The following is a 72,089-nucleotide window of genomic DNA, read 5'->3' as shown; positions in this document are numbered from 1 at the left end:
TTTTCTGTATTGACAGGGGCTAATTCGAAAAGATGACTACTTGAAATATCCGAACCCTAACGCCAACTTCAATATGGATTACTTTTCAAACAAACAAAGAATATGAAGATTAGATTTTGTTGGAGAAACTAATTACCCAAAAATGGTATTCCTTATTTACAGATGACAAACAAATCATCCAAAGATGGTATTTTTTCCAGATTAATTATTCAATTTTCCGATAAATTCATAATCCGAGTATGGAACATAGCAAATTCCATCATAGTTGTTGCATAATTGAACGAAAATCAGGATGAATACCAATCTGAACAAACAACCATATGAAATCTAACCTGTTTACTCATCAAAATTGAATCAATTATGAAACCGACCACATACCTTGGGCCACTACTTGCTTTAACAATCACTGTGATAAAAGAAACATAAAACCTCAGAAAGTAACAGCATGATAGATGTAATTTAGCATAATACAAAAAGTTCAAACCTTGGATAATATAAACACACAAAAAATTCATTGGACCATAACATATTCTCAAAATTATGCTCAAAATATTAAATGTGAGTATGTGTGTGAGGTGCTATGTGCGACTGCTAACAATGTATCAGAATGGGATCGAGAATCAGAAAAGTAGGGGAAGGATATCACACTTAATAAATCAAACAAGAAGAATTAAAATAAGGGAGAAGGAACAAAGCATACCTGAGATGCTTAGAGAGTAGAAGTGAGGATCGTGGAATGAGGAGGAAATCGCCATTGAAACCTGCATAGTTTTTCAGTTGGGATTTTACACAGGAGAAGATGAGAAGATCCAAAATCGAAATCAAAGCTATGAATAGAGGAGAAATTAAAGATATAGAAGAATGAAAACATTAGGAAGAGAGAATAACCAAAGCATATCTTAGTTGGGCTAGGGTGTGGAAATTTGAGCAGTCTCCGACGAGGTCACATGAGCCCGAGGTCGCCGGAGGAAAATACCCCTAAGGTCGTTGGAGGAGAAGTGAGCAAAGATGTTGCCGATGAGATGAGGCGAGATCATCGATCGATTGTTGCGGAGGCCATAGAGCACCAAGTGTTTCCGTTCTTGAAAAAAAAAGCCCTAGTCCCTGCGATTTTGTGGAATTTAGTAGTACTATCCTTGCTTGTCTTCTTCTTTGCTTCTTAAATCGTAATAACAATCTCTATGAAATCGCAGGTTGGGTTTTAGGTTAGAGGCAGAGAGAGAGGAATACGAAGACCCTAGGCTTCTTTGTTGCTAATTGGAAGAGGAGTGGGTTCTAATTTTTCACATAGAATAGGCGGGGTTTTAATTTTTAGGGTTTTCATTTCCCCCTTTCAAGAATGCGCGTTTTAAGTAAAACATAAAGCGACATTCACAGAGGACGCACATTTTAGATAAAGTACACTCCGTGTTTTTATTTTTTTTACATGAGACACTAATCTAAGGGCACGCAATAATGTGTGACATAAATCCTTAATTTTTTTGAAGAGACGACACTTTTTTAATGTCACTCTCTTCTGCGTAACATAAATCAATGAGTGTCGTGGTTAGCGCGTCGTAAAAGGGTATTTTTCTTGTAGTGAACCTTTATTAATTGGTTAAAGGTATTAGGCTATGTGCAGTGACTACATAAGCTTTCCAGGATAGATTTCAGGTTTAGGCTGCAAAATATATTATGCCATATAAGCTACCAGATTAACTTTTCATATCTCATGACTTTTCACTAAGACTTGGGAAGCCACAAATATACTACAACATGTATTAGCTCAATTAAACATTTAAGCTCGCATTGGATCATCTCAGATAACACTAGTAACTTAAGTCTAAACAATTACTAGATTCAATTTTTTAGATTATTATTTCAAATCCATTTCTAAATTTTTCGAAAGTTTTAATTTTTTATAATTTTCTAGCAATTTACTTTCTCGACCCCCTACCCCACACTTATTACATACAATGACCTCATTGTATGCATAAAACAAATTGAAAGCAATAAAAGGGAGAAAAAGGAACAGACTCCCCTGGGTAGAAGTGACAAGATTGATTCTTCTTAGTGTGGAAACCTTGAACATCTTGAACTTGGACTTTCTTCAAATATGAACTTTGATCTTTAATAAGTGAAATATGTGAATGTGCCAGCAAAATATGAATCCGAGACTTTAATCTTCAACAAATGTAGTGTAGAAAATCTTCAAAGCATAATGAACCAATGTAGGAAAGCATATGCCACATCGGATGGTGTAGAGAAGAAGAAAATTGTAACTTCTGCATTCCACGTCATGGTGAAGAAATACACAACGTGGCTTTGATTAATGTTGTTTTCTGAATTCGTGAATTAAACTCAATCCACAACGTGTTTTTGGTGTCCACGTCGTGGAAAATAGGCATCACAGAAAGCACTTCTTCATTAAATAAGTGTAATGTGAACTTATGTCTTAATAGATTAAGACCCTTCTTAACTGTATATTTCGTGACTCTTCTCTAACTTGCTTCTTTCTCGATTAACCCGACACTTATCTAAGATTGTGGGTCTCGACTCATAACTCTAAATGACATGGCCTCTCTTGAAAACTTCTAACTCTTAACTTCTCGCTCACGAAAACTCACGAAATTTGAAACAAAACAAGTTATAGAGAAGAAAAGGGAATAATCATCCATCATCCAGTTACAAGTTCCAAACAAATAAAAGAATAAACAAACAAGTTCAAAAACCAAATGAAAACATAAAATAAAAACTAATAATCATCGTCATTGCCTTGAGTTCCACTAGTTCCTGCCCTGTCTCCTTGTCTTGTCCATAGCTCTTCCCATGTTGGAATATACGGGCAGTGAGGTGGTAACTTGGGAGGTTGCGCAATATTCAAATGTATAGATAAAGCATCGAGCATTTGGGTGTTATATTTAACACCTCCACGAAGATTGTACAAACATAAACCAACCCAGCTTTGAAACGGATCGGTCGATATACTTGATGGGTTATGAGCATTCTAACACTCCTAAGTGTACATGCAACCCTAGAAAACCTTGGATCTTTGTTTGTCTAAAATACATGCAAAATTTGATTTCCAAGGTTCATAATCCTATCTAGCATACATGGCGAACTTTTAACATAAAAGATGGCTATAATTACATACGTTGTAGTTGATTTGATTCCTTGAAACCCTTGAGAGCCTAGCACCCCAAGTGTGATGCCTTAAGTGTTTCACATAACAAAAAGGGCTTTGGAATGACATTGAGAGAATGGAGAACACTTGTAAAATTAGCCTAGGCCTCTTGTAACTTTTTTCTTTAGCCGACTTTTGTGGATGTCATGTTCTTTATATACTGTGTACACTTAGGGTTACACCATGTAAACCCTAATGTAACATGACTCTTCATTTCCATGACCCATGGGTTTAAACCTCCATGGAGTATCCTATGGGTCTTAGCCCATCTTGATAATCCATGAAGCCTTTAGCCCACTATACAAGTTACGGATGATTTACACAATCAACCCATATATTTAATTATTCATCTTTTGATCACTTAATTAATTCTAAATTAATTCTTGATCAATACTAATAAAATAATTCTATTTAATATATTAGAACTTATAATATATTAAAAAACCACAGGTGTTATTTCTCTCATTTAGTCTATCCAAATGCATTATGCGATGCAACCCAAATGGACCATGCTAAACCACGTCAAGTACATACCATAAATAGTTATCGACTTAGACACCTTATCCAACAGTCTCCCACTTGGATAAGTCTAATAATTATAACTGCAAGTATGACTTCAGGAACCGATAAGAAATCGTAGACCTTTCAAGGTCTCTTGGAACTGAGAAGATGATAATACGCCATTTAAGATAAGTGATCATATAATCCTCTGTTCTAGATATCATCCGGACAAATACATGGAACAATGTCTTACTTATTGTCTAGTAGTTTGTTTCTTGATTTCCGATTTGTTTGACAAAGAACTAAATTGAACACATCAACTTAGTTCTGACCGGGCCCAATACATAGGTCAAAACAAAATCATTGAGGGGCCCAGATATCGCTCCTAGTCCAAGAAGGAGCAGATAAACTTCGACTCATATGCTTGTTCTAATACTTGTTGAATCACACACAAAATCACGTTTTATAACATCGAGGTACCAATGCGTTTTCGTACAATCAATGCATAACCAACTCATAGGCAGTAAGTCATATCTCTAGGTTTGAAGATTTATAAGATATTATCATCTCACAATCACTCGAGATAAATTCCGTGAACTGATACCAGTGAGCATGGGTTGAATCCAGTACTCAAAATTTATGAAAACCCATGAGTGTTGTAGCCATGTCCAACAACTTAGACCTCTGCAACCAACTCATGACAGTCTTGATTCATACCTACTTCCAACATATGATCGCCTGTGGAGAATTCGAATACTATGATATACCAAACATAATTATTCTGGAAGTCAAAACATGCAAAAGAAATATAGTAAACGATTGAAAAAAGATAGCAACACGTTACTCATAAATAAACACAACTTTTATTCACCATCAAATGTCAATTACACTTTACAAATTTCAAATTGTCTAACTACTAAAACTAATATCATCCTTCAGCCCTATGCTCCGAGCATGTTGGAGATGCTTAACCCGACTCAGTCCCTTCGTGAGGGGATATGTTGGGTTCTCATCCGATGATACCCTCTTTTCCACGAGGAGTCCTTCTTCTATGCGATGTTTGATGAAATGATATTTTCTGTCGATGTGTCTGGATCTCCCATGATCCTTTGGTTCCTAGGCTAAGGTAACTGCACTTTCACTATCACAAAAAATTTCCATAGGCTCCTTTATAGTTGGTACTACTCCAAGGTCTCCATTGAAGTTCTTCAGCCATATCGCCTCCTTTGCTGCCTCACTTGCTGCTATATACTATGATTCGCAAGTTGAATCAGCCACGGTCTCCTGCTTGGAACTCTTCCAAGTAATTGATCCTCCATTTAAGCTAAATACCCAGCCTGATTGAGAGCCGAAATTATCCCTATCAGTCTGAAAGCTAGCATCACTATACCCTACAACTCTCAAATCATCACTCCCACCGAGGGTAAGGACCCAGTCCTTCGTCCTCCGTAGGTACTTGAGGATATTCTTTACCGCAGTCCAGTGAGCCTTGCCAGGGTTCCCCTGATATCTGCTAGCCATGCTTAAGGCAAAGGCTACATCATGATGAGTACAAGTCATAGCATTCATGATCGAGCCTACAACGGAAGCATAAGGTACTCGACTCATTTATGCTATGTCTGCCTCGGTACTCGGGCTCTGAGTCTTACTCAGTCTGGCATTATTCTAGATCGTTAACTCTCTTTTCTTGGAATCTTGAATGTTGAACCTATTCAATACCTTATCCAAGTAGGTACTCTGACTAAGTTCAATTAGTCTTTTACTCTAGTCTCTCAGAATCCTTATCCCTAGAATATAGGCATCTTCTCCTAGGTCTTCATAGAGAAACACATCCCAAGCCAGGGCTTCACTTCCTGCAAGGTTGGGATATCATTTCCTATGAGTAGCATGTCATCCACATACAGTACCGAAAAGCTAACTATACTCCCACTAGCCTTGACATATAGACAAGATTCATCTTCACTCCTCGAAAAGCCAAACTCTTTGACTTTCTCATTGAAACAAAGATTCCATCTGCGAGATGCTTGTTTCAATCCATAGATAGATTTCTCAAGCTTACACACTTTATTAGGGTATTCTGTACTGACAAAACCCTCTGGTTGACTCATGTAAACATCCTCAGCTAAACTTCCATTAAGGAAGGCGGTTTTGACATCCATTTGCCATATTTTATAATCATGAAATACAGCGATGGCTAACAGGATCCTAATGGATTTAATCTTTGCAACAGGTGAAAAGGTCTCATCATAATCAACTGCCGGAGTTTGAGAAAAGCTTGTTGCAACCAGTCGCGCCTTATAAGTGTGTACATTACCATCCATGTCGGTCTTCTTCTTGAAGATCCATTTGCACCCAACTGTCTTAAGACCTGGTACATTGTCAACCAAGTTCCAAACTTGATTGTCATACATGGACTATATCTTGCTATCCATTGCCTCTTTCCATTTAGTAGACTTGGGGCCTTCCATGGCTACCGCGTAGCTGTTAGGTTCATCCAGACTTACCAATGTCTCATCACTGATAAGTGTATCACCTTCCGCAGTAATATGGAAGCCATAATAATGCTCAGGTGGATTCCTAACTCTTGTGGAACGCCTCAGAGGTACAGATTCGGCAATTGGCTCAACATGAGTTTCCTCCTCAGGTTGAGTGCTAGGGTTTGAAGTTTCTTCACCACTTGACTCTTGAATTTCTTCAAGATCAATTTGCCTCCCACTGTTTCCTTGGCTTATGAACTCTCTCTCTCTCTCTCTCTCTCTCAAGACACCCATCCTTGCTACAAAGACCACATTCTCAATATGTTTGTAGAAGAGGTGACCAAAGGATTTATGTGGGTAGCCGATGAAAATACACCTCTCACTTCTAGATTCGAGCTTATCATGACTCTCGCGCCTCACGAAATCCTTGCAACCCCAAATATTGATGTGGCCTAGTTTGGGAACTTTACCAGCCCACATCTCATGACGAGTTTTGGCCACTTTCTTTGTAGGGACCAGATTAAGGATATGGGCGGCAGTCTCTAAGGCAAATCCCCAAAATAAGATTCGTAGCGAAGCTCGACTCATCATGGAACGAACCATATCCAACAAGTTTCTATTGCACCTCTTAGCCATACTATTAATCTGTGGTGTCGTGCAAGGTTTCAATTGTGAGATAATCCCACATTCCTTAAGATAGTCAAGAAACTCTGTACTAAGATACTCACCACCACAATCAGATCGAAGCATCTTAATGTTCCTACCCAATTGATTCCCCACTTCCTGTTTAAACTCTTTAAACCTTTCAAAAATCTCTGACTTATGCTTGATTAAATAGACATATCCATATCTACTATAATCATCAGTGAAAGTCAAATAACGATTACCATCCCTTGTGGCAGATTTGAAGGGTCCACACACATATGTGTGTACCAGATCCAACAAACCTTCATCCCTAACACAAGAACCAGTGAAGGGTGACTTTGTCATTTTTTCAAGTAAGCATGATTCACAACTATCATTTGACTTCAAGTCAAATGACTCCAAGACTCCATCCTTTTGGAGTTGGCCTATGCATTTCTTGCTCACATGTCCAAGATGACAATGCTATAATGATGCTTTATCCAAGTTATTATTATTAGAAGAATCAATACACAACACATTATTTCCTAGGTTATCTACAACATACACAGCTTCATACACACCATCACAAGGTAATTCTTTAAAATAAAGAACATTATTAAAGAAAGGATTTATTCCACCAATTTCATTATCAAAAGAAAATGTAAACCCTTGTTTGTACAAAGCATGAAAGGAAATAATATTTCTTTCCATTTCAGGCGAATAACGACATTTATTCAAATCTAATGTAAACCCACTACTTAGCAACAAAGAACAAACTCCAATCTTGGTGACAAGTGAAGCTTTTTTATTCCCCATGATCAAGTTTATCTTTCCCTGCTCCACATTCTCACTTCTTCTTAGTCCCTGCAAATCAGAACATATATGAATACCAGAACCGGTATCAAGGACCCAAGAGTTAGAATAGGGTGAGTTATTAGATAAGATAATGTAAATACCTGCATGGTTGGGTTTGACTTTCCCATCCTTCACATCTTGCTGGTACTTTGGGTAGTTCCGCTTCTAGTGCGACTTTTCATGGCAATAGAAGCATTCAGCCTCCTTTGGGTCAGAAGAAGGAGTAATGAAACCTTTCTTGGTTCCACTTGAAGAAGAGCATTCAAGGATCTTACCCTTGGTACCCTTTGAAGGGGTCTTCCTCTTCTTACCTTTCCCTTTCCCGATTGCAAAGACAGGGGCGGAGTTGGTAGTAGGAGCAGAAGTGGTAACAATCGACTTACCCTTAAGACCTGATTCTGTGGTCTTCAGGAGTCCTTGAAGTTTGTTGAGTGTAACTTCTTCCTTATTCATGTGGTATGTCATGTGGAATTGATCATAACACGAGGGTAAGGAGTGCAAAATGATATCTATTGCTAGCTCCTCGAGGAAGTTCACATTAAGCTTCAGCAAATGGTCTACATACCTTTGCATTTTCTACATGTGGCCCGTGATGGATTCTCCATCCTTCATCCTAGTTGTTATCATGGAGGATATTATTTCATACCGCACTTGATGAGCACTCTGATGGTATCTTTGCATCATATCTTGGTGCATGTCAAAAGGGTAGTAGTCCTCATAGGACTTCTGGAGTTCTGCAGTCATAGTCGCGAGCATGATGCAATGGACTTTCGTAGGATCTTGCTCGTGGGCCTCGGCAGTAGCAGTGTTGACATTCACCTCCTTTAGCTCCTTATCGAGGACATACTCCTTGTCCTCGTAGCGGGTAACCATTCGAATATTGCGAATCTAATCATTGAAATTGGTCCCATCAAAAATCACCCTCCCACACAAATTCACGAGTGAGAATGAGTCGGAAGAGGTTGAGCCTGAAGCGTTGTTGTTGTTCGAGTTAGACACCTGAAAAAGAAAAGAGACAAAGTTTGATTAGATAAGAATCCCCAATTAAACACCCAAATGAGAAATTATGGATAGGATCCAACAACATTATTTGTAATTTAGAAGAGGTATGTCGTAATCTAAACAACAAATAATCTGAAGGTAAGTGAATGATGATTCACTAATTTCCACCATGAAAAAAACAGAAAATCAAGTTTTAAATGTATTGAAAATTCCTAGATTTTTTGAGATTCATTGAACTTTTCAATGTCATGGTTAAATCTCGATATTCCCTTCAAGTTTGTGACTGGGATACCGAGGATCACAAACAATGTGTGAATAACCATGCAAATGTACATGGTGCTCCGAATGTTACAATCACCTAATCAATGTGCCGGTTAACCACACACGCTCCATTGATCTATGAAAAACATCAAGTCACCCTTTTTTGGTAATTATCCCAAGTCAAAATAAGCCGTGTAATTTCATTGAATATCATCAAATTCACATTTTTCCTAAAGTAACTAAGATTGGGAATTTAATAAAAAAACATTTAGTTGCTTTATTAATCATTATACTTTTAATGAGGAACTAGTGGCCCTATCTTACCCGTTCAGCTAACGACCCTCCACCAATCAAGGAAGCAGTAGGTGAGAGTGGACACCCATTAAACTGTCATTTTATAGATAGCAACCTTATACCCCCCCCCCCCTTATAGATCAGCTTCGTGAATGAGACCTACTAACGGTAAGACTAGAATTTATCTTATACATATATAATAATTACTCTTATAATATTATATTAGTATAAGCATTTAATTTTAAACTTGTAAAATTCTAGGGTTTGGAATTTAATTATTTCAAAATTAAACTTTTAATCAAAAATATAAATTCCAAAACTTGAGGGAAAGCTTTGAAACATTTCAAAACTATCTAGATCAAAATTCAAATAATATAATTAAACAATTAATTTGTGATTATCTAATTTTGACCTAATCCAATTTCATGCAAGATATATGATTAAATAATTCAAATAATTAGGGTTTATCAAATAAGGCAGTAATTATCTAATTAAATGATAAATATCTTTTATTTTGACTAAGATAATCACATGGAATCAATAAAAATCGAATTTTATTAATTAAAAACATTTTTGGTAATTATCCCAAGTCAAAATAAGCCAAAATCCCGAAAATCCATATGTCTGACAGCCCAACTCGCCGAGTCCTTTACAGAACTCGCCGAGTTCATCTGACTCATCGAGTTCCTCTTGGGACTCGACGGGTCTATTACACAGAAGGCATAAAAAACGATTTCAAGTAATGAATAAACACATAATGCATCAAATACAATAGAAACCAAGCAAGGCTCTGATACCCAGTAAGGGTATAGGAAGACCAGGAACTAATAATCCTATGTGGAAAGACTTTGTAAACAGGGCACACTCAAGGCATCTGGAACATACAAGATCCCAAGTGGATTCCACTCTCATCTCCATGCGGAATCGGGCCATTCAAAGCAACCTTCCATACGTTGTTCCTACAGATGAGCTTGCAGATGTAGAATTCACATTCGGAGAAACTCCAAAGTCTCCTCCTCATGCTTCAAATCCTTTAGGTTCGGATGATGAAATTTCAGAAGAAGTGATGCTTACAATAGATGATGCACACGTTGCTGATGCTAACGTGTTTTCCTCAGTTCAACTTCATCTCAAGCCATCTTCTTCCAAGCCTGCTTATGATTTTGATTCCTCATCCTCAACAAAGGATGCATCAGATTCAACCCAAAAGCTTCATGATGATGCCACCAACAAACCCGGTCCTTCTGTCACTCCACTCAATCTGGAATCTACGAAACCCAATCCTCAACCTTCAAGCTCGGACAACGGATCCTCAGCAGGAAACCATATAGATCCGTTTGCCCTTTTGGATATTCAATCCAACATCTCGGACACAATGAAGAAGGTTACCACTCTTGAGACCTCAGTGGCTGAGCTTAACACCAAGATTGATAAAAAGATCTCCGGACTGGACTCCAAGTTAGATGTAATTCTCCAGTCCTTATCTCATCAGTCCGGACCCTCCATGGCTGAAAGAGAAGCTTAATTAGATCAACTGATCTCCATCCGGCTCAAGCATTCCATTGAAGAAGTTGAAGCTAAGTATGATGCTTCAGTTGAGCATTATCTCGACACCATTACCACAATGCTCAAGGTCCATGATGATTTGGTAGCTGCTACCAACGACCTCATCAAGCAGACTCACTTTCGCCATGAAAAACAAATTCAGAGGCTGGAGAAGGAAATCCGGAAAAAAGATGAAATGAACCTGATCATCAAGTCCTCATCAAACTGCTCCGCTCCACTTGGAACATTATTGACATTCCGAATTGCAAGTTTGATGAGATGCTTGCTATCCTTGGACATCTGTTCGATCATCTCTCCCCCCAAGCGCCCACTTTCGAAGCTTATGATGTGCTTACTCGTCATCTTAACACCGGTCTTCAAAAGGTGTTTGACAAATTTGATGATCTGAACGACTCTTTGCCGCTTGTATCGGTTCCTAAGGTCATCGATGCAAGAGGGGGAGAAGGTCCAAGTCAACCGTGGAAACCTGCCTCAGTTTTTCAACTTCGCGATGAAGATCTCAATTTTGATGATGAAGTCTAAGTTCTTTCCGGAATACTAGGGAACTCTGATGATGATGATGAAGACAGTGATGAAGAATTTTATGTCACTAAGGGAGTACTTGCTATTGAAGCTCCACGGAGGCATTTTCCTAAGCAAATGACCTAGGAAGAGAAAAGAATTAGGTCAGCACTTTCGTGGCCATCTTCTTTGCCAGATGTTCTTCAAGGAGGAATCAAAATGGACAAGGCCAAATCCTTCCTCACCGCTCAAGCCATCCGGGCCACACCTTCCATGTTACCACCAATTCCTGACACAAAAATCACTCCAATTGATGAAGGTTCTCCTCTCCGGACCCCAGACGACATTCCAGAAGAACCTCTTCCATCCTCCCCTCCCAAGGTCACTGTGGATGAGAACATGTTGCATGTGATCTCAGTCCTTAACAAAATCAAAGACAAAGGAAAGAAGCCTATCACGGAATTCGGACCTCCACCAAAGCAAAAACTTGGATGGTCTCAGGAAGAAATAAATAAGGCTTTAGAGGACAACATTCAGATCCAAGCGCTCAAAGACAATCCTAATCTGATGCGTGGCATTTCTCTTCTCTTCCATGAAGGTATTCTTAAGGATGTCGATTTAGTACCATTTATGTACTATGACATTACTTCCGATGATTTTGAATAGCTTGATCTTCCTCTCTCTCCCTTCAGCAAATTTTACATCAAGTTTTTCCCCTCTCCATCCCAATGACAATCTGGAGTTCACCATCACGACAAAGCATGAAAGGTTAAAAACCTTCTATGCCAAGAATGCACTTCCCCTAAAGGAAGTATGGATGAGGAAGAAGATTACCAAGATTTATGGATACGGAAGAAAGGTCCTCACCAAGTTTGAACTTAACTGTTCACTCTTCCATTACCATGTTATCAGGAACAACCCATCTTATCAAACCATCACTGATGCTGACTTTCCGACGATGAATCCAAATGATATTCTCACTCTAGTTTCTCACCTTCGAGGACTTCAGAATGATGATATCAGCATGGGTGCGTACCATGCACCTCTGAGCTTCCTCAAAGACTATGTCGCAGAATTTAGTCGATGTGACTATGAGTTGGCCCATCTTTTTGGAACTGGAGACTTTGTTGCCAAGATAGAATACGTGCTTCCGGAAGCTAATCTTCTAGCTGAAGGCCCTATTGATGATCCGGTTCTAGGGTTTGTATACAAAACCAAGAAGACAAACAAGAAGGACTTTTTCCGAGTCCTTGACAAACACCTTGTTTCTACAAAAGCACTCAAATCATCAGTCGAACAACCAAATCTGAAGCTCCGGGAAAAGTCCAAGACGACAATGCCACAAGAATGATTTTTCCAAACTATTGGAAGAATCGATATGCAACACATCATTTGCTAAGTTGTCTACAACCATCACAGTTTCATATATTCCATTACAAGGCAATGCTTCAAAATAGAAAGAACCATTCAAGAAATCATTAATAGAACCCCTTTCATTATCAAACGAAAATCTAAAACCTTGTTTATACAAACCATGAAAAAAATAATGTTTCGTGTCATTTCTGACGAGTAACAGCAATTATTCAAAACTAAACCTAACCCACTACTAAGCACTAAAGACTAAACTCCAATCTTGGTGACATGCGACGCATTCCTATTCCCCATTATCATGTTTATCTTCCCATGCTCCACATCCCTACTTCTTCTTACGCCCTGCAAATTAGAACAAATGTGAAAACCACATCTTGTATCAAGGATCCAAGACATAGCATTTAATGAGTTGTTAGAATGAATATTATAAATACCTATGAAGGATGTCTTTATCTTCCCATCCTTGATATCTTGCAAGTACTTCATGTAGCTTTGTTTCTAATGCCCTTTCTCGTGGTAGTAGTAGCACTCTGCATCCTTTGGGTTGGAGGAGGGTGCAGTAGGACCAACCTTGGTTTCACTAGAAGAGATACCATAGTAGGACTTTCCCTTGTGGCTCTTAGAAGTAGCCTTCCTCTTCTTTCCCTTCCCTTGCTCCATTTCCAAGATTGGGGTGGTAGTAGGAATTGATGCAACAAATTTGTTTTTCAGACTACTCTCAGCAGTCCTTAGCAGGCCTTGAAGCTTGCTTAGAGTGACCTCTTCCTTGTTCATGTAGTAGGTCATGCGGAACTGGTTGTAACAAGGAGGTAAGGAGTGAAGAATGATATCTATGGCCAGCTCCTTATCGAAGTTAACATTTAACTTTAACAAGCAGCCCATGTATCTCTGCATTTTCTGCAGGTGGGACGTGACACACTCTCTGTCCTTCATTTTGGTAGTGATCATCGCAACGATGATCTCGTACCTTTCCTGCCTCGCGCTTTGATGGTACCTATCCATCAAATCTTGATGCATCTCATAAGGGTAGTAGTCCTCGTAGGACTTTCGTAGCATCTCATTCGTGAGCCTCGAAAGCAACGATTTCTTCAGGAGTAGCAGTGTTGGCATTTACCTCTTTCAGCTCCTTATCGAGAACATACTCCTTGTCCTCATAGCGGTTGACCATGCGAATGTTGCAGATCCAATCATTGAAATTGGTCCCATCAAAAATCACCCTCCCACACAAGTTCATGAGTGAAAATGAGCCGGAAGGGGTCGATCCTGAAGCGTTGTTGTTGTTTGAAGTAGACATCTGAAATAGAAAAGAGACAAAGTTTTATTAGATAAGAATCCCCAATTAAGCACCCAGAATGAGAGATTAGGGCTAGGATCCAACAACATTATTTACAATTTAGAAGAGGGATGTCATAATCCAAACTGCAAATAATTTGAAGGTAAGTGAATGACGATTCACTAATTTCCACCTTGAAAAACAAAAAAGAAATTAACTATTAAATGTATTGAAACTCCTAGATCTTTTGAGATTCATTGAACTTTTCAATGACATGTTTAAATCTCGATATGACCTTCAAGTTTTTGACTGGGATAACGAGGATCACAAACAAGGTGTGAACAACCATGCAAATATACTTTGTACCCTCGATATCATTTACAACCTAATTAATGTGCCAGTTAACCACACACATTCCATTGATCTATGATAAACATCGAGCTACCCTTTGCCATCATTGCTAGTCCATATTAGTGTGTCAGTTATCCACGCACGCTCCACTAACGACTTGGCAGGGTACAAAGTGTAATTTCATGGAATAGCATCATTTCACATTTTTCCTAAAGTAACTAAGATTGAGAATTTTATAAAAAAACATTGAGTTACTTTATTAATCATTGTACTTTTAATGAGGAATTAGATGTCATATCCTACCCGTTCGGCTAACGACCCTCCACCAATCAAGGAAGTGGTGGGTGAGAGTGGACCCCGATTAAACTGTCATTTTATAGGCAGCAACCTTATACCCCCCCCCCCCCCCTCTTATAGATTAGCTTCATGAATGAGGCTTACTAATGTTAAGACTAGCTTAATCTTATACACACACACACACACACACGCACACACACACACACACATATATATATATATATATATATATATATATATATATATATATATATATATCTTATTAATCTTATAATATTATAATAGTATAAGGGTTGAATTTTAAACTTGTAAAATTCTAGGGTTTAGAATTTAAATATTTCAAAATTAAACTTTTTAATCAAAATTTTGAATTCCAAAACTTGAGGGCAAGTTTTGAAACTTTTCGAAACTAACAAGATCAAATTACAAATAATTTAATTAAACAATTAATTAGTGATTATCTAAATTTGACCTAATCCAATTACATGGCAAGATAATGCAATCAAATAATTCAAATAATTAGATATTATCATATAAGGCAATAATTATCTAATTAAATTGCAATTATCTTTTATTTTGATAAGGATAATCATATCTATTTAATAAAAATCGGATTTTATTAATCAAAAACGTTTTCGGTAACTATCCGAATCAAAAGTAGGCCAAAATCCCAAAATTCTGCTCCCAAACACTCCGACTTGCCAAGTCACTAATTGGACTCGTCGAGTTCATCTGGTGACTCGACGAGTTCAGCTGACAGAGGGTAGAATTTTTGAGTTTGCAAGCAATGAATGATCAAACAACGCATCAAATATAATAGAAAATAGCCTAGGCTCTGATACCCCTAATGGGTTTTGAGGATTACATCAATCCTATGGTGCACATGCAAACCCTAATGCTTTGGATCTAGGTTTCTCTAATTGTACATGCAAATCATCCAAAGCTTGTAAACCCTAAATCTATCATACAAAAATCAAAATTAATAACTAATACAAGTTTATAAGATTACCTTTCAATTTAAGCTTGAAGATTATTGACTTAGAGAGCTTAATATCACAAATGTAATACCTCTAATCGATCACAAACACCAAGGAAATTGGAAGAATGTAAGAGAGAGAGGAGGGAGGTGATTTTCAGTTCTAGAAATCCTTCTAGGGTTATGTGTAGCCGAAAATATGATGCCTAGGGTCCCTTTATATAGGTGAGGAGTTAGGGTTTCAGTCAAACACTTATCCGGTTGCTTAGGCTCTAAGCAGCCCATAAGATCCTTCTGGAATCTCTTCCTTGGACGAATTCTTATGGTCTTATCCACAAGAATTATTCCACCCTATCTTTAGGGTTTCCTTAGCCTACTTTGCAACTATCCAATAATTACAGTATTTGTCCCCCAGGTTTAATCAATATCTTTTGATCACAAAATTAATTCCTAATTAATTATTGACCAATATTATTTAACCAACATTATTTCTCCTTTAATATATTATTCATATAATATATTAATAAACCACATTTATCCTTTTTCTCTATAATTCATCCAGTCAAGTTACTTTGGTGAAGGCAACCTAAAAGGATCATGCTACAACCGGGTCAAGTACATACCAAATATAGTTATGGGCTTAGACACCTAGTCCAACATAAATAAATTAGGGTTTTAGCTTTTGGACCTTTTCTAACCATGGAAAGTCATATGGTGGAAACTTTATGACTTAATTCGATGTTTTGACACTAGATTAGATTTTGGACATTTTAGTCTAAACCATAAAGTCCTAAAATAAGAAAATGGTCACCAAGGGGTATGTTGCGCGTACATACGCGTATGCTCAACGTAATGCATGTTTTCCCTGATATCATGATGTGTGGATTGTATGTTAGGAATCATTGTGTAGTATTCAGGGCATACAAGTCCTGTACGTGGGGTGTACTCATGAAACCCTCTTTTGGGCCTTTTTGGCCTCGAGTCTTTTGGGAGTTGGTCCATGAGTTTTTCGATTACATATGGGAAGGGTAAAATTTCCTTTTACCCGGGGTTTTGGATAAATAAACTAGATTCCTAGTTATGTTTTATGGACCAATTATTAATTGGGGTTTTATTTTATTGGTTAATGTAGGGATTCTCCGATTCAACAACCCAAGCATCTGTTTGACTGACAGCAAATTGAGGTGAGTTTGCTCACCATACTCTAGGAAACTAGGGATTGTATGTTCTTGTAGTCTTTGTGACTCCTGCTATATGTGTTGTATGCATGTGTGCCTGTTTGCTATATGTATGTGAGGTGAAATACACCTGGGGTGAAATTGACCCTATACAACTTAGTGCTAACATATGATTTGAAATAGACTCGGGGGGTGAAATAGACCCGACACAGCCTTGAGCTGACATATATGTATGGTATGCGGTATTTTTGGGAACTCGCTAAGCTTTTTGCTTTCCATTTATGTTTAAAATATTTTCAGGTACTTCCGGTTTGAGATGGAAGGGTCTGGCTTGATCGCAATGCATCCAACCATGTTTTCACACTTTATGCTTTTGAAATTGTACCCTGATAACTATTTTTACTCTGATATACTTTTGCATGATTAAAATGACTAAATGGTGTTTATGGTTGAATTAAATATGGAATTTTTACCTTAAGATTTTTGGGACGTTGCATGTGCACTATTGTTGATGTTATATTGATACTAAGCGGTCAATTGTGATTTTTTGGTATTTTGGACAGTTACATATGTAATGTTTTAATATTTCTTACTCAATTTAGTAATTTTTTAAAAAAAACATATTAGTCGACCCGGGCTAGAGACTGTCAAGTATTTCACAAGCCCGAGCTCGAGCTTAAAATCAAGGATTGGTTCGAGTTCAATCCGAGCTTCGAGCTTGAGTATATATATATATATATATATATATATATATATATATATATATATATATATATATATATATATATATATATATATATATATCCTCTAATAAAAGAGTAGTTTTTTATTCCACGTGCACTTTCTCATACACTTGAACACTCGAAATTTTATGGATTTATTTATTTATTTAATATTCCACTTATCATTTCGTAATTAATCAAATAATAGTAATAAATAGTAAGTTTAATTAATTTTTCCATTCCATTAATAATTCCGTAATTTAAAGAAAATATATATATTGTCTTACCTTTTTTTGCTGATATCACGTCTTCATCACTTCCATAAAATCAATGTCCTCTTAATTTTTGGTAATCACAATCTTTCAAGAATCTCGTCAATCATTTCTCCTCTTAAACGTCAAATTAAATTCAAATATCAAACGAAAATCCCCTAAATCTCAACATATATCTCTTTAAATCCACCATTTCACATCCATCACCGCAACTATCCCACGTTAACCTTATGAAAAAAAAAAACCTAAAATCTTTATAATAACAAAGTTGAAAGGTATGATGTGATGAACCGATGCTCTTATTCACTCTTGCACGCGGCATGTTTTGATTTTAGGGTTTTCTATTTCTTGGATAACAAGAACATGTAATAATTCCTCTCTTATTTTCCTCTGTTTTATTATTTTTTGTTGCACCCTGTCTGAATCGTTTCCTAATTTGGGGTTGTGACCCGAAGATCGGTTATCATAAGGCTTCGGGCCTATGAGAAAGAGACGTTTAGACCCATTTGGATGTAGGAAATGTAAGTTAGATGATCCAGAAGTCTGATTTATGATTTGGAGCCCAAGAGTGCAACCATAAATTGGTAGATTAGATTTGAATTTTGGATTTCAGTACAGCAAGTTTTCAGGCAAGGAAGAGTTGATAGAAGTGTAGAGCTTCTCGTTACCTTTCACTAGATATAAGGATTAGGGATGAGCATCGGAACCGGGTACCCGCTTTTGGAATCTGAACCGTCTCGAAAATGCCGGTTTTAATTGGAACCGCCTTCAGCGGTGGATCCGGTTCTCATTTTTTTGGAACCGCTACCCGCTGGGTACCCGCCGGAACTGGTTTATATATATATATATATATATATATATATATATATATATATATATATATATATATATATATATATATATATATATATATATATATATATATATAATTCCATAGAAATATATGTGTTACTTAGACCAAATTAGAATATATTGGCCTAATTTTGTCCGTCTTTGGTCCGAATTGATTTGATTTAGATCGAACTAAATTGCGATTTTATCGAAAAAAAAGTTAACAAAATTAATGTAACCGGGTTACCCGCTCCCGGAACCGGAACCGCCGATTCCGAGACTAGTTCCAAACATTTAAGAACTGCCTAAATTGGTTTCGGTTCCGGTTCAAACTTTCTAGGAACCGCCAGTTCCAGTTCTCAAAAAATGAGGCGGCTACCCGCCTATGCTCATCCATAATTAGGATCTTGGAAATCAGACTTAGAACGAAGAAGATATGGCATTCGGAAGTTCGAAGGTTTAAAGGTTAAGCCTAGTATGTTGGGCGTACTTGGGAAGTGCGTTGGGCGTACTAAGAATGGAAGTCACAGATGCCTCATGGAGTATGTTGGGCATACCAAGAGTACGATGGGCATATTCCAGTCATATCCAAACTTGAATTAAGGGTCTTGGACCCTATTTAAGTACCTTAACTCAACAGCAAACCCTCTTATCTTCAGCCTTCATCCCATTAAACCCTAGAAACGAAACCCTAGCCTCCATTGGTATGGTTCTTAATATTTTGGAATGTTTCCATGGATTTTGGTGCTCATTGGAAGAAGGAGTTTCTTGGAGAAGTGTGGGATTGCTTGGAGCTTGCGGATCCACACTCTTAGGGCTGCAAACGAGCCAAGTCGAGCTCGACCTTGACCAGGCTCGGGCTCGGCTCGTTTAAATATTTATAGTCTCGAGCTTGATGTCGACTCGGTTCGAGCCTTGTGGTACAAAGTTCGATATCAGCTCGTTAAGAAATGTATGGGCTCAGATTGGGTTTGAGCTCGACTTGTATACGGCTAATTTTCTAAAATGGTATTTATTAAATTATTATTTATTTTAATATATAGAAATAAAAATAATTTTTTTTATTATATATATATATATATATATATATATATGTAGGCTCGTTTAGGCTCGGGAGCCTAAACGAGCCAAGTAACAGAGGCTCGAGCTCGAGCTCGTTTAATAAACAAGCCTAATATTAAGATCAAGCTCGGCTCGGGCTCGTTTAAAATCGATCACGAGTCGAGCTTTTAACGATTCGATCTCAAGTAGCTCATGAGTAGCTTGGCTCGTTTGTACCCCTACACACTCTAATTATCTTGATCTACCTTCTGGAGGTAAAAAGCTTCAAACTTTATGGCTCTTTAGTATAGATCTAGCTTTGGGTGGTGGTTTTCCATGTTTTGGTCCCAAGGTTGTTGATCTTGTGAGTAGGAACTACTTCAGGACCTTTGAGCCTCATATTTGGTCCTTGTTCAGTTATTAAGCCATAAAAATGTCATCTTGATGGTTTTTATGGATACATGTATGATTTGGTGTTCTTAATATGTTAGAAAACAAGGATTTGGTCCCATTAAGTCCTGCAAAAGAGTAAAGTTGCCAACTTTACATGTTAAGACATCATTTAGGGTCAAGATAAGTGTTTGGATGCTTTTTTCTAAACCATTAAGAGCTTATTATGGACTATTGGACCTTTGATGAGTACAATGGGTGTACGTAGGAGAGTACGCTCAGCGTAATACAGGTTTCATGCATTAGCAACTTGTACCTTGTGCTTCGGAGGTGTGTACTCCCCAGTATGTCAATTTAGGGCCTTTTAAGGTTCGGGCCTCGTTGGATTATTGGACTTCTGACTTTAGGTCATAGATAGACTAAGGGCTTTCTTGGAATTAGATCCATGATGATTTTTGGGCCCAATTAGGAAGATGGGTCATATTGGACCTTGGGATGTCATTTAGGGAATTGGGCTTTTAGAAAAAAAAATAGGTTGGGCCTTTGTTTTGGGCCAAGTAAGAAAAGGGTAAAATAGCCTTTTACCCTTTAGGAAGTTGAATTATAGAGTGGGCCATGGATTTTGGGTTATCTAGTTAATTATTAATTAAGGTTGTAGTTATTGTTAGTTGGTGCGAGGTTATCTGTTTCAGTGACCTGAGCAAGTATTTGGCTATCATCGGATGGAGGTGAGTCTCCACACTATACCTATGGGTTGAAGGCACCAATGCCGGCCCACTAGGTTATGTTATGTTATTTGTCTTTGTGACTTTTTCATGGTATGTTGGGCTAGGCGTATTAGTAGGTTGGGATAGGCCCATGGATCAGGAAGGGCTAGGCCCATTGTATGTTATGTAGAGTGCTAGCTGTCTTTATGACTTTTGCATTGTATGATCGTGTTGGATTAGTGTCTAAGTCCATAACTATTTTGGTATGTACTTGACCCGATAGTGCATGGTCCTTTTGGGTTGCCTTCACCAAATCAACTTTATAGGATGAATAATGGTGAGAAAGGATTAAATATGATTTATTAATATATTATGAGGATAATATATTAAAGGAGAAATCATATTGCTTAATTAATATTAGTCAAGAATTAATTAGTAATTAGTTTTGTGACTAAATGACATTAATTAAACTTAAGGGAGTAGAACTGTCAATTGTATGATAGTTGAATATTGAGCTAATGGACACCATATTAAAGGGGTGGACGAATTCTATGGGGAAACCCATTAGAAATCGTCCTAGGCGTTTAAGGAAGGAGCTCATGGGTTGCTTAGGGCCTAAGCATCCAAATTTGGGTTTCCTTGTTAGATAACCCTAATAGCCTCACTATTTAAAGGACCCTATAGCCCCAAAAACGTGGTGAACTAATTGGTTAGGGTTTCCACACGTTTTTGGGCAGCCTCTTTCTCTTCTCCTCCTCATCCTCTTGCTCTTGGTGTTTGTGAACCATTAGAGGAGTGACATTTGTGACTCTAAGCTTTCTAACGTTAATACAAGAAGGATTTGAGATTGTTATTGCTACATAACAATCAAGGTAATAACTTAAACCCATTCTTATGTTAATATGATTACTTGTATGCTAGATCTAGGGTTTAAAGTCTTGGATGAATTGCATGTACAATAGAGAAACCTAGATCCAAGCATTAGGGTTTGTATGAGCACATAGGATGTTCTTATGGCCAAAACCCATCAGTGGTATCAAAGCCTTGATTGGTTTCTATTGTATTGATGCATATTTGATCGAAATCAGCTCTGAAAATGGATTTTTTAAGCTTCTGAGTGTTTGACTCGCCGAGTCAGCTGTACTCAACGAGTCCAGGTCCAGACTCGACGAGTCAAAGGGTCTGACAGCTCAGGTTCGCGATTTTCTTCATGTTTTGGCTTTGGATAATTACCATAAACATGTTTTTGTTATAAAATCCGAATTTTATCAATATTTGGTGATTATCCTTACCTAAATAGAAGATAATTGTCAAATTTTAGATAATCACTTGTTTTGTTAAATAAAGTTTGATTATTTTTAATTTAGATTTGAATTATCTTGTATGAAAAGTTCAATTTTCCCCTTTAGGTTTTATAGTTTAAATTTGAACTTAAAAGTTTTGTTTTGAAATTTAAATAGTTGAAACCCTAATGTTTTGAAAAGGTTTCAAAACTTGCCCTCAAGTTTTGGAATTTAAATTTTGATTAAAAGTTTAATTTTGATGTATATTTAAATTCTAAACCCTAATGTTTTTGAAATGTTTCAAAACTTGCCCTCAAGTTTTGGGATTTAAAAGTTGATTAAAAGGTTTAATTTAGGAATGTTAAATTCTAAAACCCTAGTATTGTTTTGAAAAGTTCAAATCACACCCTTATGGTTTTATTAATTAATTAAGGTGTATAATTAAAAGAGGTTTAATAAATCCATAAAGTTTTGGTTTACAATTTAATTAAATTAAAAGTATTTTTTAAATTTGACCACCTAGTATTTTAAAAGTGTAAAATACACTCTATACTATATATAACATTAAAAGTTTAACATTATATATATATATATATATATATATATATATATATATATATATATGTATGTATGTATGAGTAAAAGTCAGCCTTACCGTTAGTAGGCCTCATTCACGAAGTTGGTCTATAAAGGGTGTTTAAGGAAATTGTCTATAAAATGGCGATTGAATGGGTATCCACTCTTACCCACCGCACTCTTGACTAGTGGAGGGTCATTAGCCGAACGGGTAGGATAGGACAGAAACCTTCCATTATAAGTATAATGAAGTACAAAAGTAACTAAATGTTTTAAAAATTCCCAATCTTAGTTACTTTAGGCAAAAGTGAATTGATGCAATTCCATGAAATTACACTTTGTGCCCTTGCGAAGACGTTAGTGGAGCGTGTGTCGTTTACCGGCATACTAAATGGTTCTAAGCAAAGGTGGCAAAGGGTGATTCAATGTTTGTCATAGTTCGGTGGAGCGTGTGTGGTTTACCGGCACATCGAATAGGTGACTGTAACATGTGGGGGCACCATGTAGATTTGCATGGTTATTCACACCCACTTTGTGATCCTCGTCATCCCAGTCACAAACTAGAGGGGCATATCAAGATTTAAACATGCCATTGAAAAGTTCAATGAATCTCAAAGGATCTAGGAGTTTTCATAGATTTAAAACTTAAATTTCTTTTTCGTTTTTCGTTGGTGGAAATTAGTGAATCGTCATTCACTTACCTTCAAATATTCTGCAACTAGATTACGGCATCCCTTTTCTAGGTTGTAGCGTATTGTGTTGGGTCCTATCCTTAATATCTCATTTGGGTGACTTATTAAGGACTCAATCAATCAACTAACTTGAATTTATTTTTCTCCCGTTTTGTAGATGTCAAAGTTCGACAACTATGGTCTTCCTAAATCCCGTGGAACAAGCATTCCACACGAAGATGATATTCCACGATTCGATCGAGGAACAAGAAATCATGCTTCACTTCCTCCTCCTCCTCCTCCAATTATTCTCCCTAACCCACAAGATCGAAGAATTGAAAGGTTCAATGTCACTAAAGCCCTATTGGAAATGAAACATGAAGATGGTAAACCCGTGTGTGCCAACGTTCTAGGAATGAAATCACACATCGATAGGTTGATTATGTTGAGTGCGTCATTCCCTGATGAGTTGGCTATAGGCTGGGTTCTACAGTCACTCCCTGATTCATATAATGAGTTCAAAAGAAAGTATTATATGATGGATCATGACGCAAACCTCATTGACCTAACTTACATGCTCATTGCTGCTGAATTAGAAATGATTTGGCAAAGCAATGGAGCATATTTGTTGGGAAAGTCAACCAACCATGCTTCCGAGGACGTTCTAGAAGAACCGACCTGCGTTTGCTGCCAAGAGAAAGGGCGTTGGATACAAGTCTGCCCTAAGAGCCTGAAGAGTCCAGAAGATGGGAGAGTCAAAGAGTACGGTTGTGCTTCAAGTAAAATCCACTATCTAACTCCATTAAGTTCCTATTCGTTGATTCTTAATATATGATGTGATAAGATTGCATTTGAATGTTTTGCAGGATCAGTGAAAAAAGAGAAAGCTTGATGGAAAAGCAAGATAAATCTAATCACGAAGAAATGGATCTCGATCGCATGGATTTGAAGATTAGATTTTGAGCTTAGAAAGTTATGATAGAATTGTTAGGAATATTTGATTACATAGTTTTTCAGTTGATTTTGCATTGTAAGGACAAATGTTTTCCGCTGCTTTTATGAGTAAAATAAATTTTTGAAATGACTTATTTATTTATTTATTTCCTTGCAATGAAATCATTATGAAAATTGATGTTTGCATATTTCTACAACGAATGGATAAGATTCTTAATTATGTTAATAGTGGAAATGTCAAGAATTTACCAAATAGGGAGAGTTTCTCATCGCCCAAGTTTCAATTGGACAGAAACTTGGAATCATGCAACTTGGTTGCACGATGAATGAGAAATTTCATATTTGGAAATTAGACTAATTCGTTGACAAAGTGTCAAGTGAAAGACTATTAGATCGAGTACACAAAAGTTGTGTGTTGATCAAGTCCACCACAAGGGTAACAAAGATATTCGTCATGATTTACTAAAGGATTAGTAAATATGATTATGCTTATAAGATTAAGTGTAATTCTGAATTGATTGAAAAGGTTTAAATCAATAGCAGAACGAATAAGAAGAATCAAGTAGGCAGAAAGATAAAAGTTTCTCTATTCTAAGAAGAAGGGAGAGTACCTTTTATGCTTTATGATATGACTTAATGATTAAGAACCATATCTCAATTGATCCTCTAAATAAATCTTAGTACAAGTGTATGTATAAGAAGAGGAATCAAGAATTGAAGAAATGGTTAAATCAAGAAGTCAATCATACTTCATTCCAAAACAAGTCTTAGAGTTAAGATTGTGACATTAAGTGACAAGTCTTAGGAAGGTTTATAACATTCATCAACTGTAGAATTTGGAAAAATGCTTTTCTATTCTCACACATTTGAAATTGGAAAGTTGTGATGTCCTGGATAAGACAAAGACCAACTAGGACCAATTTTATGAAATGATAAAGGCTACACTAACTCTTGAATATTTATTTGTCAAGAAATGTTTATTGACAAGAGAATCTTATATGTCAAGGAGTCAGTGGGAGTCTTAATGGTCTTGAAAGGTTTCAAGAACAAATCAAGAATAAACCGTATCGATCATCACTAGCACACGATTAGAGGTTTACAACCTATCGTGTTGACATTACCTTGTTTCTGTGTCGTTCCAATTGAGTTAATTATACATGTGAGCCCTATGAGTTCTCATTTTAATGCATAAAAGGCAAGGACCTTGATCAATTGAAAGTACATTGATAGGAAAGGGTGAGCTGCTAACTACTTGGAAGACATGGTGGGCAGTTGTGTTACCATAAGGCAAGAAATCAAGATTAAGAAAGTTCGGTCCGTATGAGTTTGAATTTGTCGTAAACTCTGGTTTTGACAAATTCACATGGATAGGAACACATACACCATTAAAATCTAAGTGTCATAAGATTACCTCCTTCATGAAAATGACTGTGAGGAAATGCTTCCACTAAGAAAGATTTGAAGAAGATAGTAATTATGAAAATTGTATTCTCGAATTCGATTATGGTTACGGTATCCCTTTCCATGATTCGAATTATGAGATTTGGCAATTAGTTTGAATTGTTTAAGACACACATATGAGCTATCTAAGGCAAAGGTGTATAAGTTTAATAAGCATTGATAAAAGATTATCAAAGCATTGGGTATTAGAAATATGAACTTAATAAATTCAATTGGTATTGTTTTTCTGGAAGTTAAGCTGGTTTCTAAATACATGTCAAAGCTAGTGGGAGCATAAGAGTTATGCTTATATGATAATAATCATCATGATAGTGGGAGCATAAAAGTTGCGCTTGTATGATTATTATGGCAAGTATTGCAAGTTAGCAATATTAATTATAGAAAACAAGAGTTATACTTTGCAAAGTCGTAAGGGTTGAAAAGTTGTTTTACTATAATTAAGGGAGAGAATATTATGCTTCATTTCAAATCTAAAGGCTTAGGTTGTGGAATGTTAATAAATTTAGTCAAATATACCTAGTGCGTTCTCAAATTTCGATTATGATTATGGCATCCCTCTTCATAAATCAAATTATGAGAATGTGACACATAAAATATTATGGCAAAAGATTGATAAAGTATCGAATCTTTATGTAAGACATTATGCATCGTGTCGCATACGCTTCGGGTATAGGATCGATGGAAAATGCTATAATATTTGACCATTCTAAAATTTTCCAAATGTCTAGTGCATTTAGAGGGAAAAGGACAAGAATCGGTTTTGACTAAGATAATTAGACAACTATCAAAGGACAATCCAAAGTTCGTCGAGGGTTGGTCGCTTGAGAGTAGTTAGAAGCATGATATTGGATGGACCATATCGACATTATTATGAATAGATAAGATTCTATTGAGAATGAGTTGTCATATGGTAAGTATGGAAAGGTTTCCATATTGGGAATTGAATATTGAGAATCAATGTCTAGATTAGAAATTTTATGCAAAATGATGTTCAAAGGAATGTACTTTGAGTGAGAGACATCACATCTATGGAATTGTCTTGTAACAATTTCCGATAGAGGACTTTGTAATTTCATTTGCAATAGTCATTGTGACTTTAGTGCAGTGACATTACAAAAGGATCATTGCATAAAATGTTAGAATCTAACATATTCCATAAGTGGCAAGAATTTGATATTCTTTCACTTATGAAAATGGATTAGGAATTGTGAAATGAGCATGATTGGAAATGTGTTCATTTGATCTATTTCACAAAGTAAGAACCGTAGGTAAACATTGTGTGCATGCTAAGAGCATGGCACCTAAGTGTTTGGCCAAGCCGGGACTAATTTGATGTGTTCAAATTGTAGTCTGTTGTCAGTCGTCATAAATCTGAATTCGGGAAACAGCACATAGACAGAGAGAATGATTTAGATCCGTGTCTCAGTCTATACGATATCTAGAATGGAGGAATATATGATCCCTTATCTTAAGGACACGCGTATCTGATAAGATCAGAGTTGACAGCGGCTTCAGAAAGCTACGATTGCAGATCAGGATCTAAAGTCATACGCAGAATAGTTATTAGACTTATCCAAGTGGGAGACTGTTGGATTAGTGTCTAAGTCCATAACTATTTTGGTATGTACTTGACCCGATGGTGTATGGTCCTTTTGGGTTGCCTTCACCAAAGCAACTTGATAGGATGAATAATGGAGAGAAAGGATTAAATATGATTTATTAATATATTATGAGGATAATATATTAAAGGAGAAATCATATTGTTTAATTAATATTAGTCAAGAATTAATTAGTAATTAGTTTTGTGACTAAATGAGATTAATTAAACTTAAGGGACTAGAACTGTCAATTATATGATAGTTGAATATTGAGCTAATGGGCTCCATATTAAAGGGGTGGACGAATTCTATGGGGAAACCCATTAGAAATCGTCCTAGGCCTTTAAGGAAGGAGCCCATGGGTTGCTTAGGGCCTAAGCATCCAAATTAGGGTTTCCTTGTTAGATAACCCTAATAGCTTCACTATTTAAAGGACCCTATAGCCCCAAAAACGTGATGAACTAATTGGTTAGGGTTTCCACACGCTTTTGGGCAGCCTCCTTCTCTTCTCCTCCTCATCCTCTTGCTCTTGGTGTTTGTGAACCATTAGAGGAGTGACATTTGTGACTCTAAGCTTTCTAAAGTCAATACAAGAAGGATTTGAGATTGTTATTGCTACATAACAATAAAGGTAATAACTTAAACCCATTCTTATGTTAATATGATTACTTGTATGCTAGAACTAGGGTTTAAAGTCTTGGATGAATTGTATGTACAATAGAGAAACCTAGATCCAAGCATTAGGGTTTGTATGAGCACATAGGATGTTCTTATGGCCAAAACCCAGCAGATCGGGCTAGGCCCATTGGTTTGGCAGGGCTAGGCTCATTATAGTGGGTTAGGCCAATGTGTGGGTTGGGCCTAATGTGAGGGCTAGACCCAATGGTATGTATGGTATGCGGTATTTTGGGGAAACTCACTAAGCTTTGCGCTTACGTTTTTATGGTTATGGTTTCAGATACTTCCGGTTCGAAAGGGAAGGATCCTACTTGATCGCAACGCATCCATCCATGTTTCCGCAACATGATGATTTTGGGATTGTAGTCTGGTGACTGTTTAATTATGAAATACTTTTGAATGTTTAAATAAAATATAATTGGTGTTTCGGTTGAATTAAAAACGAAATTTTTACCTATTAATTTTTGGGATGTTTCAGTTTTTTCCTTAAATCGTCTTTTCTAATGTGCTAATCGATTTTTACTGTCTCCGATGACTAGGATTTGTTGTCAAAAACCATTCATATACCATTACCAAGTATTACACAAAGGCATGTTGTTGTTACAACACGGGGAGTGATTAAACAAGTAGCAATCAGTAAATTGGGTATGTATCGATTGATTTTATTTGTTTTTGGAAAGATCCATCACTTTTAGTAAGCATCAACATGCCATCAGACTAGCAAAGTGCTCAAGTTGATCATAATTTTATTATTTTTTTAATATTTTGTAGTTGTTTTGTAGTCTTTTTCAATTAATGTATCAGTTGATCTAACTTTAATTTAATCTAATTTCAATGTTGGAATGGAAGTTGGAGGTTGAAATCAACATGTTTTCAATGGAATGATCATATAATCCTTCTTTGGGATACCCATAATTTCTCTAGTAATCTTCTTCTTGATTCTTCCATGACCTACATTTTTTATCCTTTCTGATCTTAATTGTACGTAAGGACTAATTGTTTGGTATATGTTTTTATAGGTATTTGATTCATCAAAAAATTTGTTTCAGGTTAAAAGGTCTATCTGATGTTGCAAAACAACTCTTTATACGAGTTCGTAAAACTGTTTTGTAATGCTTGGTGCTTGAAAAATTCAAAATTAGGTAATCATTTAGAATTACTTCATGGTTTGTGTAACCGAAGGTTCAAGAAGCTACACATGGAAGTGTTTTTAAGATTGTTTCATAGGCAGTTAGGTTTAATGGGCATCGATCTGAGCTTCACAAAAATATACAATAAAAAACCTATACATGATCTATCAAAAAACTATATATGATCCGATACAAACCTTCTTTTTCTTCTAATTTTTTGGATTTTCTCTTCATGTCTTCAAACTTGCACATGTCGTTGTTTATTCAACCCATGTTCTTTTATGTTTTTATTAAGAAACACATTTTGTTGATTGTTTGTACGATCCAAAGTATAAAGTCAAGTCGGAGACTAGAGATTAGTTACAAAATATAGTTTGGAACTATAATTTTAGTTTGAAGTCTTAACTAGAATTTCAAATTGGATATTGTCTTCAAATATAATTTCACTTGAATCAAGTGTTTGAGCTAGAATCCCAAATTGATAACTTTAAAACTCAAACCGAAGGGGCTATTTATTAAAAACGGGGATGCAAGGCCACCAAGATTGGTAATATGGCAATAAATAGTTAAAATTATATTAATCATCTATGACAATTTCATAATTTAATGAACAATTATAGGCTCATTTAGACTAAATTTTATAATTCTTGAGTTGATTTTAGCTGATTGAATGATATGTTGTATCTCGGTTAGTGATTTTTATGTTAAGATAATCCCATGACAGAGTTTTAGTGATCAAGACCAAATTATTTTATGATTATGTAATCTTGATTTTTGGTTTTATTCACGTTGAATAATCCTATTCCAATTTTTTTAATATTTGAATGTTTGTTTTTAATTATCATTATAAGGGATTAAGATATATGTTTGACTAAAATTTATTGAAGTGTTTTGCTTTTCTTAGCTCCCGGTGTAGTTTTTTGGTTGTGTTTCTTTCATTTCTTTGTTTTTGGTGCTTCTTATGTTCTAATTAGTTTTGTTTATGTGATATTGTTCGGCCTAAATTTGGTATATGCCTCATTGTTCCGGATAGCACTTAATTGGGAAAAAGAAATGAACTAAAACTATTTTTTTCCTGCTATTTCAGATGGCGTGTATGATCTATATTATTTTCTTATAAACCAAGAATCAAACCCCTAGGCCTATCAAGAACCTGAAGAGGACCCACTAGCTATACATTCAGTCAAAGTTCAACCGTGTTAGGTTAAACTCCTATATATGAATCCTTGCCTAGAAGATATAAAGTGAAAAGAAATCATCTTATGAACATCCAAGTATGACTATAGTAGAGGTAGATAAGTTGTTGTAGTTTAGATTAGATATTGATTATGAAGTTTATTTGACTAGAATTTATTAAAGTTGTTATTGTCATTCTTGTGCTTTTGATATTTGTGTCGTTAGTTTATTCTTGAATGAAGTTAACTTAATGAAAAGGGAATAAGTTTCAGTTTCAAATTACGTTGCTATTTGGGACTTGATGATTAAACACTTGGACTATGAATTATTAGAACATTAAGGAATCAATTCTTTAACAACTTGAAGCAATCGTATTGTAATTACATTGTGATGTTGGACATAGTTACTAACCAGGAAGTAACAAATAATTGAGGAAATGTGGTTATGGAATTTAATGATAGAAAATATTGAAAAATAGTTTACATATTAATTTGAATCAATCGTTGTAACTTGCAGATAAATAATCTATAAATTATTAAATGTATGAAAATCATTGGTTAATAATTATGACTGTTAATTTGCTAACTGTGGTTTTCATAAGTTATATATATATATATATATATATATATATATATATATATATATATATATATCATATCATACTATACTTATAAAGAAACATTTTTCCTTTCACAACATCAATTCAAAACTCCAAACTTTTCATATTTCCCTATAATATATTTTCTAACGTAAATATGTTATTAATTATTAATATTATCATAAATGTAAGACTTCTTGATTTATCAATAACTTTAATATAATGTTAAATACATAACCTAAATTAATATATCAAATAAACTTAAAAATATAGGGTAAAATTTAAAACCTAAAGTAAATCATACTATAGTGGTGATCACTTTGTATCAAATTAACATTTCAAAATATAATCAGGTTAGATTCAACTTATATAGGCTTAAGCCTTAGGGTGGCTTACCATTAAAAAAAATAAACTTGTAAAATATAATTTTCATCATTAATATTTCATACATTATGTTTTATTCTAGCTAAATAATATACAATATGTTACATGTTTAAAACGTTTCAAAATAATATTTTGTATATTATATTTTATTCTAGTTAGTAGCTATAGCTTGTTAATCTTTAGAGTTAGATAAGGATGTAATATTTATAGTTTCCAGTGAAATAAGGATGTAATATTTATATTTGTGTTTTTTTTTTGTCTTGTGTTTTTACATTTATGTTTTTATCATGATTTTTTTAATAACCAAAATGAATGATATACATGTTCATTTTATTTATTTATTTATTTGTAAATGAATGAATAAAAAACAAAAATATTGCCACTAAAGTAATTATATTCTAGATTAGCCTATTTTATATAAAATAAAAAAAAATTAAAAAATTAACTTTTATGTCTTTCCTTTTCGTTATTAAAAAAATCATGATAAAAACATAAAAGTAAAAAAAAAATTAAAAAAAAAAATAAAAAGAACTAAGAGGGAAAAAAACACAAATATAAATAATACATCTTTATTTCACTGGTTTAGGAAACAACACATGATGAAAATGAAAAACAAAATCAACATTTAATCAATTGATCTAACTCTAATTAAAGATTAACAAGCTATAGCTACTAGCTAACTAGAATAAAATATAACGTAGGAAATATTATTTTGAAACGTTTTAAACATGTAACATATCATACATTATTTAACTAGAATAAAATATAATCTACGAAATATTAATGATGAAAAGTATATTTTACAAGTTTATTTTTTTAACAGTAAGCCACCCTAAGGTTGAAGCCTATATAAGTCGAATCTAACCCGACTATATTTTGAAATGTTAATTTGATACAAAGTGATCACCACTAAATCATGCTTAATAGAATATTTCAGGCGTATATATGAGCTACAAGGCAAAGATCATTCCGCTTTTGCATGGTTATTCCTTCCATCGCCTCAAAGTCTAAGTCTTCCTTCCTCATCCCATCAGGCAAAGCCCAATTAAACAAGTAAACAAGATTCGCAAGCAATAACTCCACTGTGACAACACCCATCGAGATTCCAGGACAAATTCTTCGACCAGCTCCAAATGGAATGAACTCAAAATTATTCCCTCTAAAATCAATATCACTACCCAAAAACCTTTCTGGTAAGAACTCCTCTGGGTTCTCCCAAGCGTCTGGGTCCCTTCCAATGGCAAATGCATTCACGTAAACTACGGTTTTTTTCTTGATTTTGTAGCCATGTAAACTGACATCTTTCTGACTTTCTCGAGGTACTAAAAGAGGAGCCGGAGGATATAACCTCAAGGTCTCTTTTACAACTGCCTTCAAATATGTGAGCTTTGAAAGATCATCCTCATCAACTCTACCTTTCTTTCCAACTACATTTCTCACTTCTTCTTGTGTTTTCTTCATTACATTGGGGTTGTTCACTAATAACGTCATTGCCCAAATCACTGTAGCGGCACTAGTATCTGTCCCAGCTGCCAAGATATCCTAACACGAGAACAACAACAACAACAATATAAGACGTTAGAACAAAGAAAGCAGAGAGTGAAAGGTTAATCTGCTATAAATAAAGATCCTAAACAATACCTTAGTTAAACGCAAAGGCATAACAAGTTTAAATATACATGAAAAATTAAATCACATTGATGAAGTAGACTACGTTTCATTATTTTCATGTGAGTGGTGATTGTTGGAATTATGGTTATCCTTCTACTATTAAGTAGACCCACTCTACCCCTGCTATCACATGCAATAATTTACATATCCTCTATAAAGTATATTAGAAAACATATTACTGAATCCATACCACTCACTTGCTCTTGGGGCAGGTTGTCATATACTTTTAGATAACAGTTTATCAGTTATAAATTAAGTTTTAAATTACCACAAAATGATATATATATATATATATATATATATATATAAACACACACACACACGACAAATTAAATTACTTCATTGAATTTAGTTCATCAATATACACTACAAGAATAACTATCTATGGGACGGCACCTATCCCGACAACAGATGTCATCCCTAGAAGCAATGCTATACCAATGAAATGTCGTTGGCAGAGCTTTTGACAACTGTGACCAATTTAGTTTTATCGGAAACGTTATGCAAACGACATGTTGTCGGCACAACTTCGGCGGGAAACGAAAACTTTACGCGGTCTTCTGAAATTCTATGTCAACGACATGTTGTTGGTATATGTCACGATAAATGTAATTTACATTTATTTTTATTCCATGGTGTAGAAAGAAGAAACGATGCCATTTTAGGAGATATACCCTGACGACATGTCGTCGCCTTGCCACGCTGGCGATCCGTGTGAAAAGGCTATCTCGATGACTTGTTGGTACAACCCTCTATTTTTATTTTATTTTTATTTCAGTAGTTAGTATGTTTGATGCCTTCGTGGCTCAGACAGGATTTATGTGTTATTTGTTCCGGGCCACGACCCGATGCCGTATGCAGTATATGTGTTTATGCTAGTTGATAGGTGCTTATGCTATGTTATGTTCAGTAAGTTCCGGACTTCGGTCCGATGCAGTTAGTCCAGACTTTGGTCCGATGCAGGGGACAATGTCCCAGTCAGTTTTCCGGACTTCGGTCCGATGCAGGGGGCAAGGCCCCAGTTAGTCCGGACTTCGGTCCGATGCAGGGGACAAGGTCACAGTCAGTTTCCGGACTTCGGTCCGATGTAGGGGGCAAGGCCCCAGTTAGTCCGAACCTCGGTCCGATGCAGTGGGCAAGGCCTAGTATGTGCTTTATATGTTGTATGGTATGTGGTAGTTTGGTGGAGCTCACTAAGCTTCGTGCTTACGTTTTTCAGTTTTGGTTTCAGGTACTCAGTTTTCAAAAGAGGAGCTTGGAGAGGTTGCAGTGCACACACCATAGTCAGTTAGCCTGGGGAATGTTTTACTCTGATAATGAGATTATGGTTTGAATTTAATACTCGAAAATTATGTTATGACTTATGATACGTTTTTATAAATATGGTTTTAGTAATGTTTTAAAAGAAATTTTTAGTCGTGATTTTTAGGTCGTTACAATGATACTAAGTGGAAATTCAATCGTTTTGATATTTTCATTATGTACCAGTTTGGTTTTGTTTTGATAAAGTTATGTTTGTTCAAGGGTTACACCAAAACGGGGGAGCATTGTTGGTGATTTTAGTGTCATCATGTCATTTTATGTAATTGGAACTAATATGTCAGCTAAGGGGCTTCATAATTCATACTCTAATATATGTACGAGTTTGTACGAAGTGCATGCATTTATAAGATCGAATTAGAAGTTTGTTCGACGACAATTCGAGGGTACGGGGGCAGCGCCCCTAAGTTTGGGGTTTCCAAAAAGGATACGCCCCTTTGGCAAGGTCTAGGGGAAACGCCCATAGAGGGGTCCAAGGGGAAGAGCCCATGGCTTGCATATGGGAACATAATGGAAAAATCAAATTCTTGAGGGATTATGGTAAAACTGACGAAATTCGTCAATTTTGAAAACCCTTGATTTCCTCATTAAATTACTGATTTTCTGACTTGCTTCCAAAGAAACCAATGACGGCCAACCCTAAGAGGTAAACCCTAAATCTCATTTATTATATAAACGAATCTTCTCTTTGAGAAGAGACACACAAGTATTAGCTCTCTATTCTTCAGACGAACATAGAATCATTCTAGCAATTTGGCTTACGATTTTTGTGTCTAGATTCATAAGTGTTCTCTTAGATTATCCTAGGTTGAATTTCTTGCAACCCATATGGTAAAAATATCAGTTCAAAAAGTGTTCACACGATCCAAGGTGTAAAACTGACGAAATTCGAATTCTAGCTTGCATATAGGAACATAGTGGAAAAATCGAATTCTTGAGGGCGATTATGGTAAAACTGAAGAAATTTGTCAGTTTTGGAAACTCTTGATTTTCTCATTAAATTCCGTATTTTCTGACTTGCTTCCAAAGCAACTCATGACAGCCAACCCTAAGAGGCAAACTCAAAATCTCGTTTATTATATAAACGATTATTCTCTATGAAAAGAGACACACAACTATTAGCTCTCTATTTTTCAGATGAACATAGAGTCATTCTAGCAATTCAGTTTACAATTTCTGTGTCTAGATTCATAAATGTCTTCTTGGATTATCCTAAACTGAATTTCTTCCAACCTATATATAAGGTAGAAATCTCAGTTCAAAAAGTGTTTATACGATCCAAGGGGTATCCAAATCTCCAACGTAAACCTAATTCCTCCAAAATATGATAAGACATATGAAAATCAAAGTTGATGCTTAATAGAAATCTTGTGAACGAATGAGCTCTTATTCAACTAATAAAATGAGCAAGTAATGATTACCACGAGCACGCCTTTAATTAATGTGATCGTAAGTGAAACTTTCTTAAGTCGGAGTAGAATGTCAACTATATCCTCTTCTTCATCATTAGACTTTCGGTTTTGAGGGTCGAGCTGTTCACCAATGAGTTCTTCGTAGAATGAAGACAAAATTGCAAAAATGGTCTTTGTGGTATGCATTTTTTTGGGGTTTCAGTCCAAACCTCGACTTTTTTGGATTCATGGTCCTTTTGGCCTAGTTTGTATGTAGAAATGGTCCTCCGACTTAACTTTCGTTAATTTTTTGTTGTTAACCCCCTATCAACCAAACCCACAAAATGAAGACCATGCCTCGAAATGGTCCTCGACTGAAACCCCAAAAAAATGGTCCTCCGAACTTTCGTTAATTTTTTGTTGTTAATTTTTTCCTTTTGTATGTGGAAATATATAGAAATGGTCCTCGACTGAAACCCCAAAAAAATGCATACTACAGGGACCATTTTTGCAATTTTGTCTAGAATGAATCAAAGACTTTTGAAGCATTTCTCTTCCCGATCCATATTTCCCATGAGCCTATCAACCAAACCCACAAAAGGAAGACCAGGCCAAAGATCTGAAACAATGAATTCTGACGTTATATATCCCTTGAAGTTCATTAAGTAGTCGAAGAACCTCTTTTGTTTCATGTTCATCCTGATAACTCTTCCAAGGCCTACTCTCGTCACTAAAGTAACGTCCACATGCTTCATAGTTTCGCTCAAGTTTACGGTATTAAACGAAAAAGCTAGCGCATGTATCTTCTTCATGGTACGTGAGACCTCGTCTCACGAATATACCCAAAAGATTCTACTTTTTTAGGGCTCAACAAATGGAACATATAAATCTTTCTCATATCTCTCCGATTATCGTTGTAGTGGGAAATGGTTACATCAAGGTAATTGTAAGTTAATTTTTTTGGCCCAACAAATGATGGCCTATTGCAAAAATATATATATTGGGTTTTCCGGACTTCTTTCGCTACACTCACGGAAGAATCAACGATAGCCGGAATGAAACTGAATTGAAGAAATATGATTGGGCAGTAGGATTTCGAGAGTTGCCATAGGAAAGTATGGAGGCTCGAATAATTGATCTGGTGCAAGTTTCCGATGAAAGGTAGTCCATGAGGGCATGGTGGACATGAACAAGATCTGTTTTTGAAGATTTTTGAAAGAGAATAGAGGAGAGATTGGAGAGGAACACACACAAGAAGAAATAGAAACAACAGTGCCATTTTTTAGATTCTATGAACCTCCAGTAGTAGTTTTGGTTGTATTGACTAGATACACGGAAGATAAAAAAAACAGTGCGTTAGACTTGGATGCATCATAAACACAACAATAAATTTACAGTCGCGTGCATAATGGCGGCTTCCAGAATTGTCATGTAAATCCAATAAGGGTTCTATTCAAGTGGAAAAAAATAGTCTCAATTTGTCTTCCACACAATCAGAGGATATTATGTCGGCTCATTTAGTACGATTTTTAAAAATAATTTGAAACTTTTTGTCTATATAAGTAAAGAGGTTTAAAAGAATTATATTTTCTTTATTATTCTAATTTATTAATTTATTATTAATATATGATCAAAGCAGTTGTGTTATTTTAAAAAGAATTATTATTGCAAAATTTTATAAATAATTTTAATTGAATTTTATTAAAGATGATTTTGTTTTGGTTTATCATAGATAAAATGATAAGTAGAAAATAATGACATTACTTTTTGGGGAATTTTAGTGGAGAAAGTTATTACGCTATTTGAAATATCATTTAATAACTATTTTTATTTTTTCCAAATCATTAAAATTGATTATTTTATAAATTAGACGGTAGTTACTTACAAAGTTACAAATAATCATCCATAAATTGTTTTTGGTTGCTTATGTTTAGGGTGTAAACGAGCCAAGCTGAGCCCGAGTTTGACAGACTCCGCCTGGGCTCTTTTAAGTTATAAGGGCTTGAGTTTGAGCTCAGTTCGATTCGATCTTTATTGGACGGAGATCAGCTCGAACTCGTAAAAATTATGTAGGCTCAGGAACAAGATTAGCTCGTTTTTGTCTAATGAGGCTAAATAACTTGGTTCAAGCTCGTTAAGAAGCTCGTTTATTAATACCTTAAATCCTTAATTCCTCAAATAAGTTTTTATTTTAACATATAAAAATAATAATAATTCATATTATATATAAACTCATTTAAGCTCGTGAGCTCACTGATTAAAGCACGGCTCGAACTCGTTCAAGAAACGAGCCTCACTTTTAGGCTTGAGCTTGGCTCAAGTTCGTTTAATTCGATCTCGAGTCAAGCTTTTAAAGAGTCGATCTCGAACATAAGGTGACAAGCTTTTTGTGACAAATAATATATATATATATATATATATATATATATATATATATATATATATATATATATACAGAGAGAGAGAGAGAGAGAGAGAGAGAGAGACGACAGTTCCATTGAGATTCTAGAAAAAATAGATATCTTAAGATTCAACATCAACCATATATTTTTCATTATCATTTTAACGCTCCAGCTTACCGGTGGGCAGGATAATGCCTAATTATAAATTGTTATATGGCAGAAGATCTAATCATATATGATTATACATTTTTATACATATATGTCTAATCATAAATGATTATGCACATAAGTATGTTGTCAAATTTATTAATCATATATGATTATGGTGGTTGGTGACAGAGGAGGTGGTGGTGACAAAGGTGACAGTGGTACAGATGACGGATGTGGTATTAATGGGGTCGATTAGTGGCTAAGGTTGCAGTGGTGGTTGGGAAGGCGGCGGGGAAAAAGGAATGGGTAGTATTGCATAATCATTTATGATAACAACTCTCTCACCGTGGCAGTATGCTGGAGCGTTAGAGCGGCACATGAGAAAATATATGACTGAGGTTGAATCTCATGATCTCAAACTTTTTTTTTTGAATTTCAATAGAGCCTCTCTCTCTCTCTCTCTCTCTCTCTCTCTCTCTCTATATATATATATATATATATATATATATATATATATATATATATATAAACCCTAAAAAACCCTAAAAATCATAAAAATGCAGAAAAAAATACTTAGAGATTACAAAACTTTTTTTATAAAAAATTACAGGTTTTTTAATAAATTCGCTGAAAAAAAAAATTAAAAAATCAACTTTTTTTTTAAAAAAAAAAATCAGCGAATTTATTTAAAAACTGCGATTTTTTCATAAAAAAATTTAAAAAAAAAAAAGTTTTGTGATCTCTAAGTATTTTTTTTTATGCATTTTTATGATTTTTAGGGTTTTTTGTTTTCTATAAAACCTATATATATATATATATATATATATATATATATATATATATATATATATATATATATATATATATATATATATCTCAAAATTGTTACATCATTATTTTATTCTTTATATAACTCTTTCAAAAATAAATTATGTTGTATTAAGCTAACATATATTTAAGAATTAAAAATATTTGGTTTTCTCATTAAAGACTTCAATGATATTTTAATTTCATATCTATTGAAGACTAAATAAAATCTCACAATGATAGAGTTTAATTTATTTAATATGTATCAAATAGACATATCATTTTGCTCAACTTTTCTATTAGATTATGCGCATATATATATGCTCTCAGTAGCGGAGTTACTTGGGGCGGTGGGGTACTATGGTATCCCAATGAATTATGTTATATATATAAAAAAAATTATTTATATATATGTTTTTTGTTATTGTATCACCCAAATAAAACGATTGTACCATGTTTTTTTTAATTTAAGGGATAACTACATAAAATATATCTTGATCATGTTTGTACCTTAATATCAAAATTTTTAGTTTCGCCACTAGAAGCTCTAACAAATTATCAAATATACTTTATCTGAATTTTGATTGGATTAATTAATATTTTTAGAAAAACATACAAACATGATTAAATTTTGTCAAACATGTGTTATGATAGGTTACCATGGGACATATGAAAATCAAAGTTGATGTTTAATAGAAATCTTGCGAATGAAACGAGCTCTTATGCAATTGATAAAATGAGCAAGTAATGATTACCACGAGCATGCCTTTAATGTGATCGTAAGTGAAACTGAATTCTTTATCTTTCTTAAGTCGGAGTAGAATGTCAACTATATCCTCTTCTTCATCATTAGACTTTCGGTTTTGAGGGTCGAGGTGTTCACCAATGAGTTCTTCGTAAAATGAATCAAGACTTTTGAAGCATTTCTCTACCCGATCCATTTTTCCCATGAGCCTATCAACCAAACCCACAAAAGGAAGACCAGGCCAAAGATCTGAAACAAAGAATTCTGCCATTATCGATTGAAGTTCATTAAGTAGTCGAAGAACCTCTTTTCTTTCATGTTCATCCTGATAACTCTTCCCAAAGCCTACTCTCGTCACTATAGTAACGGCCACATGCTTCATAGTTTCGCTCAAGTTTACGGTATTAAACGAAAGAGCTACCTCATGTATCTTATTCATGGTACATGAGACCTCGTCTTCACGAATATACCTAAAAGATTGTACTTTTTTAGGGGTCAACAAATGGAACATATAAATCTTTCTCATATCTCTCCAATAATCGTTGTAGGGGGAAAAGGTTACATCAAGGTAATTGTACGTTAATTTTTTTGGCCCAACAAATGATGGCCTATTGCAAAAGATGATATCTTGGGTTTTCAGGACTTCTTTCGCTACACTCACAGAAGAAACCACGATAGCTGGAATGAAACCGAATTGAAGAGATATGATTGGGCCGTAGGATTTAGAGAGTTGCCATAAGAAAGTATGGAGGCTCGAATAATTGATCTGGTGGAAGTTTCCGATGAAAGGTAGTCCATGAGGGCCTGGTGGACATGAACAAGATCTGTTTTTGAAGATTTTTGAAAGAGAGTAGAGGAGAGATAGGAGAGGAACACACACAAGAAGAAATAGAAAAAACAGTGCCATTTTTTAGATTCTAAAACCTCCGGTAGTAGTTTTGGTTATATTGACTACATACACGTAAGATAAAACACGTGCGTTGGATTTGGATGCATGATAGCCACACAATAAAATTACAATTGCGTGCACAATGGCAGCCTCATAATTGGTATCCAATAAGGGTTCTATTAAAGTGAAAAAAAACACAACCTAATTTGTCTTCCATCACAATCTGAGGATATTATGTAGGCTCATTTAGTATATTTTTTAGAAATCATTTGAGATTTTTTATTTATATAACTAAAGAGGTTTAAAAGAATAATATTTCTATTATTACAATTTAGTAATTTATTAATATATAACCAAAGCAATTGTATAATGAAATATATATATATATATATATATATATATATATATATATATATATATATATATATATATATATATATATATATATATATATATACTTTATTATTAATATATCACAATCAATCGTCCTCGTTCCAGTGGCGCTATGGCGTTACTAATACGACATGTAAAAAGAAGGTTGCAGACATTGGTGGTAAGCTTGTTGTAGTCACCACCGACCCTTTAATGGGTTTAAATTATGCTCTGATCCCGATGACCTTTAGTTTTCTACTGGTTTATGTGTAATATTCTAATTTCTAATCATAAATATAGTAAAGTAGAGAAAGAGCTTAATCTTTGTTCATTGGCTTATGATATAAGGTGATAATTTGTGTATTAGGTTATGTGAGTTTGGGAATCAATAAAGGATTGATGAAGTTCTTTGTTTATTAACCTTTCTGCTTTATTGTTTTTCTCTAATTTCTGGATATAATCTTGACGAAGATGAATGATGGAGTTTGTAAACTATTAATATCCAAATCAAACAATAATATTATTATGAACAATATTGCAACCTAGTTTTGCAAATGCTCAAGGTAGTAGTCATGTCCACCATTAAAAGCAAGGAAGACAGGAAGAGGTACGTATTGCTGAATTGAAGGAAGGAGGTAAACGTTATGCTTCATGGTAAGTTTTTGGAAACAAAAATATATTTTCTCTCTCTTAAATATTTATAAATTAAAATTAGAGGTATAAATGTCAATATATAATTTTTTCAGTGGAAGGATAAAATACGTGAAAAAATTACCAATCTTTGTAATGTCAAAAACTTAACGTCTTATAAGGGCCCTCCTTCCTTCCTTTTCGCACAAAAGTCAAAAAAGGAAAAAGAAAAAGAAGGGACAACCACCGATCTCTATTGCCATTTTTTAAGGAGTTTTGATTTTTTAATAAGAAAGATTCTATTTTGATTTTTTGATTTTAGAACTAAAAAAAAAAAAAAAAAACCCTCAGTTTTATCTATTACTTGTTTTTTGAGCTCCATCACGTTACCAAAATATAAACTGAGCTTTTTTTTGTCATAAAAGTTGATATTTATTAAAACCTATTACCAATTGGCAGTTCAGTTTTAACCTAACTGATTTGCTTTTTTCCTTATGGTTAAAAAGAATCGGTTTTGAAATGTGCACCTTTACCAAGAATAACATAATTCAATTTCATATTTTTTACTAAGTTATATGATTTACTAAGTTATATTCTTAGTTTTAAGAAGACCCATTTCACAAGACCTAATGTGGTGTACAACAAAAACAACAATAAAAAGAAGAATAAACGTGACCTAGAGTTTTAAATTCAGTAATTTTTTAGGTGATCCATGCTAAACGAACACATGAGTTAGAGGCATATAGAGTTATGTGTCGGTAATCAACTCCATTAATGAATAACAATAAACATTATAAAGTTGAATTTTTTTAAAAAAATATATTTTAAATGTAAAACTGAAAACATTATAAAATGTTTGCTAAAGGTCTCATCTTGGAAAGGTATGATCCGCTTCAGGAAGAGGTGGAAGTTGGATCCCCGATTTATTGGACCATTCTGGGTTATTGTCATGGTTGGCAAGGTTGCTTATAGATTGGATCTTCTGGAGGAGTTCGATCAGATTCATAGCACTTTCCACATTTCGCAGTTGTGGAAGTGCGTTTTGGACGAGGATGTAGTGGTATCATTGGATGATATTCAAGTTAATGAGCATCTGAACTATGGCGAGAGTCAAGTAGCAGCTATTCTAGAAATGAAGGTAAAGGTTATGCATAGCAAGGAGGTACCTTTGGTAAAGGTACAACGGTAGCATCGGAGGGGATCCGAGTAGACCTGGGAGCCGGAGGCTGAGATGCGGGAGCATTATCCAGATTTTTTCCTTGCAACAGGCTTCAAGGATGAATCCTAGTTCAAGTGGCAGAGAGTTGTAACATCCCAACTTCCAGGTATGAGATTTATTCCTTAAAAGGTAAATTCCCCTTGGAACTCGTCGAGTTGATGGCCTCAACTCGACTTGTTGAAGGCTTTTGGGCTACTCGATGAGTTGGCAAGGAAAAACTCGATGAGCTGGTGGCTGATTAACAAATCCTAATTTTTAAGGTGTTGCACCCTATTTAAACTCCTTATACCCTTTGGGTGGCCTCCGTATCAGTCCCCTCTCTCCAGAAAACCCTAGTTCGCGCATCTTTTCCCATATTTGTGTCTGTGTGTGAGCTTGAAGAGTGAATTCTTGGTGCTCTTTTGAAGGAGCTTGAGGTTGGAAGTGTCTATATTAAAGGGAAGGTTGCAGATCCAAAAACTCTTGGAGTATTGCAGTTCTTTCGAGGTAAAAAGTCGACAACTTGCTTATCTATTGCTTAGATCTGTTCCTTGGAAGTTTATTGTCATATTTAGCTCATTTTGGGATTGTTTATGGGGTTGAGCATTTCATGAAGTTATCACTTCAGATCTGGACGTTTTGTGGCCTCTTTTGGCTTAAAGTTTCAAGCTTTATCAAGTTCTAGGCCCTTTTCATGCTTTAGGTCCCTTATTAAGCCTTCTTTGAGTTTTGGAGCCTCTTGGTGACATGCATGGATGTAAAGTTAGCAACTTTACGTGGTTTTCCAGCTCTTGGGTATCAGATCTACATTTTAAAGCATTACACTTGATAAAAAAGGGCTGAATGTGTTAAGCTGGGAAAACTCGGCAAGTTGTCCAGCCAACTCGACAAGTTGGTTAGGGTTTTCCTGCTTCTCTAGATACTATAGGAACTCGACGAGTTAGTGGTGCACTCGAAGAGTTGGGTCAACATGGACGGTTGACCTTGACTGTTGACGACTCTTATGATCAGTGAAAAGTTTGCACTTCGCGCCATAGAGGTAATGCCTCCATATTTTCAGAGCGAAAACTACCGCCGCCAACTCCAAATCGTGACTAGGGTAGTTCTTTTCATGATCCTTCAGTTGTCGAGACACATATGCTATCATCTTTTCTCTTTGGGTCAAAACACAACCCAACCCAACACCTAACGCATCGCTATAGACAGCGAAGTCTTCGACTCCATCGGGTAGAGAAAGAATTGGTGCCTCACATAGCTTCTCGAATGCTTCTTTATGCTTATCACTCCAAGCATAAGTAGCTCCTTTGTGGGTCAAACCTGTTAATGGACTAGCGATCGAAGAAAAGCCTTGAATAAACCTTCGGTAATATCCGGCTAATCCTAAAAAGCTTCGGATCTCCGTGGGACTTTTTGGTTGTTCCCACTTCATCACAGCTTCGATTTTTGCTGGATCAACCATTATCCCTTCTTGGTTAACCACGTGACCCAAGAATTGGACTTCTCGAATCCAAAAATCACATTTGGAGAACTTAGCATACAGCTTCTCCTTCTTCAAGACTTCTAACACTTCTCGCAAGTGTCTGCCATGCTCCTCTTGGCTTTTCGAATATATCAGAATGTCATCTATGAACACTATCATAGATTTATCAAGGAACGGATTACAAACATTGTTCATTAAATCCATGAATATTGCTAGAGCATTGGTTAGTCCAAACGACATAACCAAAAACTCGTAGTGTCCATATCGTGTTTTGAATGCAGTCTTCTCGATATCCTGCTCTCTTACCTTCAGCTGATGATATCCTGACCTCAGATCGATCTTTGAAAAATAACATGAGCCTTGCAGCTGATCGAACAGGTCATCAATCCTCGGCAACGGATATCTATTCTTTATTATTGCCTTGTTCAGCTCTCTGTAATCGATGCACATTCTCATACTTCCATCTTTCTTCTTCACGAATAACACTAGATCTCCCCAGGGTGATGAACTAGGTCTAATGAAACCTTTGTCCAATAACTCCTGAATTTGCATCATTAGCTCCTTCATCTCCGTTGGTGCTAATCGATAAGGTGTTTTTGCTATCGGCGTCGTCCCTGGTAACAAGTCTACTCTAAACTCCACTTGTCTATCAGGCGGTAATCCGGGAAGATCTTTGGGAAATACTTCCAGATAGTCACACACGACATGAATGCTCTGCATCTCCTTTTTCTCCTTCTTAGCATCGATCACGAATGCTAGATACGATGTAACGCCCCAGGTTTTCTCGGTACGTTTGGTTATTTTAATTTAATTATCCTTGTAACCTTGGGTTAATTTATTTAACCAATGTCTAATTTCTTATGTTATTGGACTCTTTTGATCATCTTGTAAACTCCTTTTTGAAGTCCATGGACTATGGGCCTATTTGCAATGTCCATCTAGTTAATAGTACTTAATGTGTAAATTGAATCATTTGGAACACACACAAGGAAAACACTCTAAACCCTCCCTCTCTCTCAAAAATCGTCCCTCTCTCTCTCTCTTTGGGATCAAGAGCAGCCAAGGGGCTGTTTGGAGCTTAATTCTTGTTCATTTCCACCCTTGATTCGTATTGGTATGAACCTCCTTATCCTTTCTTACAACTTGATTCATAACCTTGTTCTAGTTTTATGATTTCATCTTCACCTCTTCTCCTTCTTATTTTATTTGTAATTGTATGTTATACATCATCTCAAGATCCTATCTTCACCCCATATATGGTGGATGATGGATCTAGGGGATTACATGTGGCAAAAGATCATGGAAACCCTAAAAGGGAGAATGATGATTTTATGTGCTTATGTTTATTTTCATGTTGATTATTATTACATCCTTGAGGCTAAATGAAATCCTAATGATCCCTAACCCTTTTTAGTACCACCATTATCATGGGGACTGAATTGGGATGATGAACACATCTTAAAATGTGTTTCAAAAGGAGAAGGATGGATAAGCCAAAAAGGAATCACGGGTGGCTACGATTCTGTTTTCCATCAGATCTGTAGTCATTTTGTAAAAATCATATCTGGAGCTCTAGAACTCAAACGGACCCCAAACCAGTTCCAAAAGTTCAAAAATTGAGTTGGCTAACTTTCTTAAGAAGGCCAACCTCACTGATAAGGGCTTTATCTATGTGAAAGAATGGCATCTTTGCTGTTAGGTCTGATCCGGGTCTGTTCTGATATGTCATTTTGTTTTCATCATTTCTAAGGCTTGGAAAAGGATTCAGAGTGATTCCAAGTTTCTATATGTTCCTTATATTATGAATTTAAGATCTGGAAAATATGGGGTGTTATTTCCAATTATAAATTGGTTAGAATGGATCCACACTCCAGGTCAGTGGGCAGTCACCAGCTTTTGCTAGTGCTGTGATTGTCCACAATGTGAATTTTATATCTGGAGTTTGAGAGATGCTTTTCATTCAATTCCAACTCTGAGACTTTCACTTGTATGTCCTTTACTTCTCTTAATTTTCTTTTGGACGAATTCTACTCACAAGTTGGGTAGAATTGGCCAACATCACTTGACTGTATTGTTGGAGACAGAAGTGATACACCATTTTGTAAAATTCATATTTAATTCATCTTTTGGAGTTACAATGAGTTCTTTATAGTTATGGAATCCTGAGCAATCATAGTTTCCTATAAAATTTAGTTAAAACTATGTTTCTGTTTTATATTTTGGAGTAAATCCGTTTTGAACAGCAGGTCTGTTTTAGAGACCTTGCTGTGATTACTCTTTTCTCAACTCATAGCTTCGTTACTTCTCCTTTCTAACCTTTAGTCCTTCTTAGGTGAGGTTTTGAAGTTTTCTCAAGCTTGGTAGCATTATTTGATTGTTATCCATCCTTAATACTCACTCAAGGTGAGTTCTCTCACACCGTTGTATTGATGATTGTGTTTGCTAGTTAGCTCGTGTGTGATTATTTGAATTTATTATAAAAGCATGCTATATAAGTATTGTTTTAATTCGTACATGTGCATTGTATGTAACTAATTATGGATATGGGGACACCACCAAAGGATACGGATTTACCGGTGCGGTGGGTAGGTAAGATCACCAACGTAATACTCTTCGTGAGGTGCGGTGATTAGGGCCAAATGATACGGGATCTTCCCGGTGCGGTTCAAACCTACAAGTCCTTCTCGTAATATAGACATTGATTCGTTCTTTGTCTTTATCATTATAATTGGAAAATGGATTAGGGCTAGTAAATATGAATGTTAGTACAATGTATGTGTTTGAATTCACTAAGCTTCGTGCTTATGTTTTTCCCTTATAACTTTTCAGGTGTTAAGATTAAAGAGGCTAAGGCTTGACATGGAGCATCGGGACATCGCTACTAGTTATTTTGTTGGGACCTTATTATTATTATTACTTCCGCACTTATTTTATATGGTTATTAAGTTGATGGATTATGTTATGACTATTTCAGTTGTTTTAATTTAATTTAAGATGGGTTTTAAAAGTTTAAAATTTTTGCAAAAAAAAAAATTGGGTGTCACAAGTTGGTATCAGAGCCACAGTTTGAGGGAACTAGGCATTCTTGTGGATGTTCTAGACTCAAATTTGAGGCTCTATAAGAGTTTATTTTCTTTTTAAAATATTTTTCAAACTTTCTGAAGACTAGTAGTGAAAGATGTCGCGGTGTACCAGTCAGCCAGCCAAGTAAGCCTTATTTCTTATGTTAAATGTTTATGTTAAATTGTTGACTATGAATTGGATTCTACTAGCCTTAAAATATTAGATTACACACTTAGTTAGTGTTAACATGTGAGAGAGTTGTAAAATTAACGGCTAGAGCGAACTTGAAATTTTGAAACTAGACGCGAATGCGAAATTGGAACTTGTGTGGAAGGTAGTAGAAGGGCCCCTACTATTTGAAACATCGGTGCCGGTTTCGAGTCGGGGCAAGGTTGAAAAATTTTCGGCAAGCTGAGTGTTTTGTCTTCCTAGAAATATCTAGGCTGAATTGTTTCTAAGATTTTCCTTCTTCTGTGGATACCAATGGCTCCGCCTGCTCGACTTAATCAGCTCCAAATGGAGCAAGTTATGGATATTGTCGTTGAGGAATTCAATAACGGTTTCAACGAACTAATCCCGGGTGTGACCAACGACATAATCAACCAATTCGGTGCTCTTCTGGATGAGCGCCTCGCGGCTATTCCCGGGGAAGCGTTACTGTCTCTGCCTGTTCAGGATTCGGCATACTACTTCGAGAAGTTCAACAAGTGTAGCTCTCCTCTTTGCAATGGTGAATCCGACCCAGTTGCTACTAAGCCCTGGGTGTCAGATGTTGAGGGCGCCTTCATAAGTGTTGGGTGTCCGGACTAGTACAAAGCAGTGATCGCCATGAATCAGCTGTGAAAAAGGGGAAAGACATAGTGGAACACCATCACCGCTCTATTGAACGAAGACTAAGTGAGGGCCATGTCTTGGGCCCAATTTGTGGAGAGGTTCGAGGCACAATATGTGCCTAAGGTGGAGCAGCAGCGGATGCAGCAAGAGTTCATGGCCTTACAGCAGACTACTGAATCCGTTAGTGACCTGAACGCCAAGTTCTTGGGGATGCTATCTTTTTGCCCCTCGTTTGCTGGGAACGCGGCCTGGTTAGTCAGCCAGTACACGGCCATCCTACGTATCGAGATTCGGGAATTCGTTAGCATGCAGGAGTTCCCGACTTTATCCGCGATCATGGATGCAGCGAGGAGGAGGGAAATCGAGTTGCAGACCCAATCCAAGAGGAAGGCCAATGACACCTCTTCCAAGACATCCAGAGATGCCCAGAAAACGCAAAAGCAGGGTAGTAAGTCAAGGTATGAGTATAGGACGTCTTCAGGGCGAGAAAAATATGTTGATATGCTACAACTGCAAAAAGCCAGGGCATCATTGGAAGAATTGTAGGGATCCCCCTGCGAGTGCAGTTCCTCAGATTACTTCTGCTGCTCCCGTCTGCTATCACTGCAACGAGACGGGACACAAGAAGCCCGAATGTCCAAAGTTGAAGGCTGGTAAAGGAAGCGGGGGTACAAATCCTGCAATTGCATCGTCTTCTAAGGGACCCACTATGGTGACACGAGGTCGTGCTCACCAGATGACTGTGGAGGAGCCGGTGATTACAACGACAATGGCAGACACTTATTTGCTAGATTCCAAGCCCGATGTTGTTATGTTTGATAGCGGTGCTACCCATTCTTTTGTATCTCACACGTTTATTAATCGTTTGGGGCGTAGTATCGGAAAATTGGCTCACCCAATGGTTGTCGATGTTGTCGACAACCGCACTATTTATGTCACCGATGTTTATCGAGGTTACACTCTCGAGTTTTCTGGAGTTGAATTCCCCATTGATCTTATCCCTATTGCGATGCGAGAGCTCTGCGTTATCGTAGGCATGGATTGGCTTGATGCGTTTGATGCGGAAATCCACTGTCGTAAGAAGCAAGTTCGTGTTCGAAACCCTAGAGGTGGAGAACTTATTATTCAGGGGGACATTCCCCGCCTGGCTATGGCTTCTTGCTCTTCTGCTATAGCACTAGACGACGTTCCTATCGTTTCCGACTTCAGCGGTGTCTTTCCGGAGGAACTCCCTGGCTTTCCACCTATTCAGCAAGTGGAGTTTCACATTGATTTGGTGCCAGGTGCGACTCCGGTAGCGAAATCTCCTTACCGCTTGGCACCACCTGAAATGAAAGAGCTCCAAGATCAACTTCAAGAACTAAGTGATAAAGGGTTTATACGGCTAAGCTGCTCGCCTTGGGGTGCTCCTATTCTCTTTGTGAAGAAGAAAGATGGATCCCAGCGAATGTATATTGATTATAGGGAGCTAAACAAGCGCACGATAAAGAATAGGTACCCGTTGGCACGTATTGACGATCTTTTCGATCAGCTTCAGGGAGCATCTTGGTTTTCCAAGATTGATTTACGTTACGGTTACCATCAGATGCGGGTTCGTGAAGAAGACATTGAGAAAACAGCATTTCGTACTCACCCTCTGACATTGAGAAAACGGTATTAAGGTCGATCAATCCAAGGTTAATGCGGTTAAACAATGGAAGATTCCAAAAACACCTTCTGAAATTCGCAGTTTCTTGGGTTTAGCCGGTTATTACCGGAGGTTCATTGAAAATTTCTCTAAAATCGCCTTACCACTCACCCGATTGACCAAGAAATCAATGAATTTCGTTTGGGGCCCGGAGCAGCAGCTGGCGTTTGATGAGCTAAGGAAACGATTGTGTGATGCTCCGATTTTGGCCTTACCTGATGGGGTTGAGGATATGGTGGTTTACTGTGATGCATCGCTTCAAGGTCTTGGTGCCGTGTTAATGCAACGAGATAGGGTGATAGTCTATGCCTCCCGACAGCTGAAACCCCACGAACGAAACTACCCCACTCATGATTTGGAGCTTGGGGCTGTTGTTTTCGCTCTTAAGATTTGGAGACACTATCTCTATGGAGTGAAGTTTATCATATACACTGACCATAAGAGTCTAAAATATTTGTTCGAGCAGCGGGATTTGAATATGAGGCAGATCCGAGGGTTGGATGTGGTAAAAGATTATGATTGTGAAATTCACTACCACCCCGGTAAAGCTAATGTGGTAGCTGATGCTCTCAGTCGTAAACAATCTGCCGAACCGATTCGAGCTAAGTGTCTCCGGATCACGATGGTGTCGTCTTTGTTAGATCTAATCCGGGACGCCCAAAAGACGGCAATACTGGAGGAAAACATCAGGCGTGAGAAGATTGGGAAAGAGTTGCCTAAGATGGAACGAGACGGGCGGGGTTTGCTGACTCGCTACGGTAGGGGTTGGGTCCCATATACCGGGGGAAATCGGAAAACCCTAATGGATGAGTCTCATAAGTCAAAATTTTCTATCCATCCTGGTGCTACTAAAATGTATCGGGACCTTCATGAGGCTTACTGGTGGCATGGAATGAAGAATGATGTGGCTCGATTTGTGGAAGAATGTATGACCTGTCGGAAGGTCAAGGTGGAACACCAGAAACCGCATGGGAAGTTGCAACCATTAGAGATTCCTGAATGGAAATGGGAGCATCTAACCATGGACTTCATTACAAAACTTCCTAGAACTGCCCGAGGATCAGATACGATATGGGTGATTGTTGATCGTTTGACTAAGAGTGCTCACTTTTTGGCTATAAAGGAGAGCTCATCGGCGGAGAAATTAGCCGAGATCTTTGTTCGGGAGATTGTCTCATTACATGGGGTGCCCGTTTCTATCATCTCCGATCGAGACACCCGATTTACCTCTCGGTTCTGGAGGAAGTTTCAAGAGGAAGTGGGCACACGATTACATTTTAGTACCGCCTTCCATCCGCAGACAGACGGGCAGAGTGAGCGGACGATTCAGACCTTGGAGGACATGCTTAGGGCGTGTGCGATTGATTTTGGGGGTAGTTGGGATGACCATCTACATCTAGCTGAGTTTTCTTATAACAACAGCTATCACTCGAGCATTAAAATGCCTCCGTATGAAGCCTTGTACGGGAGGAAGTGCAGGACGCCCGTTTGTTGGGGCGAGGTTGGGCAGAGGGTACTTGGGAGTACTGATATCGTGCTACAGACTACGGAGAAAATCCAAGTGATTCGGGATCATTTGGTCACAGCGAGCAGTCGTCAGAAAAGTTATGCTGACAAAAGACGCTCCAATCTTGAGTTCCAGGTGGGAGATTATGTGTTGCTTAAAGTCTCCCCCTGGAAAGGTGTGATTCGATTTCGGAAGCGGGGAAAGCTCGGACCCCGATTCATTGGACCCTACAAGGTCATAGCTCGTGTGGGGAAGGTGGCTTACCGTTTAGAGCTTCCTGACGAGCTTAGTTTAATTCATAATACGTTCCATGTGTCTCAGTTACAAAAATGCGTTGTTGATGAGACCGCTGTGATACCACTGGAGGACATACAAATTGACGAGCGTCTCAATTATGTTGAGAAACCAATCGCTATTTTAGAACGAAAGACGAAAGCTCTCCGCAACAAGACTATAAACCTGGTAAAGGTGCAATGGCAACATAGGAAGGGTTCGGAATGGACTTGGGAACCGGAATGCGAGATGCGGACTCATTATCCGGATCTGTTTCTAGGTGTTGACTTCGAGGACGAAGTCCGTTCTTAGTGGGGGAGAGTTGTAACGCCCCAGGTTTTCTCGGTACGTTTGGTTATTTTAATTTAATTATCCTTGTAACCTTGGGTTAATTTATTTAACCAATGTCTAATTTCTTATGTTATTGGACTCTTTTGATCATCTTGTAAACTCCTTTTTGAAGTCCATGGACTATGGGCCTATTTGCAATGTCCATCTAGTTAATAGTACTTAATGTGTAAACTGAATCATTTGGAACACACACAAGGAAAACACTCTAAACCCTCCCTCTCTCTCAAAAATCGTCCCTCTCTCTCTCTCTTTGGGATCAAGAGCAGCCAAGGGGCTGTTTGGAGCTTAATTCTTGTTCATTTCCACCCTTGATTCGTATTGGTATGAACCTCCTTATCCTTTCTTACAACTTGATTCATAACCTTGTTCTAGTTTTATGATTTCATCTTCACCTCTTCTCCTTCTTATTTTATTTGTAATTGTATGTTATACATCATCTCAAGATCCTATCTTCACCCCATATATGGTGGATGATGGATCTAGGGGATTACATGTGGCAAAAGATCATGGAAACCCTAAAAGGGAGAATGATGATTTTATGTGCTTATGTTTATTTTCATGTTGATTATTATTACATCCTTGAGGCTAAATGAAATCCTAATGATCCCTAACCCTTTTTAGTACCACCATTATCATGGGGACTGAATTGGGATGATGAACACATCTTAAAATGTGTTTCAAAAGGAGAAGGATGGATAAGCCAAAAAGGAATCACGGGTGGCTACGATTCTGTTTTCCATCAGATCTGTAGTCATTTTGTAAAAATCATATCTGGAGCTCTAGAACTCAAACGGACCCCAAACCAGTTCCAAACGTTCAAAACTTGAGTTGGCTAACTTTCTTAAGAAGGCCAACCTCACTGATAAGGGCTTTATCTATGTGAAAGAATGGCATCTTTGCTGTTAGGTCTGATCCGGGTCTGTTCTGATATGTCATTTTGTTTTCATCATTTCTAAGGCTTGGAAAAGGATCCAGAGTGATTCCAAGTTTCTATATGTTCCTTATATTATGAATTTAAGATCTGGAGAATATGGGGTGTTATTTCCAATTATAAATTGGTTAGAATGGATCCACACTCCAGGTCAGTGGGCAGTCACCAGCTTTTGCTAGTGCTGTGATTGTCCACAATGTGAATTTTATATATGGAGTTTGAGAGATGCTTTTCATTCAATTCCAACTCTGAGACTTTCACTTGTATGTCCTTTACTTCTCTTAATTTTCTTTTGGACGAATTCTACTCACAAGTTGGGTAGAATTGGCCAACATCACTTGACTGTATTGTTGGAGACAGAAGTGATACACCATTTTGTAAAATTCATATTTAATTCATCTTTTGGAGTTAGAATGAGTTCTTTATAGTTATGGAATCCTGAGCAATCATAGTTTCCTATAAAATTTAGTTAAAACTATGTTTCTGTTTTATATTTTGGAGTAAATCCATTTTGAACAGCAGGTCTGTTTTAGAGACCTTGCTGTGATTACTCTTTTCTCAACTCATAGCTTCGTTACTTCTCCTTTCTAACCTTTAGTCCTTCTTAGGTGAGGTTTTGAAGTTTTCTCAAGCTTGGTAGCATTATTTGATTGTTAGCCATCCTTAATACTCACTCAAGGTGAGTTCTCTCACACCGTTGTATTGATGATTGTGTTTGCTAGTTAGCTCGTGTGTGATTATTTGAATTTATTATAAAAGCATGCTATATAAGTATTGTTTTAATTCGTACATGTGCACTGTATGTAACTAATTATGGATATGGGGACACCACCAAAGGATACGGATTTACCGGTGCGGTGGGTAGGTAAGATCACCAACGTAATACTCTTCGTGAGGTGCGGTGATTAGGGCCAAATGATACGGGATCTTCCCGGTGCGGTTCAAACCTACAAGTCCTTCTCGTAATATAGACATTGATTCGTTCTTTGTCTTTATCATTATAATTGGAAAATGGATTAGGGCTAGTAAATATGAATGTTAGTACAATGTCTGTGTTTGAATTCACTAAGCTTCGTGCTTACGTTTTTCCCTTATAACTTTTCAGGTGTTAAGATTAAAGAGGCTAAGGCTTGACATGGAGCATCGGGACATCGCTACTAGTTATTTTGTTGGGACCTTATTATTATTATTACTTCCGCACTTATTTTATATGGTTATTAAGTTGATGGATTATGTTATGACTATTTCAGTTGTTTTAATTTAATTTAAGATGGGTTTTAAAAGTTTAAAATTTTTGCAAAAAAAAAAATTGGGTGTCACATACGATGTAAATCCTTTGGCCAAACACTTTCTGGCTTTCATCAATGAAATGATTCCAGAATTTACTCTGCGTTTATCTCTATACACCATAAATGACTCTTTCTCTGGCAGGTTTACTTTGACTATCTTCTTTCTACACAATATCTCGGCGTCATTGGCGCTAAGCCAATCCATTCCCAACACGATGTCGAAACCGTTTAGTTCGATAGGCAATAATTCCTCGTGAAACTTATTCTCATTCAAGTCAATTAAGATGTTTTTCATACGATGGCTAACAGGTACAAACTTGCCACTAGCAACTTCGACTAATAAAGCATTATCTAGTCTATCAATAGGCAAAGCTAGTTTTTTACCAAATTCATGCGAAATAAAGGAGTAGTTGGCTCCAGAATCAAAAAAATTGGGCAGGCAATTCGTTAACGAGAAAGGTACCTGAAGCGACATCAGCTTCATCTTTGGCAGCTTCTAGTGTCATCTAGAATGCTCTTACTTTCGGCTTTGATGGAATATTGGGTTTTGTTGCCTCCTTCTCCTTCGAACAATCCCTTGAGATGTGCCCCTCCTCACCACACCCATAGCAAACTTTCTTGGTGATGGTGCATTCATTGGCATAATGCCCTGGCTTTCCACATTTGAAGCATGTGGCCACTACGTCACATTTTCCGTGATGCTTCTTCTTACATTTGTCGCACCATTTCGCTTCACCTCCTCCTCCTCTCGAACTAGACTTCAAGAACTTGTTTTTCTTGTTGGACCCCGAAGGTCCATCGAACTTCCTTTTCTCACCAACCTCTATTCTTTCCAGACCCTTTTCCTTCTATCGGGCCTCCACATTCTTAGTTGCTCGAATAGCTGTTTTCAGAGTAGTTGTCATCTTGACTGTCGGGCCAAAGTCAGCAGGCAGTCCGTTAGCGAACCCCTCGATCTTGGAGAGTTCCGTTGGCACTAGGTACGGAAATAACTTCATTTTCTCAGTGAATGCAGTAGCATAGTCATCTATGCTCATCCTCCCCTTCTTCAAGTTTTGGAACTCATTGTTCAGATCAATCAGATCTATCTCTGAACAGTCCTGCACCCTTAGTTGTTCCAAGAACTCCTCCCATGACATTTTCAGGGCTTCTCCTCATGGCATAGTATCTGCCAACAAGTTCCACCAGCTCGAGACTCCAGTCTTTAGTTTTATAACTGCAAAGACAGTCTTCTGTTTGTTGCTATAGTCACAACTTTCAAATACCATCTTCATTTCGGAGATCCAATCCATAATCTCAACAGGCTTTGGGCTCCCAGAAAGACTTGGCGGCTTGGCGCCCAACAAATTCTTATACATTCACCCATCCTTGTTGTTTCCCCTTTCCGGGTCATTCCTTTATTCTCCTTGAGTCCCAACTTGACTCATAATGAGACTATTGCTCCCATCCTCCGATTGCTCGGGAATCGGCTCGGGTTGCTCATTGGGTATGATAGGTTCGTCCTTATTTTCATGCAACATCTGTCACATTTCTGATGGGTTTTGAGCATTCTAACACTTCCTAAGTGTACATGCAACCCTAATAACCTTGAATCTATGTTTTCTCTATATACATGCAAATTTCTTTTTCAAGGTTATTTCCTAACTAGCATGGCATGGGGAATATATGAAACATAAAAACTAGTAGAAATACATACCTTGTTGTTGCTTGGATTCCTTCAAGACTTTGTGAACCTAGCACCCCAAATGTTGTGCCTCAAATGCTTCACACAACACCACAAAACTTGGAATAACTTGAGAGAATACTTCTAGCACTCAAAATCGGTTTGCCCTCTCTAGTAACCTTACTAGGTCCGATTTCACTAGCCAAAGGGTCCCTTTTATAGTGGTGTCACAATTAGGGTTTTCACATGAATACTCTTAATTGTCATGACTCTTCATTTCTCATGACCCATGGGTTTGTAACTCCCATGGACTATCCATGGAGCTCCAAATGGTTACATCCATAACCCATAAACCATGGATCATTAATCCACCATAAAAGATTTGATGATTGTTATAATCAACCCTATATATTTAATTAGTCTCACTTTGATCACCAAATTAATACTAGATTAATACTTGATCAAAGACTAATTAAATAATACTATTATTAATATATTAGAACTTATAATATATTTATAATCATAAGTGCCATATTCTCTCATTTAGTTTATCCAAGTATTGCAATGCCATGCAACCCAAATGGGCCATGCCGGGTCAGATCAAGTACATACCAAATAAAGTTATGGACTTAGACACTATATCCAACAGTCTCCCACTTGGATAAGTCTAATAACTATATTTGCAAATATGACTTCAAAATCCGACTAGCAATCGTAGCTCTTTCAAAGTCTCCCGGAACGGAGATGATGATGATACGCCATTTAAGATAAGTGATCATATAATCCTCTGTTCTCATGATATCAGTCAGACAAACACATGGAACATGGTCTTACTTATTGTCCAGCATTTGTTTCTCGATCTCCGATTTGTTTTGACATAGAACTAAATTGAACACATCAATTAGGTTCTGACCGGGCCCGGTACATAGGTCAAAACCAAATCATCGAGGGGCCCAGATATCGCTTCTATTTCTAGAAGGAACAGATAAACTTCGACTGATATGCTTGTACTAACTACTTGTTGAATTACTCACAAAGGCACGTTTTATAACATCGAGTTACCAATGCGTTTTCGTACAATCAATGAATAACCAACTCATAGTCAACAACTCATATCTCTAGGTTTGAAGATTTATATGATATTACCGTCTCACGATCACTCGAGATAAATTCCATGAAGTGATGCAAGTGAGCGTGGGTTGAATCCAATACTCAGCCCTTATGAGTACTCATGAATGTTGTAGCAACCATTGCATTGTCCAAAGCACTTTAGACAAATCATACAAGCCAAATTCATGACAGTCTTAAATCAATACTTACTTCCAAAGTTTGACTGATTGTGGATGGTTCGAATAATATGATATATATACCATAACATAATTATTCTGGAAGTAAAAACATGCAAAATTGAAACATAGTAAACAATCAACACAAGATAGTAACACCTTACTCATAAATAAATAACAACTTTTATTTATCATCAAATTTCAATTACATTTTACAAGTTTCAGGAATCTAATTATTGAAACTAATATCATCCTTCATCCCAATGCGCCTTGCATGTTGTAAATGCTTAACCCTACTCAGTCCCTTCGTGCGGGGATCTGTCGGGTTCTCATCTGATGATACCCTCTTTTCCACGAGGAGTCCTTCTTCTATTCTATGTCTAATGAAATGGTATTTTCTGTCAATGTGCCTAGATCTCCCGTGATCTCTTGGTTCTTTCGCCAAAGCAACCGCACTTTCACTGTCACATAAAATTTCCATTGGCTCCTTTATAGCCGGTACAACTCCAAGGTCTCCGATGAAGTTCTTTAGCCATATCGCCTCGCTTGCTGCCTCGCTTGCTGCTATGTACTCTGATTCACAAGTCGAATCAGCTACTGTCTCCTGCTTGGAATTTTTCCAAGTAATGGCTCCTCCATTTAGGATAAAGACCCAGCCTGACTGAGAGCGGAAATTATCCCTATCAGTTTGAAAGCTAGCATCACTATATCCTTCCACTCGCAAGTCATCACTGCCTCCAAGGGTAAGGACCCAGTCCTTAGTCCTCCGCAAATACTTGAGAATGTTCTTTACCGCTGTCCAGTGTGTCTTGCCAGGGTTCCCTTGATATCTATTGACCATGCTCAAAGCAAAGGCCACATCAGGGCGAGTACAAGTCATAGCATACATGATCGAGCCCACCACGGAAGCATATGGTATCTGACTCATTTCAGCTATCTCAGCCTCTATACTCGGACTCTGAGTCTTACTTAGGGGTCGTTTGATAGTTGCTGACTGGGTTAGAGCTGACTGGGTTAGAAGCTGACTGGGTTAGAAATGCTGACTGAGTCCATATCTGACTGAGTTTATGTTGTTTGATTATTTATCTGAATGGTTGTGCTGAATGAAAAAATGACCATATTACCCTTATGTTGTCTCTTGTGCTGGATAAAAAAATTATAAAACCACAAATTATCATATAAAATCCAAATTAAACATACATCAATTAAAATCCAAATACAAAGTGTACTACAAAATCCAAATACAAATTGTCATACATAATAAAAAAAGTACACCATTTAACGTGAACCATTTGAAAATAACTGATTAGCAATCTGGTCACGCAAATTAGTCATATAGTTAACGGCTTCTGAACCCCATTCTATGCCTTCTATGTTTTGACCCTCATTTCCTCCACCACCCACATTATGACTAACCATAGTGTTTTGTTCAAAGTTCGTAAATAATTCATCTTCAATATCGTATTTCCTTATAAAATTATGGACCGCAACACAAGAAATGACTATGTCTCTTTGCACTGGAAAAGGATAAGGAGCCATTTGTTTTAAAATTGGAAATCTCGCCTTCAACACACCATAAGCACGTTCAATGTAATTTCTAAGTTGTGCATGAGCATGATTGAACATTTCTTCCTTAGTCAAAGCTCTGTTTCTTCGAAAATCGGCTAACCAATACCTAGTATTGCGGTAGGGAGCCATAAATCCACGGGTGTTGGTGTATGCGGCATCACAAAGGTAATATTTATCTGTAGATGCATGACAAATTTATCATATAAATAATATAGATAATAAAACGTATAGTAAAGTTACAAACCTGGTGGAGGGAATGGAAATCCGGAAGTTGGGTTAAATGCAACTTCTTTCAAAACTTTAGAATCATGTGCTATGCCCTCCCATCCAGCCCATACAAAGGTGAATATCATATCAAAATTACAAATTCCAATTACATTTTGATAACATTCACCTTTTCCTCTTCCCCTATAACGAGTTTGTTGATCAACAGGCACAACTGCATGTACAAGTGTTCCATCTAGTGCACCTATTGCTCCGGGAAATATTTGCATTAGCCGTCTATGTCGTTCTGAGGTATTTGTTGTTGAATTAGACGAGGTTGGTACTATAATTTCTCGTGCAAAACACATCATTGCACGTAAGACCTCATGAAAACATTGATGAATCGTTTGTGTGGAGTGATGAAATCTTTCTTTAACGGCTCGAAAACGTTCATTATGTCCTATAACATGTAAAAACATAGCCATCTTCTCTTCAACGCTTATCGTCCTACTAGATTGCAACCAATTTCTTTGTGTAAAGTGATTGCATAATAGTACAAATGCATCTTGTGAAAGACGTATCATATCGTAACATTGTATAGGACATCCGTGTATCAAATCTTGCGTATACACATATCCCTTGGCTACCTGTTCGCTAGCTCTTATTCTTTTAATTATTCGTTGCCTTTGTCGGACCAACATCAACCAATACCACGAGAATATAAGAAAATATAAAAAGTCACCTTCTTTATCCATGTGTCCTGTTAGATGTCAAATACAAATTACATTTTAATCAATAACATAACAATCAATAACATACCAATCCATAACATAACAATCCATAACATAACAAATCGTAACATGTAAATACGAAAAACATAACATTCCATAACATATAAATTCATATAACATAACCGCACCTAAGAAAAACAATCCATAACATAACTAAACCATAACATACTAAAGTCAAACAATGAACCATAACATACTAAAGTCAAACGTAACATGTAAATACTAAAGTCAACCAACTAATCCAAATTTTTTTCCCGCATTTGTTACCCACGACTCACAAGTTGACAAGTTAAGGCGCAACCAAATTTTCCTATTACCAGCACTTTCAGCAAATAACATAAGAGCAGTGGTGTATTTCGGATCATATTCTCCCCACTCCAAGCATGTCAACTTCGCCATACAAGCATCCATCTCCTTGTCAAGATTATTTGCTTCGGTGAATGCTTGTGCAGCCTTGATAATCTCTTTTCCAACTTCTTTCAACTCATCATCAAGTGTGGTTTCTTTAGGACCATTTCGTTTGCCTCCCTTGTTTTTTGTCCGCCCAGATGATTCCTCACTAGTAGGTTGAGGTATTGTTGAGCTTGGGGTATCTGCATGAGGTGCTGGCTCATCCATCTCTGTATCCTCAAAATCATGTGTACTGAAGGTTTCATTGGGATGAGGTAATGTCGAAGATGGCCCCCAACTGTGAACACCGGTCGAGGTTGCCCCATCAAATAGTTGGGTACAAAGTTCAGGGCAAGGGAGGGGTGCATTTCTCAGCTTATCTACATACTTGTTCAACTGTTTGACAAATTTAATAAATATTATTAAAGTAGTAAAAAAATAGTCTACTTTAAAAAATATGTATATATGTACCTTCGCTTCCGCTTCCCATTCTTCATTAGTCATGTTAAAAGAATTCGTTACGGGATTATAAATATTTCCTGTTTTGTTTTTAAGTTTTAACCACACTGCATACTTTGCTTTTAAATAGTCGTATCGGTTTTTCATTTGTTTTTTGTCGACAATAAAATTATGATCTGTTTTCAATTTCTCCGCGACCACAGCCCATGAGCTTGCTTTTAGTCCGCTACCCTCCCGGCCATTGCTTGTTAATTCTTGTATACATGCTTCCAAAAAAGTTTTGTCCACCAATTCCGACTTCCAACTAACCCTAATTCTTTTATCTGTCATGTCTATTGTAAAAAGATTAAAAAAAAAAAAAAACTAATCATCCACATAACACACATTTGCAAATAGCTAACACTATTTGTTTGATGTCAATAAGATAAAACATATATTTTTTTGTTTAACCTAAAGATAATACAACTTGAAGACAAGACTTGGGAGATATCATATACACACAGTACATAACTTGAAGACAACATCTCATATATCAGTTTGGTAATGCATATATACCTATGTAACAAATTCTAATCATTGTCTTGAGCATTTTGATGTTACACACATATGCACATAAACATAACATATACACACAGTACACAATTCATTCGATTTAACAGCTATATAAAACAACTATATAAGGGCTGTGATTTCACACATTAGTAAACATGAAGGGGTTGTGATTTAACAACTATATAAAACAACTATATAAGGGGCTATGATTTTTGATGTTACACACATTGCAAACTTTGATTTCACACATTAGTAAACATGATTGGGCTGTGATTTAACAACTATATAAAACAACTATATAAGGGGCTATGATTTTTGATGTTATACACATTGCAAACTTTGATTTCACACATTAGTAAACATGAAGGTGCTGTGATTTAACAACTATATAAAACAACTATATAAGGGGCTGTGATTTTTGATGTTTCACACATTGCAAACTTTGATTTCAAAATGAAATCATCAATTTGACAGCAAACATGAAGGGTTGTGTGATTCCAGAAAAAAAAAAAAAAAACGAAGAGGAAGAGGAAGAACGAGCGGCAATTTGCATTAGGGAAGCAGGAGCAGGAGAAGAAATTTGTATTAGGGAGCAGCAATTTGTGATTTCAGATCAAATAAAGCAAAAAAAAAAAACACGCAGTTACCTTGTCGTTGTCGGAGAAGTCGCGCAGTGTCGTCGCCGGAGAAGATGGGCTGCGTCGTCGCCGGAGAAGATGAGGAGGGAGGCGATCAGCACTTGGCGATGGAGAAGAAGAAGACGGCTGATTCTACTGTCTAGGTTATTACCGATAGCGAAGGAGGCGAGTGAGGGCAAATGACAAAAAGAAAACGCGTAGCTTTTCCAGTCCGGAGGTTTTTTTTGGCTTACCGGGTAAGAGTAATGGGCTGACCGAGTAAGCTTTATTTTGTATTTATCAAACATCCGACTGCTGACCGAGTCAGCAGTCAGCACTGACTGGACCCGGTCAGCTTAAATCAAACAGCCCCTTAGCTTGGCATTACTCTGGATTGGTAATTCTCCTTTCTTGGAATCTTGCATACTGAACCTCTTCAGTACCTTATCCACATAAGTACTTTGACTAAGTCCAATTAGTCTCTTACTCCTATCTCTCAATATCCTTATCCCTAGGATATAGGTAGCTTCCCCAAGGTCTTTCATAGCAAAACACTTCCCAAGCCAGGCCTTAACCTCCTGCAAAGTTGGGATGTCGTTTCCTATGAGAAGTATGTCATCCACATACAACACCAAGAAGCTAAATATGCTCCCACTAGCCCTGACATATACACAAGACTCATCTTCACTCCTAGTAAAGCCAAACTCTTTGACTTTCTCATCAAAGCAAAGATTCCACCTGCGAGATGCTTGTTTCAATCCATAAATGGATTTTTCAAGCTTACACACTCTATTAGGGTATTTTGGATCGACAAAACCCTCTGGCTGAGCCATGTAAACATCCTCAGCCAACTTCCCATTAAGGAAAGTGGTTTTGACATCCATTTTCCATATTTCATAGTCATGAAATGCAGCTATGGCTAACAACACTCTAATAGACTTAATCTTAGCTACTGGTGAGAAGGTCTCATCATAGTCAACTCCCGGAGTTTGAGTAAAGCCCTTCACGACCAGTCGTGCTTTATAAGTGTGTACTTTCCTATCCATGCCGGTCTTCTTCTTGAAGATCCATTTGCACCCAACTGTCTTACGACCTGATACATTGTCAACCAAGTTCCTTGATTGTCATACATGGATTGAATCTCGCTGTCCATAGCCTCCTTCCATTTCACAGACTCAGGGCCTGTCATGGCTTCCTTATAATTATTAGGTTCATCCAAATCTATCAGTGTACTATCACTGATAAATGTATCACCTTCAGTGATAATGTGATAACCATAATAAAATTCAGGTGTGTTCCTCACCCTAGTGGAACGTCTTGGAGGTACAGACTCGTCTATCGGTTCAACAGGAGTTTCCTCCTCAGGTTGGCTGACAGCATTTGAGGTTCCTTCACCACTTGACTCTTGAAGCTCTTCAAGGTCAATTTGCCTCCCACTGTCCCCTTGGCTTATGAATTCTCTCTCACGAAAGACTCCTCTTCTTTCTACAAAGACCACATTGTCACTGGGTCTGTAGAAGAGGTAACCAAAGGATCTCTGTGGGCAGTCGATGAAAATACACCTCTCGCTTCGGGGTTCAAGCTTGTCATGAGTCTCACGCCTCACAAAAGCTTCACAACCCCAAATCTTGATGTGGTCCAAATTGGGCACTTTCCCAGTCCACATCTCGTGAGGTGTTTCGGCAACCTTTTTAGTAGGGACTAGATTAAGGATATGGGCGGCAGTCTCTAAGGCATACCCCCAGAAAGAGATTGGTAACGAAGCTCGACTCATCATGGAACGAACCATATCCAACAAGGTTCGATTGCGCCTCTCAGCCACACCATTCAATTGTCGTGTCCTGGGAGGCGTCAATTGTGAGACAATCCCACATTCCTTAAGATAGTCAAGGAACTCAATGCTAAGATACTCTCATCCCCAATCGGATCGAAGCATCTTGATGTTCCTGCCCAATTGATTCTCAACTTCCTGCTTAAACTCTTTGAACTTTTCAAAGGTTTCTGACTTATGCTTGATTAAGTAAATATATCCATATCTACTGTAATCATCAGTAAAAGTCACATAATAACGATTAGCATCCCTTGTAGCAACTCTGAAGGGCCCACACACATCCGTGTGTACAAGGTCCAACAAACCTTCACCCCTATCACAAGTACCTGTGAAGGGCGACTTTGTCATTTTTCCAAGTAAACAAGACTCGCAACTATCATCTGACTTGAGGTCAAATGATTCCAAGACCCCAACCTTTTGGAGTTGGCCTATGCGCTTCTTGCTAACATGTCCAAGACGACAATGCCACAAGGATGCTTTATCCAAGCTATTAGAAGAATCAATATACAACACATTATTTCCTAGATTGTCTACAACATTCACAGCTTCATATACACCATCACAAGGTATTTCTTGAAAGTAAAATACATCATTTTAATAAAAATTAATAGCACCATTTTTAGTATCAAATGAAAATGTAAAACCTTGTTTGTACAAGCCATGAAAAAATATAATATTTCTCGCCATTTCGGGCGAGTAACAACACTTATTCAAATCTAACATTAAACCATTATTAAGAAATAAAGAATAAACTCCTATCTTGGTAACAGGCGATGCTTTCCTATTGCCCATGACTAAGTTTATCTTCTCGTGCTCTACTTGCTCACTTCTTCTTAGTGCCTACAAAGCAGTACAAATGTGAATACCACACCCTGTATCAAGCACCCAATAATTAGCATTAGATGAGTTGTTAGACAATATTGTGTAAATACCTGCATGGGTGGGTTTAACCTTCCCATCCTTCACATCTTGCAGATATTTGGCGCAACTTCGCTTGAAGTGTCCCTTATCTTGGCAATAGAAGCATTGTGCTTCCTTTGGGTTCGAAGAAGGAGTAATGGGACCTTTCTTTGTCCTACTTGAAGAGGAACCATCAAGAGTCTTACCCTTGGTACCCTTTGAAGGGCTTTTCCTCTTCTTACCCTTCCCTTGCCCAATTGCAAGAACAGGGGCTGTTAAAGGAGTAGAAGTAGCAACCGCTTTACCCTTAAGGCCATTTTTAGCTGTCCTTAAGAATCCTTGAAGTTTGCTAAGTGTGACTTCCTCCTTCTTCATATGATAAGTCATACGAAACTGATCATAACTTGAAGGTAAGGAATGGAGAATGATGTCAATCGCCAATTCCTCAGGGAAGTCAACATTGAGCTTTAGCAACCGGTCAACGAACCTCTACATCTTCTGCAAGTGACCGGTGATGGGTTCACCATCCTTCATCCTTGCGATTATCATGGAGGAAATGATTTCATACCTCTCTTGACGCGCGCTCTGATGGTACCTTTCCATCATATCTAGGTGCATCTCATAGGGGTAGAAATCTTCATAAGCTTTTTGGAGTTCCGGAGTCATTGTGGCCATCATGATGCAGGACACCTTGGTGGCATCCTTCTCATGCTCAATGAACTCCGCAAGCTCTTCTGGAGTAGCAGTGGCTTCATTAACAACCTTAAGCTCCCTGTCAAGGACATATTCTTTGTCCTCATAGAGGGTAATCATCTTGATGTTTCTGATCCACTCATTAAAGTTGGATCCATCAAAGATGACCTTACCACACAAGTTCATTAGGGAAAAGGAGCCTGTAGGGTTTAAGCCAGCAGCGTTATTGGAAGACATCTGGAATAAAAGGAAGATAAGTTTCATTAGATTAAGAATCCTTAATAAGTCACCCAAATGAAATATTAAGGCTAGGATCCAACAAACTATTTATAGGTGGAAGAGGGATGCCGTAATCCACACTATAAAATATTTGAAGGTAGGTAAATGACGATTTACCAATTTCCACCATAAGAACGAAATATTTTATTATTAGGTTTTATTGGTTTTGAAACTCCTAGATCTTTTGAGATACATTGAACTTTTCAATGGCATGTTTGAATCTCGAATGTGCCCTCTCAAGTTTGTGACTGGGATGTTGAGGATCACAAACAAGGTGTGAATAACCATACAAATTGACTTGGTACCCTTAACAATATTACCTAATCGATGTGCCGGTTAACCACACACGCTCCACCGATCTATAATAAAGTCAAGTTACCCTTTGCCACCCTTACTAGTCCATGTTAGTGTGCCGGTTAACCACACACGCTCCACTAACGACTTGGTAAGGTACAAAGTGTAATTTTATGGGCTAGCACCAATTTCACATTTTCCTAAAGTAACTAAGATTGGGAATTTATAATGTATAGTTACTTTATAATTCATTATACTTTTAATGAGAATTTAAAGTCGTATCCTACCCGTTCGGCTAACGACCCTCCACCGATCAAGGAAGCGGTGGGTGAGAGTGGACACCCATTAAGTCACCATTTTATAGGCAACAACCTTATACCCACCTTATAGACCGGCTTCGTGAATGAGGCCGACTAACGGTAAGAACGACATATTCTTATACATATCTATATAATAAAATTATAATAATAGTATAAGTGTTGATTTTTAAACTTTTTAAAAATCTAAGGTTTAATTTGGAATTAAAGTATTAGAGTGTAAGACTTTTCAAATTCCAAAACTTGAGGACAAGAATTGAAACTATTCCAAGTCTCTTCAATTTTGTAACTTATGAGTTTTAATGGTTCATAAAAATGAATACTCTTCATTTTATGAAACCTCTTTAGTTCTTTAAACACAAATTAAAGAAGTGACCTTTGGTTATCCATAACTTGAGGACAAGTTATGGACACCATCAATACAATTAAGATCAAGAATTAAACACACATGGTGGTTACACATAATTCCTATGATCTTCTAAAAACTCATAAGAACACAAATTCATGTCAAGCAATTTCAAGAAATCATATGAACATATATAATACTTTGAAATTGTTAAAATTCATGTAAAATGGATTAACATAATCATTATCATTTTGAAAAACAGATTTTACAAGTACAAAACAAATTGGGATAATGATTCTAATCCATTTCTAGCAACAAAAACTCGAAAAATCTGCCCAGCTCGATCCTACTCGGCGAGTGCATTATCCTACTCGGCGAGTAGGATGAATTTTTTTCATGGACTCGGCGAGTCCTCCCCATGGACTCGGCGAGTACAGTCGTCAAAATGCAGAATTTTCGATTTTCAAGCAGTTTTGCATCAAGTATACAGAAAACAATCCTAGGCTCTGATACCACTGATGGATTTTGAGCATTCTAACACTTCCTAAGTGTAAATGCAACCCTAATAACCTTGAATCTATGTTTTCTCTATATACATGCAAATTTCTTTTTCAAGGTTATTTCGTAACTAGCATGGCATGGGGAATATATGAAACATAAAAACTAGTAGAAATACATACCTTGTTGTTACTTGGATTCCTTCAAGACTTTGTGAGCCTAGCACCCCAAATGTTGTGCCTCAAATGCTTCACACAACACCACAAAACTTGGAATAACTTGAGAGAATACTTCTAGCTCTCAAAATCGGTTATGCCCTCTCTAGTAACCTTACTAGGTCCGATTTCACTAGCCAAAGGGTCCCTTTTATAGTGGTGTCACGATTAGGGTTTTCACATGAATACTCTTAATTGTCATGACTCTTCATTTCTCATGACCCATGGGTTTGTAACTCCCATGGACTATCCATGGAGCTCCAAATGGTTACATCCATAACCCATAAACCATGGATCATTAATCCACCATAAAAGATTTGATGATTGTCATAATCAACCCTATATATTTAATTAGTCTCACTTTGATCACCAAATTAATACTAGATTAATGCTTGATCAAATACTAATTAAATAATACTATTATTAATATATTAGAACTTATAATATATTAATAATCATAAGTGCCATATTCTCTCATTTAGTCTATCCAAGTATTGCAATGCCATGCAACCCAAATGGACCATGCCGGGTCGGATCAAGTACATACCAAATAAAGTTATGGACTTAGACACTATATCCAAAAATTTCTTCCCTTTGTTCAGCTAACATAGCCTGAATCATGGTTTGCACTCCAACCATGGTGATCTGTTATGGTGCAGCAACTTCAACAGCTACTTGTTCAATCACAGGCGGTCGATTCCTGTTCTCGTTTGCGTTTCCAACTCCACTTCTTGTTCTTGCCATTCTTGATCTATACACCGAATAAGGTGAAATTTAGATCTTCGTTCGCGATAGATATTACGATCTTCCATATCACTCCGAAACGTTTACATGCTAGTTCTAATAACGTAACCATACGCTTAGAATCCTACACACATAAAGTTTCCAGATCCGGTTGGCAACAAACCGTAGATCTGAACAAATAATATCATATATGGCAACATATAACATTTAGCACATAAAAGCATTTTAGGAAAATTCCTAAAATAAACTAGTGCTCGTGTCTAAATTATCACAGACACTTATCTGACAATCTCCACTTAGCATTCTAAGTTTAAGTCTAGAAATCCTACAAATTCCTAGTTCGCTTAAACTAATGCCCTGATACCAACTGTGACATCCCCAAAATCACGTCCAAAAAGACTGATTTCATTTATGCTTTTTAATATAATTTCAGTGTAAATCCTTTTGATTTAAAACAGTTGCGGAATATGTTCCCAAAAAACAAAATATGATAAAATAATATTTACCAAAGCATTTTATAAAGAAATGTATTTTCATTATATAATCAAAACTCGGGATGTCATGTTCTGATACATACACAAAAGCATAAACAACAAAAGATAGACCATACAACAGTTACATATAACAACTGGTCTAATAAACAAAATAACTTGATGATTCATCCATCTAATGCCCTCGCGCCACCACCTGTAATACAAATAAACTGAGTGGGTCAGGCTTGGGAGCCTGGTGAACATATATGGTTTTCAACCCGCAATAAATAATTATATTTAATTTCACCAACCAACAATAACCCGATTACCCATTCCCGTTATCCTCACTTTACGTCCCTAAAATAACATCTATCTCAAGGGACCTAATCTAGGATTTTCATCGTGACGGACATTACTGCAAATGGGTTTCCTCAACAGTAGATGTCCTAATGGCAACCATGAGGGGGATAAAGTACACCGGTGAACACACCGTTCACAACACCTACAGGTTATGAGCCTGCTAGCGTTCCACGGGACTGTCTAGAAAGAGTTTGTGGTCATTATCCATACTCCGCTGAATAACCAGATCAACAACAACAACATCGAGGCCTCTCATCTGTTTATCACACATCAACTATCTACCCATGTTCTATCCAACATATTAATAGATTAAAAAATATATTTTTATAGATAGTTTAAAACCTGTATAGTATTCTCATTCAATACATATTCCAAACAACAGATGAGACACATACACATAACACGTATTTCATAGAGAATAAATCATATCTATGAGATAGAAGAAAGCGAATATACATTCACACATATAACAACAAAATATACACATAACACGTATTTCGTATAAAATATTTCATAATTATGCGTTATAAGAAAGTAGCCACACACTCACTTAATCAGAAGATGATCGGACAGCACTACGACTTGTAGAAGTAGTATCCTTCGGTAGATCTAGAAGATCTTCACAAAAATTGGCTTCTTGCGGGCAGAGCTTCGGCTCGGGAATTGCACTTCTCGGGATCTTCAGGGCTTCGGGACTTTCTTCGGGGCTCGGGATTAATACCGGGGCTTCGGGATATTTCTTGCATGTAAAACGAGGTAAAAACGAGAGAGAAAGAAGAGAAAAGGAGCAAAGAACTCGGCAGCCTCGACTTCTATTTATAGGGGCTGGAACCTTCGATTACGTTGGGCGTAACCCCAAATTACGTTAGGCATAACCCTCCGTCGACATGTATGATGGGCGTACATCTAGGTACGCTGGGCGTACCCTCCGGATAAGAATGATGACTCCTTGGATTCGGATATTATCCGAATTAAAATTTAAATAAATATATTTCAATTATTTAAAAACTTCAGAAAATCATATCTTCCTCATACGAGCTCCATTTTCGATGTTCTTTATATCCACATGTAGGTGAGACTACGCTCTACAACTTTCGTTTAGACTCCGTTGGCTAACTTTGACTTTATTTTTATTGTATTATTTTTAGTAGGTCGGGACATGAAAATTCCGTTATAAATTCATAAATTCTTCATCTGACATCTGTTTCATCTTTCTTTTCACCATTGCACTACTATCAACGAGATCTTCGATTCTTGTTTAGATTGTTTCGGCCAACAATCACTCGAATTCGAGTTTCGGGTTGTATACTTAGAAAAATCATAACTTCCTCATACGAAATTAGATTTGGGCATTCTTTTTATGCACGCTCTTGGTTTAACGAACTCTACGAATTTCGTTTAGATTACTAGTGCTAAATATCGCTCTATCTTAATTTCATATTATACGTCATTCAGCGTCGCGTCCGTTCTATCGCGAAACTTCGACAGATCATCACTTCTTCGTTATAACTCGGATTTCGGCATTCTATATATATTCGGAAACCTCGTTTCAACTACTACAACATTATCCATAGATATCGGCTTTATCTAACGTTTCATTTTGATGCTTATTTTCATACTTAATTCAATTAAGACACACAATTAAGCACAAAACACATAATACTCAAATAATACACTTCTATTATTTCAAAACGGGTTACAAAGGTTAACCTAGACTATTACATCAATATTAATGAAAAGGCCAGAAACACTGGCGTTACATCATCGGGTATTACCAAAACATCGTCATGATGGGGCGGCATAGAAGATAGCATGCGCGTAAGCCCGCGTCGTTGCATCACTTGCCTGCCAATCTGGCCAGAACTATCTTCTAACGTCGTCTCACTCATGACTTGAAAAGCCTTTTGCTTCTCCGTGGCGTGATGGACTCTAGAAATAATCCCATCCTTGCTATCTCCCACGTCCTCAGTCGAAGGTTCCCCCGAAGGGCGAGAAATCAGGGCAAGGGACAGGGAGACATCTAGAGCCGACTGGTCCCCCGTCGTAGAGGAACTCCCTAACGGTTGTGACGAAGTCACAACATGGGTACTCAAGCGACGAGGTGGAGGCAGAACCTCGTGAAGAGCCACTACACGGTGATCTAACTTCCCCTGGTACCGCTTTCGCAAAACAGAATCCACGGAAACGGAACTCTCAAATGCTCAGGAGATGAGTGAGTAAAGAAACACCCCTCAATGTCTGAAATCCACCTCATCGCTGCAATCGGGTCCTGGGTCCCATCAAACTCCGGTGGTTTTGTGTTGCTGAACTTCCGGAACAGCAACGCATCACCACCCTGCGATCTAGCCGCAGCTACAGCTGCAGTGGCCGCAGCAACAGCAGCATCAGAAAGAGCAGCGTATCTCTCGTCAAATGTCTCTATCAGGGTAGTCTTGATAGCCCGAACATCTCTGGAATCTCAGCGCGGATGGCAGCAGCCACCTCATAATGAATCATCTGGCGGAGCTCCTCGTCGCTCACACCCCCTCCATTAGTCCCTGGTCTGTGGCATGTTCCCACCATGATACCTCTCTAAAATACAACACAAGATATCAAGGACTCACTCGAGCGTGCACACACTCGATACCCCCAATCCTACTTGGTTTCTGGTACCCTAAGGATTCTTACTTGGGTTGCGCACTGACCCGGTGCCTTCGGTAGTACGGGCCCAATACTACCGACCACACCGATTCAGCACTCATTCCAAGTCCTCCTCCCAGAGACTCAAATTTCCAAGCACTATACTCTCTTAAATCATGTGCTACTCACTAGCAAATATCTCATAAGCACCTCGCTGCTATCTAAACACTCTCAAACATTTCTAGCAGCAAAACCCATAGACTAAGGCATCATATATCAGGCCACTCTAGTCCTAATAAGAATACCTAGTCTACTCTAGCATGCATATCATAATTCGTCATATAGCATAACATAACATATTTGATAGCACTTATTGTAAGGGTATTTTGGGAAATCACCGTTCGAGCGCTGGCTGATCGTACACACGGCACTGCTCTGTTTGTCTCAAAACTCTTTTTACTCTTTTCAAAAATTTTACTTTATTATCAAAATTTTCCTTAAATCCTCAGTTTGAGTTCAGATACGCCCGAAGATGCATCCGAATCCCTCAAACCAACGCTCTGATACCAACTTGAACACCGTAAAAATTTAAACAATTTTTCGCATTTTAAAAACCATATAATTCATTCACATCCACATTTTAAAATATTGTATCATCATTATCTTAATACAAAACCCCAAGATCAAAACATATGAACTCCAGTATGCGTGTGTACGAGTCATGCCGGTGCCTTCCTGCGATCATCGCTGGTACCTGAGACACCACACATAACACTGTAAGCATATTTGCTTAGTGAGTTCCCCAAAATACCATATAATAACATTTCAGCCACTCAA

At 37.0% G+C, this 72,089-nt stretch overlaps 2 protein-coding genes and 1 pseudogene across 2 annotated transcripts; 1 reads left to right on the top strand and 2 right to left on the bottom strand.

Moving 5' to 3' along the window:
* Positions 1-31,848: 31,848 nt before the first annotated feature.
* On the bottom strand, positions 31,849-40,582 carry LOC111886555 (6,7,8-trihydroxycoumarin synthase). The gene is made up of 2 exons (XM_023882810.3): positions 39,659-40,582; positions 31,849-32,704 (listed from the first exon to the last, which is right to left on the bottom strand). The coding sequence occupies exons 1-2, from the start codon at positions 40,553-40,555 to the stop codon at positions 32,096-32,098; spliced, it is 1,506 nt and encodes a 501-aa protein (XP_023738578.1). The 5' UTR covers positions 40,556-40,582; the 3' UTR covers positions 31,849-32,095.
* On the bottom strand, positions 32,846-37,890 carry LOC111886557 (6,7,8-trihydroxycoumarin synthase-like; annotated as a pseudogene).
* An 8,025-nt stretch (positions 40,583-48,607) lies between the features above and the next one.
* Positions 48,608-58,148, top strand: LOC128133583 (uncharacterized). The gene is made up of 2 exons (XM_052771080.1): positions 48,608-49,390; positions 58,089-58,148. The coding sequence occupies exons 1-2, from the start codon at positions 48,608-48,610 to the stop codon at positions 58,146-58,148; spliced, it is 843 nt and encodes a 280-aa protein (XP_052627040.1).
* Positions 58,149-72,089: the final 13,941 nt, after the last annotated feature.

Source organism: Lactuca sativa, chromosome 4 (assembly GCF_002870075.4).
Source record: "Lactuca sativa cultivar Salinas chromosome 4, Lsat_Salinas_v11, whole genome shotgun sequence".
Classification (NCBI taxonomy): Eukaryota; Viridiplantae; Streptophyta; class Magnoliopsida; order Asterales; family Asteraceae; genus Lactuca; species Lactuca sativa.
This window is presented reverse-complemented; position numbering and strand designations above follow the sequence as displayed.

Excerpts from the sequence above, each read along its gene's own strand:
- LOC111886555 (XM_023882810.3), bottom strand. The coding sequence starts at position 40,555 with ATGGCACTGTTTTTTCTATTTCTTCTTGTGTGTGTTCCTCTCCTATCT. Across the intron at positions 32,705-39,658 it reads ACATTAAAGGCATGCTCGTG|GATATCTTGGCAGCTGGGAC; the intron begins GTAATCATTACT and ends TTCTCGTGTTAG.
- LOC128133583 (XM_052771080.1), top strand. The coding sequence starts at position 48,608 with ATGTTGATATGCTACAACTGCAAAAAGCCAGGGCATCATTGGAAGAAT. Across the intron at positions 49,391-58,088 it reads TGGAGTTTCACATTGATTTG|TTGCTGACTGGGTTAGAGCT; the intron begins GTGCCAGGTGCG and ends GTCGTTTGATAG.